Source organism: Camellia sinensis, chromosome 9 (genome assembly GCF_055761805.1).
Source record: "Camellia sinensis isolate YWXY chromosome 9, ASM5576180v1, whole genome shotgun sequence".
NCBI lineage: Eukaryota > Viridiplantae > Streptophyta > Magnoliopsida > Ericales > Theaceae > Camellia > Camellia sinensis.
The window spans coordinates 126,165,340-126,237,428 of NC_138969.1; the positions used below are offsets into that span (position 1 = coordinate 126,165,340).

Sequence of the window (72,089 nt, forward strand, 5' to 3'; positions counted from 1 at the left end):
AGAGAACAAGTCATTTTTCAAAGGGGTTCAAAAGGTTCAGGTGGAATTACTGGCCGACCATGTGATATTTGTGTCCTCCCAGGTGTGTACAACACAAATATGTGGTTTGGAGCTGAAGAAAGTGGCCTTAGGGTGGTCAACATTGGCTTTGAAGTGGGAAAAATGGGCGTCGGAGAGCGATGAAGGAATATAACTGGTTGCTGAAACAATTGCTGGCCTCCCACCCTTCTATGACCTTCCTGGTGATGAAACAGAGGTTCTTGCCAAAAATGAACGAAAACCAATGCAAAATGAAGGTTCGGGGGCCGAAACGCGTAGTCCGAGGCCCCGAAAACTACCGTTGGGCACCGGGAGTGGTGTTCGACCACGAAGTTGGTCTCTCGGGCCACAGTGTCCCTCAAAAGGGAGGAAATAAGGTGTGTGCCAAAAACCGGAGCAAACGGAGGTGGTTAAGCGGTCCCGAACCGAGGCACACGGCCGTCGGCTCCGAAAAAGACTGAAAATCGGGCTCCAAACGGGAAAAATGGCCTACGACCACGAAACGTAGCCTACGGCCACTAAGAGATGATCTACGAGACCTCTCCCTCCCTTCGGGAAGAGAAAACAGAGAAAACGGAGCCTGGTTCGCAAACTGAGGCAAAGCACAAAAGAGTCCGGAAGTCCGAAGGCAAGGCTCGCAGCCGGGACTCCGCAACCTCAGAACGAGCACAATATGCAACATCACCAAGCGCTCAATCGGTGACGTCTGAGTCTTAAGGTCGGTCAAAAATGGGGTGTCTACACATATGTATATGTATGTATACCTCTTCACTTGCTATTTAATATTATAATTAGTCATGAAGCTCGGAAAATAGACCGCACATTAATAAAAAGAACATATTATAATTGCGACAATGATTCATTATAATCATGATGATCGGCAGATTATAAATTAGAAATTCAGAACGATGTTTTATCATTTTCTTAGTTAATCTCTTTTGTTCCCACATACGGCACCAATTGTGGAGGCAGAAATTATCCCACATATATTAATCAAGAGATTAACAAAGAATTAAGCCACACCATTCCGAATCTGCAAAAAGAATAAACAGTTAGTGCCTTCCAACCAGCGGTTGTCGGCCGGAGGGCATTCCGACGATCAAGTTAGATAACATATATCTAAATCAAACTAAATACGTAAATAGAATAGTTTAGGCATACCTCCCCCTGGAGTTGAAGATTATATCCCTTTATATAGGCTAACTTGCCACTTATTTTGCCCAATGAGCTTAAGCCACCAATTTGGTCTAATGAAAATGAGCCACTTTTATGGTTCAAAATCCATTTGATGCATGTATGCCAAAGCAACTTGGCAAGTTGGCCACTGTATTGCAAGCTATTATTTTATTATCTTAATTCCATATCCATGTAGGCATTGGGTGAGCCCACATCATATGGGTTAGTTTTTATCCCTTAACACCCAATCTATTCAATCATTTGCACCAGCTGTTCGAACACCAACGCTGTCAATAACTTGTGTCTCGCCTTCTTATGTTGAAGTCTTGGATGTTTCTCCTACACATATGTCTAACACACAAATCCAATCAACTTCAACTCCAAGTGATGTAAATCCATTGCCTGTGCTCTCTAACTCTTTTGTGAATTTGGCTGATTCCCTTTCAACAAATGAATCCTCATTGGACAATGGCATGGCTCCAACAACTAACGGTGTCCTACCACCAACACATAATTCAACCTCAATGTCTTTTCATCCTATGCAAACCCAAACTCGTGCAAGACAACACGCGGGGCATGTTTAAACAGTTTTTCGACATAATCCTCGTGCATTAGTGGCTACCACACAATCCCTAGTAGGTTTAGATATTCAAGAACCTAATTCAGTTTGAAAGGCACTTCGTACTCCTCACTGGTATGCTACAATGCTTAAGGAATTGAATGCACTACAACACAACAATACTTAGGATCTAGTTCCTTGTCCACTTGGGGCTAATGTTGCAGGCACCAAATGGGTATTCAAGACTAAACTAAACTCTGATGGAACTATGGAGCATTTCAAGGCTCGATTAGTAGCAAAAGGATCTCACGAACGCCTGAAGTTGATTTTGATGAGACTTTCAGCCCTGTTCGTAAGCCTACAACTCTTTCTGATTGCTCTATCTATTATGATGTCATGGCCCATTCGCTAACTTGAAGTTAAAAATGCCTTTCTTCATGGGTATTTAAAAGAGACTGTCTACATGTTGCAACCTCCCAATTTCGTTGATCCACAACACCCAGATTATGTTTGTCACCTTAAATGGTCAATTTATGGCCTTAAACAAGCTCCTCAGTCCTAGTTTGATCGTTTTACACTCTATCTTTTGCAGATGGGTTTTCAATGCAGTTGGGCAGATTCTACTTTGTTCACTCTTCATTATCTACAAGGTCTTGTTATTATCCTACTCTACGTGGATGACATTGTCATTATAGCCACTCAAGAGCATCTTCTACAAGGTGTTGTTAATTGTTTAGCATGGAATTTGCAATCAAGGACATAGGGACTCTCCGTTATTTCCTCCGTATTAAAGTTAATTACTTTTTTGGTGAGATTTTCCTTTCTCAAGGAAAACATGCTCGTGATATTCTTCTTCTTGCCTCCATGTTAGATGCCTATTCAATTTCTACTCCACTTGATATTAAAGACAGTGCAACATCTTCAGATAATGAGTGATTCGATGCTACTGCATATTGACATATTTTAAGAGCTTTACAATATCTTATTATTACATGGTCTGACATAACTCATGATGCGAACTAAGTTTGTCAATTTATGCAAGTCCCTACAGTGGCTCATCTTTGTCAAGTAAAATGAATTTTGCGATACATTAAAGGGATGATCAACATTGGCCTCCGCTTTCTATTATCTAGCCCCATATCCTTAACTGCATTTTGTGATGCAATTTGGGTTCGCTGCCCTCTCACATCGTGAAGCACCACTGGTTTTTGCATTTTTCTAGGTGCCAATTGTATCTCCTAGGCCTCCAAGAAACAATCTACCATTGTTCGTTCTACTGCAGAGGCAAAATATCGTGCCATGGCTATTACTACAACTAAACTTGTATGGATCACTTATCTTCTATGTGACATTAGTGTTTCTCTCTCACATCCTCCTCAATTGTTTTGTGATAATCTGAGGGCTCTACAGATGTTGGTCAATTCAGTCTTCCATGCTTGAATAAAGCACATTGAATTGGATTACCATTTTGTTTAAGAAAAGGTCGCTATGGGTAATCTTATAACTTGGCTTGTTACTAGTTTGGACCAGGTTACTAATAACCTCACTAAGCCTCTGTTGCGCAAACCTTTTCATACTCTTCAATTCATGTTGGAAGTTCATGACATTCCCTTCTCTAGCTTGAGGGGGAGTGATAGTGATAAATATTTAGCTCAAAAAAATCAGCAGATCACTCAAGTCATTCAAGCCAATGATTCAGTCAAGGAAATTGAATGAATCATTCCACAATCGAATGAGGTTCTATTACAGATTTTTGGCCATAATAGTTGCGATCTTATTCTAATTTCCTTTACATAATTTCAACATGTACAGTTGTAATAATTCCCTTATTGATTGTAAATCATTGACTATATATATAAAATAAAGACTCACCAAAGAAGTGTGGTGAATTCTCTTTCAAAAATACTCTTTTCTATTGTTTTTTCAAACTGCATGGTGTTTTTAAGAGCAAAATAATACATTCAGTTATATCCCACGGGGAGTTACCCATCTAACTAGAAGATATACTCCTAATGAGTTATCTCATCTAACTAAAAATAACTAAGCCAAGTATATATTGTTGTCTCAAATATATAATATATATAGAGAGTGAGAGATTGATGTAGCATGAAACGTGAAATAGTAACAATTTTAAAATCTGTTGATTCAATAATGAATACCGGAAGCAAGACTCGTATTCGCAATGAATACAGAGAATAAAGGTTCAATAATGGTTGATTCTCATAAGAATACCCAAGGTTGGAGAATAATAATAGTATATTAATTCACAATTTCATTAATCATGAAAAGCAGTATTTTTCTAACACTTACAACCATTATTTATAATAAACCTAATTCTTGCACAACATTTAGCTAATAAAACCATAAATAAAATCAAAACTAAGATAGGAAAACCAAACAATCTCATAGCAAGAAACTAAATAATTCTAATATTATTCCATAGTACATTAGAATATTCTTTATCAAATATTAAATATTAAATAATATAATAAAAATATAGATATCTTAAAAATCTCTTCTATATCATTCGTAACTGTTTGATAAAAACTCGTCCTCGAGTTTCCGTTGGTTGAATTAATTTTGTATGCTTAAACTTGTTAGTATTAATCTTGTACTTCAAATTAACTTTCTCTAACATGAACTTCAAAAAAGAATTTTCAAAGATTAGAAAAACAATATCACCAACTTGGGTCCAAAACACATTTACCATTGACAACTTTGACGGAGAGCCAAATAAAATGTTAATAAGTCATTTGTTGAAAGAACCACTACGTCTGTGGCATTTGTTGAACAATATGAATTCAAACTCATGTGTACCCTTGATAGCAACAATGCCAATGAAATAGACTATTGTAGTATGACTGGTCATTGATGCAGTAAGGTAGTTAGGATATGTCCGCCAAATTTGAACTCCAAACAAATCTATCTCTTCAAATCTCGATTTAAAGCTTGACCCATCTTCTTCTTTCTTTATTTTTTCAACTGGTGCTTTATCGAAAATTAGCAATTTACTCCAATCTATAATTGGAATTGGAGTAATAGTAGACATGAATAGCCACTCAATTGTATCCTTTTATTGAGTGACTTGGTTCACGTTATCTTGATAATTCTTCGATGTCTAATCTCTCATCAGTCTTTCACCATGAAAACTTGGAAAGTTAGAATCATCATCTATTACCTCCTCTATAAGAACTACTCTAGCACCACAGTGAGTCCTAGACATAGCACAGGAACGATTATAAACTCTATTAGTAACTGATGTAGTGCAAAAAGTGAAATAGTAACAATCTTAAAATCTGTTGATTCAAGCATGAATACTGGAAACAAGATCATTCTTATATACTCGTTGATTCGCAATAAATACTGAGAATAAAGGCTCAATAATGATTGATTCTCAAAAGAATACCAAAGGTTGAAAAAAAAAAAAGTATATCAACTCGCAATTTTATTAATCATCAAAAACTGTTTTTCCCTAACAATTACAACAATTATTTATAAACCTAGTTTTTGCTTTTTTTATTTTTTTTTATCAACACAAGAACTTTATTGATGGGAGAAAACCTTACAAGAATGAAGAAAGACATCAATCAAGAGGGGGGGGGGAGGATGATGCAAAGCCATCATAGTGAAACCGCTCAATCCCAACTAGGTTTGCACAAAGCAGCCCACACAATCATATGACAGCACCAACCAAGAAACTATTGATGAGTTACCAACAGATACACAGATAACACACTAACAGATACAAATACAAACAGAGCTAGCAGCCCAGATACAGAGTCAGCAGAACTCATCTAGCTAAAGCAGATGTTACCCAATCAGCAAAACAGCAATACCAACAACTCCAAACTACCACCCCAAAAACACCGAAAACAACATCCACAGCAGACACCAGTTGATAACATATCATAACACAATAGAAAACAGACCAGATAACAGCAGACCAACCTCACCAAGTGGTGGCATACCAAGGTACCAAACCAACTAATATCCCTCTATTGCAGTCCTTAGTCTGGTCCAATCTGTTGATTAATCCAAGAACACATGAACCCCTTTACAGAAACTTCAAACAAACAGCCAACAAAACTATAAAAAAAAAAAAAAAAAGAACCAGAAAAAAAAAAAAAAAAGAACATAACCAAGGCATATAAGCTCTGTGGCACCCAGGGCATAGCAGCTTCAGTCTATCAGCAACTTACTAATAGCTTCTACATCTAGCAGCAACTCTGAAGCTACAACTGACAAGCAATGCACGTCAATTTTGTAGCAGCAACTAGATTGGTTCCCAGCTATACACAAAAGCATACCTGCTTTAGATTGTATACTATGTCATGAACTGAGTACTTCAACTCCTTCAAATTAGATTTTGCCCATAAGGCTGCTTTAACCTTCACCAACTCTGTAAAATCTGCAAAGTCTGGCTTTGCCTCATTAAACACACACTCATTCTTGAGTTTCCACACAAACCACAACATTGCTAAAGGAACTACCTTCCAAATTTTGTTCATCTGAACCTTATATCTTATATCTGACCACCACTGTAGGAATTCATCTATTGAACCAGGAATGACCCAAAACAAATTCCACCATTTCACAATATCAGACCAAACTCTCCATATCAAATGACAATAGAGTAACACATGATTCATGGTCTCCACTTCAAATTTGCAAAACACACACAGTGTACTAGCATTGGGGTTCAACACTCCTATCTTAAGCAACCAATCTGAGGATTTAATCCTACCTCTCCAAGCTAGCCAACTCAAAAATTGCACTTTGGGATGAGCAATAGTCCTCCAAATACTCCTTGTAATTGATTTTTCAGGTCCTTTAGATGATTCCATTTTTTGCCACACTGATGCCACAATAAAAGACCTTGAAGAGCATGCTAACCAAGAACAAGACTCTTCAACCTCTGCATTTAGAGTAGGTGCATTATACAACAAATCATTCAACTTGGACACCACCTCCTCTTCCCATGCTAAAAGGGGCCTTCTAAGAGCTAGCTTCCAATCCCGACCCTCTCCTTTCTTATGGAAAAAATACAGCAGTGAACAACCATTCTCAGTTGACAGTAAAAACAATCTGGGAAAGACTTCACTAAGGCTCTGATTATTAAACCATCTATCAACCCAAAACTGAATCCTTTTACCATTACCCACAACTATTTTAACATCGTTGAAATAGAGTTCACTCAAAGCAGGATTAGTAAATTTCATTGATAATACATCCTGCCATAGAATAGACATCACATCTGAATCCACTGGGAACGGACTCCATCTGCCACCAATCCCTCCATACTTGCTGCACAACACTTGTTTCCACGATGCATTCTCCTCTCTACCATACCTCCACCACCACTTTATTAATAAGAAATCATTTACCTTTCTCAAATTCTTAACCCCTAACTTTCTTTGAAGCTTACTCAAGCATGCCTCCTTCCAACTAACTAGATGTATTTTTCTCCTCAGTTCAGTTCCTCCCCAGAGAAAATTAGATTGAATTTTATCAATTGATCTTGCAATACCCACTAGCATTTTAAACAGAGATAAGAAATAAACCGGCAAACTTGACAATACTGACCTTATTAAGGGTAACCTTCCTGCAAAAGATAGGCACTTTCTCTTCCATAAAGCTAGCTTCTTCTTGAATTTATCCACCACTTGCTACCAGGTAGACTTTCGCCTAGGATTTTCTCCTAAAGGCAACCCCAGATACTTCATAGGCAGCTTCTGACTATGGCAATTGAGCCCTGCAGCAAATTCTTTCACCAAATCATCCTGAACACCTATCCCACACACCTGACTTTTGTGAAAATTAATTTTAAGTCCTGACATAACCTCAAAACATCTTAATATTCTCTTGATAGTAATTATTTCCACCCAATCTGCTTCACAAAATATGACGGTATCATCTGCAAATTGAAAGTGAGATAATTTTAGCTTATTTTGACCAATTAAAGCTCCTTTGATCAAGCCCACTGCTTTTGCTCTTTCCAACAATAAATTAGGGCCCTCTGCAACAACATCAAAAAGGAAAGGTGAAAGTGGATCACCTTACCTAAGTCCTTTCATTGGAGAAAATTCTGATGTGGGAGAACCATTCACTAGCACTGAGACTCTAGATGTAGAAATACAGGTCTTCATCAATTGCATCCATTTTTCTCCAAGACCAAAGTTGGTCATCATTGAACACAAGAACTCCCAGTTAACTGAATCATATGCCTTTTCAAAATCCAGCTTTAGAATGATACCTTGAGTCTTTGATCTTTTCCACCAATCCACCACTACATTGGCTATTAACACCCCATCCATGTTACATCTTCCACTTAAAAAGCCTGTTTGCACTTCACTAATAAACTTTGGAAGCACCTTTCTCAACCTTCATGATAAAACCTTGGCAACTATTTTCTACACAGAACTTACCAAACTAATAGGCCGATAATAACCCATACCCATGGGATTGTCTTTTTTGGGAATTAAAGTGACAAAAGAACTGTTCACTCATTGAGCCAACTTACCATTAGCATGGAATTCATTCATAAGTTGCACTAACTCCCCCTTCATTATATTCCAGCATTTCTAAATGCAAGATAAGTTAAAACCATCAGGCCCAGGAGCTTTATTACCATCACAATCATTGACTGCTTCCCAAATTTCCCCTTCTAAAAACTCTACCTCTAACAAACCAGATTCTTCAGGACTAATTGAGACAAAAAACACCTAACAATTTTGGCCTATTCCTCCAATTTTCAGAAAACAAGTGGCTAAAATATCTTACCACTGCTTGTTTAATTACATCAGGCTAATCATGTATAACACCATTCTCATTTATAGAATCCAGCAGATTCTTCCTCTACCTTCTACTAGCCATTAAATGGAAGAACCTTGTATTTTTATCCCGATTTTCTGCCCATGACAGTCTAGATTTTTGACGCCATAACCACTCCTTTCCACTCAACTCCCAGACTAACCTTCTAACCTCTACTTGTCTTGCAATCTCAATATCTTATAGATTCCTACCTTCAGCTTCTATTTCCCATTCATGGAGTTTACCCCCAGTTTTTTTCAATTGATCATCAATGTTTCCAAACACTTGACAATTCCACCTTTTGAGATGTACTCTAAGATTTCCCAACTTTTTCATTATCATGAAACTAGCCCAACCACTAATCTGATTATTTTCCCAAGATGACTTCATTTCAGATTTAAAATTAGGATGCAAACACCATGCATTTATGAATCTAAATGGCCTTGGGTCCCAGTTCCTCCCATCTTCCATAAGTAATATTGGGCAATGATCAGAAAGAGTCCTGGGTAGCCCCCACTGCTTAAATGAGAACTTCATTACAGCAAGTATATGTTCTGTCTAACATTGGAATGTTTACCAGCTCCAAATTATCAATTAAGTCATTGAAATCCTTCATTCCTCTATCCCTCTTCAGGCACTCTTTCCGTTCACTCATAAATCTAATTTCATTAAAATCGCCCCCTACACACCAAGGTTTTAAAAAATTGGATTTAAGCTTCACTAAAGACTCTCAAAGCTGTTTTCTTCTCAAAACATCATTTGGTACATAAATGCTCACAATAACACAATCAAAAAAGTGGGGTGAAGTACCTGCCAACAATACTGTAGCATTCCTTTGGAAGAAAGATTTCTGGATTCCATAAGCAAAGAATACCTCCGGTACCACCCTCTGCACCAACCTCCATGTAACCCATCTCCTCGCATGGCCATAGTGACTTAACAAAGTTTTCATCAACACTGCATCTCTTTGTTTCTTACAACAGTAGAGCATATATCTTTTTATCCCTAACCAGATTCTTTATTTTATGCCACTTTTCAGGCCTTCTGAGACCTCTAACGTTCCAAGATAATATCTTCATAAAGAAACTATTAATGAACACCAAACCACCTAGCAGCAACCAAATTGTCTTAGGAAGTAACACCTACACCTTCTATTCTTTCTAAGTCCTTCTCTTCTAGCTCAATTATTTTGCTTACCACCTCTTCCTTCTTGCATTCACAGTTCAGCCCCAAAATTTTCCCAAGTTGAATTGTAGCTTGTGCTTCATTCAACAACTTCCTCATATTCCTAGAATCTATACTCTGCGAAACTGATAATGAAATTGCAGCAGCAGCCGCTCGAAATGTAGCTCCATTTTGAAGACAATTGCTAAATAACCCACCCTTGTTCTTCAGATGCTTTCGGTTTATCTTTCCCCTTTTCTTCAATTCATCTCCTTTCCTCATACTTCGATTGATGACGTTTTCTCCATTCTTTCCATTTTTTGATGCATTACCCCTATTTTTCACTCCCTGTTGGGCCATCTAAACCTAGTTTTTTATAGCAAGAAACTAATAAAATAAGAAATAAAATCAAAACTAATAAAAGCTAAACAATCTCATGGAAAGAAACTAAATAATTCTAATATCATTCTATACTAAATTCGAATATTCTTAATCAAATATTAATGTAATAAAAATATAGATCCCTAAGAATCTCGTCTGCATCAGAGATGGGGGCAAAGGGTTGATGGATGGGAGGAAAGATGGTGTCCTAAGCTAGAGAAGCAGAGAGGGATAGGGTCAGGACTAGAGAAGAAAATGGATGAAAACAAGGGCTGGGATAAGCGAGGAGTCTTGGTAGGGGTCAAAAGAGGGAAGGGGTGCCATCGGGATTGGTGAGGGAAAATAGGTAACATTGTAATTCTATGGAGGAGAAGAGGTGGCATTAAGGATGAAAGATGTATGGATAGGAGGAGACAATGACTATATGAGGGAATGAGATAGCATCTGGTATAGGGGTTGAGGAGGGGAAGTGGTGGATAAAATAGGGCTTAGGAGAACAGAGAAAGTCAAAGGGGGATTAGAGATAAGGTAGGGATGGCGTCAAAGACCCTACTCTGTATAACATATAAAAGCCTGACCGCTCTTTCTTTTTATCTCTCTCGTTTAGTCGATGTCCTTAATTTGAAAAATGCGTCAATTTCATTGGTGAGTGTTAAAGAGGCATCAGTTTCATTTATGATCTAGAGTTTTAATTATTGTGAGTCATGATTTTGAGTTTAATGGTTGTAAATGACAAATGTGGGATGGAGTCTGCTTATGGTAGTTGTGGAGGAATGTTAGGTGGCATGAGGTGGTAAGTGATAGGTGATGGAGGTAAATGGTGGTGGTAGGTGGTTATTTGTTATAGAGGAGAGTGAAGGGAGCTTCTATTTGCACACACTCATTCCACTCTGTGCACACACTTAATGATAATTATTTTATTACAATTTTATTCCCAAGTGAAATTACTATTATGACATCACACACAATTCAAATAAGCACATTCGGAAATTGAATGTCGAAAAAATGAAAAAAAATTCGAAATTCTACTGTCGAAATAAATGATACTTTTGGAATTCTACTTCCGAACAAGTTGTTTATTTTTGGAATGCTACTTCCGAACAAATTATTTATTGAGAAAGATGTGCACAGAGTGTAATGGGTATGTGAAAATAAAAGCTCTCGAGAGTGAAGAAGGCAATGAAAGGGTAGAGGAGTGAAATGTCCATTTTGTCCTTATAAAATAATCACATGCTTCTATGTGAATAATTTTTTTTTGATCGGCAAAAACGAAAAACTTTATTGATGAAAACCAAACAAAGTAAGGAGGATACATCAATAAAGAGGAGCTTGGAGCTAAGTGAAGCTCCAACCTCCTAGTTGGTGAGAAACCAACAGAAAAAGTAAAAAACAACAGAACAAATCAAGCAAAACAGAACAAAAACTAGCAAATCAGTACAGTCCAAGGGAAAAACTCAGTAAATCAGCAGCAAAACCCCATTAACAGTATCCCAGTGGGAAGCTCTAACAGTGTGAGAGACTCCAATCCTCAAACCAACAGCATAACAAATCAACTACCAATGCATAGTACACCGACCCAAAATAACAGCCCACTGCTAGGCCTAGTAGCAGCACAGATACAGGAATCCTTCAATGTTTATATTGTGGCATACCCCATTTTGATAGATTCAAAACCACAACACTATGCAGCCCAACTGAATTCATAAACAATGCAACCATAGAGCTTCAACAACATCAACACAATGCAACCAACTTAACCCTTCAACAATGCAGAGATTCAGAACCACCCCTCTGCCTACCAACTTAACCCTTCAACAACATCAACACAATGCAGCACAACTGAAATCATAATAAACTAACTTAAACAAACTCCTCTGACAACCAAACAAAAACAGAATCAACCCACAGAGCTTCAGCAAGACACTAATTAACAACTGTAGCCTTCCAAGGCCAACCCAAAACAGATTCAGAGCAACAACACAATGTAGCCCAACTAAATTCATGACAAAACAACTAAAGCAACTTCTCAGCCTACCGCCTGAACCCATCCAATTCCAGGTCAAAACAGATTCAGATACATCAACACAATGCAACCCAGGGATCAGACATAGCAAACCACGACTCAGATACAGAACAGCAGAAGACAGCACAGACCAACTTATGCAGTTTATCTTTTCAGCAACAAAAAACAGAATCAAACCACAAAGCTTCAGCAAGACATCAATTAACTACACACAGAGACAGAGTTGATTCAGGTTATATATAACATTGTGCACCGAATAATTAAACCCCTTCAAAGATGAGGATAGCCACAAAGCTACTCTAGCCTTTATTAGATCTTCCAAAGCATTCCAATCTGGTTGTACCTTATTAAATAAACAATCATTTCTGCTTCTCCACATTGACCACATAACTGTTACCGGTAGTGTTTTCCAAACAGCTAGCATCTTCTTCTTCATTTTTATACCTGACCACGACAAAAGTAATCCCTCCACTGTTCCAGGACTAACCCATTTGTAATTCCACCAGTTCACTAAATTGTCCCACAATTTCCAGATGAAAGGGTAGTGAAAAAAACATGATTAACAGTCTCCAACTCAGATCTGTAGAACACACAGAGCACAGAGATACTTGGACTCAACACTCCAATTTGTTGCAAAAATTCAGAGCATTTAATCCTTCCTCTCTACGCTAACCAACTCAAGAATTGAACTTTGGGAGGGGCTAAATTGATGCCACAGTGACCTCTTCAGACGGATGAGCTAGCCAAGAGCAAGAATCTACCACCCCTTCTTGGAGCCTAGGCGCATTCCGCAGACGGTCATTAAGCTTTTGCACTTCTTCCTCTTTCCATTCTAGGAGGGGTCGTCTGAAGACCAGATTCCAATCTGAATCTGACACCCTTCTGTGAAAAAAATCTACCAACTTCCCATCTTTTTCAACTGATAATGTGAATAATCTGGGAAAAACACACTCAGATTTTGGTTGTGACACCACTTATCAGTCCAAAATTGCAGTCTTCTGCCATTTCCAATAACTAGCCTAAAATTTTGCAAGAAGAAATCACGCAAAGCAGTGTTAACTACAGCCACTGATATTATATCTTTCCACGTATGCGACAGCCACACTGAACTATTCAATAAGGGGCACCATCCGCCTCCTAGACCTCCATACTTACTACATATCACTTGTTTCCACAAAGATGCCTCCTCCTTACCATACCTCCACCACTATTTCACTAGTAGGCACTCATTAACCCGGCTTAGGTTTCGCACCCCTAACCCACCTTTAGTTTTACTTAGGCATATCTCCTTCCAGTTAATTAAGTGCACTTTCTTTCGGATTTCAATCCCTCCCCAAAGGAAGTTAGCTTGAATTTTGTGAAGTAATTTTGCAATACCCACTGGCAACTTGAAGATGGAGAGAAAATAAACTGGCAAGCTTGACAGAACGGACTTGATCAATGTTAATCTTCCAGCAAAAGAGAGATACCTTCTTTTCCACGAAGCTAGCTTACTCTTAAACTTGTCTAGCATAGGTTTCCAAGCAGCCTTTCTCCTTGGATTTGCTCCTAATGGTAACCCCAGATAACTCATTGGCAACTTTTGACTTAGGCAATTTAGTTTTTTTGCCAAGACCTGGACAACATCATCCTGCACACCTACCCCACACACCTTACTTTTGTGGAAATTTATTTTGAGTCCAGACATCAGCTCAAAGCACCTTAAGATTCTTTTTACGGCTACAACTTCCTCCCACTCCACTTCACAAAAAATAATGGTATCATCGACAAACTGCAAGTGTGTAATTTTCAACTCAGTTGGACCTACAGATACTCCTCTAATCAGGCCCACTTCCTTAGCTCTTTCCAAGAGAATGTTCAAACCTTCTGCTACAATATTAAAGACGAAAGGAGAAAGCGGATCACCTTGCCTAAGACCTTTCATGGGCGAGAACTCAGAAGTAGGTGAACCATTTACTAGCACTGAAATACGAGCTATGGATATGCAAGTCTTCATCCACCCCACCCATTTCTCTCCAAAACTAAAATTTTTCATCATCGAGTACAAGAACTCCCAATTTACGGAGTCATATGCCTTTTCAAAATCCAGCTTTAGGATTAGACCTTTCTTTTTTGACCTTTTCCACCAATCCACCACTTCATTGGCAATTAGAACCCCATCTATAATATGCCTTCCGCTCAAAAATGCAGTTTGAACTTCACTAATAATCTTAGGTAACACTTTCCTCAACCTTCTGGATAAGACTTTAGCTACAATTTCGTATGCGGAGCTAATCAAGCTGATTGGCCTATAGTCTCCCAACCCCACAGGGTTTTCCTTCTTAGGAATTAAGGTAATGAATGAACTATTTATTCCTTGAGCTAGCTTTCCATTAGAATGAAACTCATTCATCAATTGCACAAACTCTCCTTTCATGATGGCCCAGCATTTCTGAATACGTTTTAGATTAAAACCATCCGATCCCGGCGCTTTATTTTCGTCACAATTTTTAATTGTTTCCCAGATTTCTTCCTCCAAAAATTCTGCCTCGAACAACTCAGATGAGTCAACTGGACTGATTGAGTCAAAGAGGCCTGCTAAATTTGGTCTATACTTCCAATCTTCAGTGAAAAGGTGCTTGAAATGACTTGCCACTGCTTGTTTATTCATCCCAGGCTCATCCTGAATCACACCATTCACAGTAACTGAGTTTAACAAGTTTTTCCTCTGCCTTTTGGTTGCCATTAAATGGAAAAATCTAGTATTTTTGTCTCCATTTTTAGCCCAGACCCTTCTAAATTTTTGGAGCCACAACCATTCCTTCTTCTTACTCAGATCCCAAACTAATTTTCTTATTTCTACCCTTCTTTTGATCTCAGCATCCTGTAGATTCCTTCATTCAGCTATTAAATCCCACTCATGCAATTCCTCCTCTGCTTGTTTCAGCTTCTCATCAATGTCACCAAAGACTACACTGTTCCACCTCTTCAGATGGACTTTCAGGTTGCCCAATTTTTTCAAAAGTCTGAAGCTAGCTCAACCACTAACCTGGTATCCTTTCCAACAATTCTTTACTTCTCCTTTGAATTTGGGATGCAAACACCATGCATTAATAAATCGAAATGGTTTTGGTCCCCAATCCCTCTCATCCTCCATAAGGAGTACGGGACAGTGATCTGAGATACACCTAAGCAGTCCCCACTGTTTAAACTTGAACTCTTTCAGCCACCTCAGATTGATTAAAAATCTATCGATTCTACTCCATCTATTTCCATCCATCGCATTACACCAAGTGAACTACCTGCCTAACATTTGCATATCTACCAGCTCCAATTTTTCAATAAGTTCATTAAAATCCTTCATCCCTCTTTCCCTTCTAGAGCACCATTTTCTTTCGCTCATAAATCTGATTTCATTGAAGTCACCACCTATACACCAAGGGCTTGGGAAGGATGGATTCAGTGTTGCTAGGGACTCCCAAAGTTGCCTTCTTTTAAGCACATCATTGGGTGCATAAACATTAATAAGAGTGCAATTAAAAGTATGATGGACTATACCTGATAAAAGCATGTAATTCCTGGAGCTAGAGCACTCCTTAAGCTCAAAAATCTGTGGATTCCATAAGCATAGCAAGCCACCAGCACTTCCTTCTGCACCCACCTCCATGTACTCTAGCTCTTCCCACAACCATAAGGACTTTACAAAATTATCATCTACTGAGCTTCTCTTAGTCTCCTGTAGCAGAAGGACATCTACCTTCCTCTCCCAAACTAAACTCTTTATTTTTGTTCTCTTCTCGGGTCTTCTCAGACCCCTAATGTTCCATGATAATAAAATCATCAAAAATCTACACATCTCCTAAAATCACATGCCTTAAGTCCTGACCAGACTTACGGAATTACAGCTCCCCCTTGTACTCTCTCCATATCCTTCTCTTCGAGTTCAGTCAACTTGCCAATCACCTCATTCTCCTTACCTTCAAAGTCCAATCCCAGAATTTTCCCAACTTCCATGGTAGCTTGGGCTTCATTTAATAGCTTATTTCTCCTCCTGGTGTTGAGACTTTGCTCTACTGACATTGATATAGCAGCAGCTGCTGCTCTGAAGATAGCTCCTTTCTTGAAGCAGTTACCACTCATCACTCCTTTTTGTTTGATCTGTTTGTTGTGCGGTTTTGACCTATTTCGCCGATTACCACCATCCTTATAACATCTATTTACCACTGCTTGAGTGGGCTTTCCTTTCCTTGCTGGGTTGTCATTGACTGTTACTCTTAACTTAGCTTCTTGTTGAACAAGGGGCCTAAGTTGGGTTTGGGCTACACATGCACTTAAGTTTGAAGAATCAGTGATGGACCTATTCTCCTGAAGCCCATCCTGAAGCCCATCCAACACCACTTCTAAGTTTAGTTGAGGCCTTAAACTCTCTGGCCCACTTAGGCTTCTGATAAACCCAGGAGTACATACATGGTCTTCAACAATTGAATTTCATTTCTTGGGTTTGTCGTATTCACCAACCTGTCCTCCATACTATCTCCTTTGACTTTTTGATTTCCCATGTCATCCTCTGTTTCTTTTACGACTGATACAGATAGGCACCCATTACCTTCATCTTCTTCCCCTGCTTCGCAGTCCACCATATCCTGTTCGGCAATGGCTGTTTCATCTTTTCTGCTCAGCTCCTCCTTCCTTGTGTGTTCATCTTCATGTTCCTTCTTGTCTGGCTCACCATTTTTTGACAGTTGATCAACTTCATCTTGACCCATCAAACCAGCGACCTCATTTTCCATGCAGGAACTGTTGCAATAACACGACTTTCCTGCTGCTGGGATCTCTTCACACACTCTGACTAGGAACAGGCTTCCATTACATTCAACCTGGATCACCGTATTGATGAACTCCATTCTGGAAGTAATTACTCGTACCTTCCCCCACCGAAAAGAATTTGGAGTAGTAATATCATCATCAAATTGGACAACTTCACCCCACAGCTTGCCAATGTCTCGGAATGTATTAACACTCCACAAATTAAATGGGACACCCGCACATATGAGCCACACACACCTTTCCTGTTCAACATACTTGCCTCTTTCCCAATCTGTAATAGAATCACACCATTCTAGCATCCACTCTTCTAGCTTGGATCTGGCCTCCCTTTTGTGTTGCTGGGATTTAAAAGTTAGCACTGTTAACCTTCCTCTTCCTTCTCTGACTCTTACTTCCTCCATACCTCTTTTACTGACCTCCTTCTTAAACTCTTCGAAGGCAAGAAATGATTTCAAATTAAACTCTTCGAAGGCAAGAAATGATTTCAACTTTACAATTACACTGTCATAAAGCCACCCATTACCGGCTTCAAATGCCTTTACAACCAACTTCATCTTCTCATTACTGCCACCACTCTGGACTACTTCTGCAAAAGATCTTCGACCTATACCATCCATCCTTCTATGCCCGAAACTCCTCTGTGGACGTTGTATCATCGGATCATCTCCTCTGTTTATCATTGCATGCTGCTTAACCTCTCCTTTTTTGAACTTTGCTTTCTTTACTTTCAGGGCCTTATTATCGCACCATAATCCATCAGCCTTCAGCACCGTCATTTCAGCATCCACCTTGCAATCATACCGCACAAAACCAAACCTCGACCCCGTCGCTTTTCGTCTTTTGGACGAGATGAAGGCATCCTTAACTACACCAAACTTATTAAACAGAGTAAACAAACACTTTGGAGTCATTGAGTTTGGGATCTCATCCACAAAGATAGTAACCACGCCATAATCCACTGATCTACCGTTGTGATTTGCAACTCGTCTTCTTCTTAGCACCGGATTCCATCCTCCAACCTCCGTCCTCTCTCAACTTGCTTCTATGTGAATAATTGTTTTCAAATATCTAACAACTATTTTTGATTGGACAAAATTGATGTAAAATTTAAAATTTAGAGTACCACAAGGCACAAATATATGAGTCCGCATATACTGCATTTATTATTTATTAATGTGGATCTCACTAACTATGTCTTAATGGTAAGAAAATTCATTTATGTACAACATTACTCCACATAGATATATCAACTTTAATAATAGACACATGGTATGTCACGGTCGCCCCAAATTTTAAGAAATAAATTTGGAAGAAACTAAGTAATTTAGAAAACACATCCATTTAATACTTAAATCGTTTTCAAAACTACCTCACTTAACCAATTCTATAGTTTGGTTGAAGTGCCTCATAAAATGTGCCTAAAATTGGTTTTTATATTATTATTTTGTTAAACTAAAAAATGCGGTATATTTTCCTATATTAACATTATCTGTGACAAAATAAGATTTGCTTATTGGAAAACTTATTCAATTCTAATATTTTAAAGGAATTTGATTTGAGTCATAAAACAATGATATTCACTCATAAGCTTGAGTCAGGCTACGAATGCCACACATTCGAATAAAAATAAAGTGATATCGTCAACATGCAAAAGCTAAACAAAGTTAAGTAAGAAACTATAACCTTAATTACAATAAGTACATCCAAAAGAATAAACAAACGCAATATTAATTATCCTATAATCTAAACTAAAATGCTCAAAATATAAAGTAGTATGCTCGTCTGTACCTATAAGGTGAAAGGTGAGCAAACCACACACTAATCAATATATTTTTTTTTTTGATCGGCAAATGTTAGTTGTTAGATTAGATCTCCTCATTCTTGGCAAAGCACCTAAGTGCTTGCACACTCTTAATTCAACCCTCTAAGAGGAATTGAACTCATGACCTCATTGGGACTAAGCCCAAAGGAAGGCATAGTGGTCAACTAGGCTAGGCCTAGTTGGTTACACACTAACTAATCAATATAATATCAATTTGTTACTTTAAATAAGGTTCATGTGCGGTAATACATACAGTTATCTGGTGCAATCATAGGATTTAATTACTTTACTGGTTTTAAGATTCATTTCATTTAATTAACACACCGGTTAAGTCAAATTGCAAAAATAATAAAATTCAAGATCAATAATAACTGGTAATAGGGCGCTTAACCGATATCGCCGATACATATAATATCTATATCGAAAAAATATATATAGATGTCCTACTGTAAATAGCCTATTTTAACTAACCCTAAGACTTTGGGCACTTGAATGTTTCTCGATTATGAAATGGTATAATTACTTCATCTCTAGAGATATTTAAAGTTGTTATGAGCTGTTTTCAACCCCCCCTCCCCCCCCCCCCCCCCCTTCCCTTTTTTTTATGAGCAAAAGAACAAAAACTCTATTGATGAACCAAGCATACAAATCATATGAAAATAACTCAATAAAGAAGAGGATAATGCAAAGAGCATCAAAGTATAACTTGTCAATCCCAAATAGATTGGCACCAAAAAGCATATCCAATCATTTGCTAGCCAATCATCAAGAGTTGGCGAGAAACCAACCAAAAAATACAACCCCCCTTTGGATGAAATTTTTTTCTCTAAGGGTGTTACCAGACAGGAAGGGTGTTTCTAAGGACCGGATGTTGGCTTTTAGAAGACCATTGAGGGCTTGGGATGTGGCTAAGGTAGATAAGCTCAACACTTTGCTAAATACAGCTCTATTAGCAGTGTCAGGTCATGAAGACAGACTTAGCCAGTTGGCATCTCCTATAGGTGAGTTTAGTGTGGCTTCCATGTACAATAGGAATGAGGTTGGGCCAAATTCTGAAAATCCTATAGTTTGGAAAGTTTGGTCCAAGTTGCTAGATTGGTGGGAAATTCAATAGGTTGTTCCTGGGACAATTGAGGGGTTGTTTTACTGGCGGGATGGGTTTAAGTTCAGAAAGTTTGATTGATCGATTTGGAAATCTATCCCATTGGCACTAATGTGGTCCATTTGAAATGTGGAAATGAGTGTGTGTTTAATATGGATGAGCTCTGCAAGTTGATAAAGTCTAGGGTTGCAATATGGATTAAGTACCATTTCCCTGCTTGTGCTTGGTCAGTCCATGATTTGGTGTTCAATTTGCATCAGTTGCTCTGTTGCTCTACTTGATGGATGGCTACTGGTATGGTGTTTGGTTTATGGGCCTAGTCTTGGATTGATAGAGTTAATGATTGTGGGTGTTTTCTACTTGTTTATTGCTGCTGCTAGCTAGCTGTTGGGAGGTTTTGTTTTGTTATGAGTTGTTGTACCACCCCGTTTTATGCCAAAATTATCTTTTTGCATTTTACCCATAAACTCATTTTTCATCCGGAACCTAACTTTTTGCTCCCACTTAGGAGAAAGGTAGAGAGATGAAGGTCTGGTTGAATTTGAATTGATGAATATTTTCAAAACCATTGACCGATTTTACATTAAAAAGTTGATTGGGAGTCAATTGGACCTACTTAGGGAACAAGAAGGTCCAAAGGCACAAAATCCTGCACGTATACATGCATGGATGGCACTCACCCCAAGGTAGCATGTGTGTTGTGGTACGGCCGCACATGGCTTGTGCGCTCACACATCCCCTTGACACCTAGAGTTTGGTTTATTTTTCATGTTTTGTTTAGGTTATATAAACATCGTGTTTAGCTTAGATTATTTATGATATAGTAATGCGTTAAACTCGGTTTAAGCATTGTATAATATTCAGCATATGTATATGTTAATTGCTTTTTGTCCATGAAATCATGTTAGTGGCTTCAAACTGGGTTTAAGTTTACATCTTGTGTGTATAGTAGCATGATTATGTCATTGTACATTATTTAATTCATGTCTTGCATGGTCTGACGCTTTGTGGTGAAATCCGGGTAAGTCTCTCATTTTTCATAGCATGTTGCTTGTATTTTTGCATTGCTTTTAAATAATGCAAGTTTATGTGATTTTTGGTGATTCATTGGTTGTTTTGACTTTTTTTTTTTTTTTAATATTATGAATATTGCTCGATTTGGGTTGTGTTTATGACTACAAGTACTAAAAGCTGACTTTTTGATTAAAAATAATGATTTTATGATTTTTTTTGGCTATATTTATTTAATTCAAGTTGAGTGGTATTTATTTTATCAAATCGCCTAGTTGTTAGGTTAGTAAAGGAAAATGGTAATAATGAAGTTTGTGAAATAATTTAATCATGAATCTCACAAAATAAGCCAATCACTTGATTGGACAAGAGATGCTTCATCAGTTAATGACGTTCTACTTTTGTACCTAAGTTTCCGAGCCTAAATTGTTTGGTTATAATGATTGGTGCCTTTATTTAGTTTTAATTGTAAAGATTTCTTAATTTTCCATAAAAGTTAAGTGGCGACGTTATCAATGTGGAAAAGTGAGTTAGTACAAATAGTGTAAAAACGCGCCTTATACTTGAAAAAGTCACGACATCCACACTTACCATATCACACATCCATGTAACTCCAAAACATGTGATCATCTTCTCCACCATCAACAACAGAGACTACTACTCATCTCAATAATACATAATGTCTAAGGTAGGGATGCGTATCGACCTGTTGGCCTGGCCGACCTGACCTTATTTTTTTAGGGTTTAGGATTTTGTTTTAGCCCATAGAGCTAGGTTGAGTCAACATTTTCATCCCAATATATTAATGTGTCGGGCTTGAGATTTATATTTTCAACCTAACCCGGCCCGACCTGCTATTGTATTAATTAATTAATTATAATATAATATAACTAGTGTATGCCTGTGCCTGAAGGCACAATGCAATTAATAATGAGATTAAAATATAAATCAAAATAAAATTATTAAAACATAATGTTAAGATTTTCTTTGTTCGATCTTTATTTTCAATGGTGATGGATAGTTACAGAGCGGAGGTGGCGATGGGTCCCTTATTTCAAAACCCATTTCAAAAACTTTTTCAAAATCATAAAAAATCAACACTCATTTTCCATTAAGGAATTAAATCCATTTCATAAATCAAACTAAAAATAAAAATACATTTATAAAATCAAAACCCATTTTACGAAGATCAAATATTATTTTAGACCTAAAACTTTTTAAAAAATTAAATCCAAACCCATAAGCTACATTAAAAAAAATAAAAATAAAAACAAAAATTCTATATAAATAAAGAACAAACAGAACATAAAAAAAATAAAAACCCAAACACATCTTAAGGTTAGAAACATAGAACCCAAAAGTCTCTGATGCCACTCATTCTCTCTCACCAAAAACCATCATCATCATAAAAAAAAACCCCAAATACATTTGTCTCATCATCATCATTATCATCACCAAAAGCCTCTGATGCCTTATCTCTCCCTCTATGCTTGACCAACGGCATTTTCTTCACGCTCTTCTTCTCTATGGCCTACTACCTCTTCCACCGTTGGCGCGATAAGATCCAATCTGAAGTCGCCGCCATCGCTTCCTTCATCTAGCTCCTCAGCTTTTTCGGCATTAGTTTCGTCCAATCCTTCATCACTCGTGCTTCTCATGATGCCTAGGGCGTCACCGCCTCTTTCTTTGCACCTCATCTGCCTTCGCCGTTGTTGATTGCGCTATCCCCCCTCCTGTGCCAGAACTGATGGATTAACCGCTTGTGCTTTCGGACGAAGAAATCATCAAATCGGTGGTTTCTCCTCTCACTTGGATCAAACTGCAAATGTTGTAGAAGTGAAGTAACATTGAGAGAGAGAGAGAGATGTACCAGTGTTACAGTGGGAAGTAAGGCTGAGAGAGAGAGAGAGAGAGAGAGAGAGAGAGAGAGGGAGGGGATGGGTGCTTTAAAAGACAAAGAGAGGAGAGTTTATAGAGAGAGTTCGATGAGCGTGGGTTTATCCTCTGTAGAGCGTGGGCGAGTGTGGGTCTTTGGTGGGAAGTTGTGGTAAAGTGAGAGAGAAGGTTATCATTTCAGCCGTCCATCTAAATACAGAAATAAATCATGACCATTAAAATGTCCTAGTAGGACAATTGCCTCTAGGATAAATTCAAAAACCCGCTTTCAATATTATATAGATGCTGAAGATTCATATGAGATCTAAATTTACAAAGTCTATTAGGTATTCAATATATTTAAAAATAATAATTAATTGTTCAAATTCATTTAATTTGTGGACTAAAAAATTTATTAATATAATCTCCACTACACGATAAAATCTGGCTTCTAATTCTGGAATCGCAGACTTTTCCATATAATATGAATAAAAATAAATGAACAAAAAGAAACAAATAAAAAAAATAAACAAATAAAGAGAAAAATAAAAATAGGAGAAAATAAAAAAAAATAAAAAGAAAAGAGAGAGGAAGGTAGGATCATGGGATCATAGAAGGATGGGAGAGAAAAGGAAAAAGTAAAACAGGGAAGCGGGAAAATAAAAAATGTACATGTAGGATATTTTTTGAAAAATATATCCCAGTCGTTGTTTTATAATATGAATAGATCTGAGCCGTCCAAATGTCCTAGCAGGACAAATGTGTGTAACATAAATTCAAAGTCATCCTGCTTTATTATATATATATATATTAAAAAATATATTTTTTTGTTGATTTTATTGAAGTTCATATTTGTGGTGATATTTGATTGAATTTATTTTAAAAAAAAATCTTTCAATTTATACACAAAAAATCTTTCAATTTCTAATGATATCAATATATTTATTTAAGAAATATAATGTATAATTGAATTTAATTATGAAATGTTTTAAATTTTTTTAACTTATAACTCGATAGGTGAGTTCTAAGATTTATAATTATTTTTTAGATTAGACTTAAACAGATGTAGAGGTCTAATATTACGACTGAGTCGAACTTGAGCAGATAAAAATCTTTTATTGTATAATGCCGGCCTGACACGGCCTAACAAATTCCCACCCATAGTCTAAGGCCCCGTTTGTTTTGGGATAAGAGGGGGATTGGGATTAGGTTAACTGTGGATCCCACTTAATACCCTGTTTAACAGAGATGAGGGACAGATTGATAAGCCGAACGGCTTCATAGAGGCCTTGCAGAGGGGATTCACAGTCTGCCCCTGATGTTGGTATTCAAAGCTAGTCCGTTGGTATTACGGAGTGTGATTACTTCTTTACCCATGTTGCCCTAGCCCTAAGAGCATCTCCAACGGTGCATTTTTTTTTTCATCAAATCTGAGTAAAAAATGACCTATTTTACCAAATCTGATATCACTCACTCCAACAGTGAACTTTCATCAAATTTGCGCCGGGACAACCGGTTGGTCGACCGGCCGGTCGACCGGTTAGGCGAAATTTTTTATTTTTATTTTTTTTTGAACTTTTTGAACCTTTTAGTGGTCGACCGGCCAATCGACCGGTAAGGCAAAATAATTTTTTTTTTTTTTTACTGTTTGAACCTTTTCTTGGAACTGTTTGAACCTTTTGGTGGTTGACCGGTTGGTCTCCCCCAACGGTCACAAACAGTGTTTTGATGAAATCAGCATTCTGTCCTCAGTTTGATGAATTGTTTGGTGAAATCTCATTTTGATATCGATTTGGTGCAACCGTTGGAGCACCAAACAGTAACTTTTTCACCAAATTTTAAATTTGATGTCAACTTTGATGAACCGTTGGAGATGGTCTAACTCATCAAAGTAGCAGCAGCAAAAGGGAGAGGCAAGAGAAGCTCTTCTTCTTCTTCAGATTTCCAATCTCATACAGCAAGCTCTCTCCAAAAGCTCTTCTTCTTCTTCAGATTTTCAATCTTGTGTCATTTTGCAGGTGAGAAAAGCTAATTAATTTATTAATCTTGTTGGTGTTTAATTAATCTTCAGATTTTCTGTTCTCAGTTTAATTAATTAATCTTGTTGGTGTTTGGTGTTTCAATCTTGTTCTCAGTTTAATTAATTAATTAATTTATTTCTTTTATTTAGTTCGATTTAGTTCATCGTTGCTTGGATCTAAACTTGCATTCATCTGTGGCTTTTCTATGCTCTGTATAATAGATCTAAACTTGCATGCTTGGGTATATGTCAGATTGGGTTTTTCTTTTTCTTTTTGGTTTTTTTTTTTTAATCTGTGTCTTTCTTGGGATAATACCAGTATTGCTTTGATTATCAAGTTGTCTTTGATTCAAATTAGTTTAATTTCAGACTGTACAAGGACAAATTGGGTAGTGTTCTGATTATCAAGTTGTCTTTGATTCAAATTAGTGTAATTTCAAACTGTAATTTCAGACTGGAGTCACTGGAGAATGTTGATGTTTAGCTAGTTTGTGGGGATGATTTTCGTGTCTGTCGTTTTGTAGGCTAGGTGGTGCATCATTTGTTTGGGAATATTCTTTTTATGTGTAGATTTAGATAGCAAGGTCATTGGTCTTATGGTATGTGTTGCTTGAAGATAAATAACTTACTGTAATAAACACCTCTGGAGTTTGAAATTCAGCTGATTCGAAATTTCAGCGTAAGTTTTTGAGCTACTTTTTAAGTACTTGCATGTTTCTCTCAGATTTCTTTTTTGTTAATGCTGCTGTAGACGCGCCCGCGAAGGGGGACCTCGCTACTACAGTTCGGACTCTTGATTTGTGTCACGGTTCTTAATCTTGAACCAAAGAGTCCAAATCTGGCAAATTGTTTTGAGAAACAGATTTTTGAAAAAGTAGTGCCAAACATGGACTGCTTTGCCAGATACAGAGTCGCCACCTAAATATTTTTTAATGGGGGAATTTAGGAAACCCTGACTCGGTGCCGAAGGCCACATGTCCGTCATCACCGGAGTTGTCTCGGCTCGGGAGCTTGGGTACGATCGGGGAAGGTCAGCTATGAGCACCCCCTTTCGCCCGGTCCGAAGACCGACCTCTACTAACCGTGATATCCGTTTTTGAAAACTTTATGTGTTCTTATTCCGGTTATTAGCCTAGAATTACTATGTTATGCGCACAGCAAATAAGTATAGACCAAATCGCCTAAATTGGAACAAAACATTGCATGTTTGTTTTGAAAATGGTTTGCTACTCGCAAGTAGGCTAAAATGCAGGTTTTGCCACCCTCAAGTGGGCTTTTAGAAAAGATGGTTTTGCCACTATCTAGTGGGCTTAAAACTCACGGTTTTAATGCATTATTCCAATTTAGGTAATTCGACCTCCATCCACAGGCATTCAAGCAGTTATATCACATAAGCAGCTAGCCTCATGGTAATCATACTGTCATGGCAACACTCGCACGCATGCAAGGATGCTAAAGCATAAAAGCTCACCTAGTACTCCAAGCCAAAACAGAAACTAGTTAGTAATCATATGCATGATCCTAGTCCATGTCAAGTTGACTAATGCAACACATGCATGATGCAATTAGAGTAAGCTCGGCTAACCTAAATATGGCATGTGAAATGTAACCAATTGATTCACGTATTCAATTTTGGAATTTGAAATACGAATGCAGTTAGTATGATGTACCGAGCCCGGTGCATGCAGGACAAATGTATGAATGCACGCATGCATTGCATAAGGTATGCTAACTTTAAAATATGCCATAGTCTACCATCGTAAGCAGGTAAATAAAAGGGAAGAAAGAAGTGGGGATTGGAAGACATACACACACTCACCCACACTTATTACAGATTTGCCCTCGCTCGGAGGATACAAATAAATATTACAGTCCCAAATAATAAGCAAATAAAATTATTACAGAATTTCTAATTAATTAAAAGAAAGAATGCAAAAGAAAGAAAAGGGTGGCCGCAGCCTCTGCCTCAAGATGCGCGAATGATGCGTGCTCGAAAACCGGCTCGCCTGGAAAACCCGTACCATATCTCTGCCACCTCTGTTTACACTGCCCTGTCTCTCTGAAAATTGCCAAAGTTCTGGAACAGGTTCCTTACATGCTGCCGAGTACCACCGGCTGGGGGAAATTCCCACCGGCAGTGCAGAATTTCCATCGACAGTGTTTTGATTTACCGGCCATTCGAAGATTGCCGGCCGGCACTGAATTCTGCCGGTCGGCAGAAACTTCCTGCAGAAGACAGTTTTGACAGCAAACAGAGAACAGACAGTGCATGGCATGGGGTTTCAGGCATATGTGAGCATGATCATGCTTCCTATCATGCTTTGAACTCAAGGAAGCATGACCCTCGATCCTCGAGCCATCAATGGTGCATGACAGCCCAAGGGATCAAGTTTGCCACTTGATATAAATATGCATGCGACACACAAATGAGAGCCAAGGCCTTATCATGTCGAAGTCAAAGACCCCGGTGACCGAGAGTTAAGGCGTGTTTCATCACTTATAGTATGAACACCCCTTAACACTCACACTTGGTTTGACACCTCAAACCAAGTAATGCAATGCATGTTATGCAAACATGGCTCAAAATGCAACATGATAACAAGATACAAGGCATACCAAGTGTCATGCAATTAGTATGGCAAGCATGCAATGTTAAGCATGCAAGGTGCGAATGTGATGCAAACATGGACCAATTTGCCATAGAGTTAGCATGGAACAACACATTTAATGAACCAATCATGCAACGAACATGAAACAATCATGCAATGGTGGCTTAAAATGGTAAAGGGGTAGACCTTCACCCACCTCAAAACAGTGGCAAAAAGTGTCCAAAAGGTGGACCAATGCTCATGCCAACAAGCAAATCAAAGGTCCTAAGGTTAAGGCACAAAAAGGAGGTACTTTACTCCCACCAACATGACCACTCACGGCATGACTAAGACAAGTAAAGACAGAATTTTTTCATGCAAAATGGGACTCCAAACCCTCCTAATATGGCAGCTAAGGTGACTCCCATGAAATGCTTCCACCAAGACTCATGTCTAGGCATAAGAAAGCACACTCTCAAAGCATGAAAGAGGTCACACATGCACACATATAAACATGATTCATGGGCTGAAATAGGGTCCTAAATGATGCCAAATCATGAGGATGGTCCTAGTTATGCATGCTATAGGTCAATATGCTCAAAGCCTACAAGCCAAAATACAAAGAGATGACATCAAACCATGCAAGCATGACTACAACAAATGGCCAACAGACCTTAAACATAGTAAAATAATGCCAAAATCTTCATGGAACTAAGCCAACACATGCAAGGATTTAAGGCCCAAACACAAGATACAAATTCTAGGCCAAATGGAGGAATGTAAAGCAAGTATACTAAGCATGCAAAGGGCCATAGATCCGGCCAAAAATAGAGATCCCATATGACCTAAAAACACCTAAAAAGTTCTGAAATAAGGCAAAAATCAAGCAAGCATGCATGTTACCCTTTAAGCCAAAGTGCAAGGAAATAAGAAAATGAAGGGAGAGGGGTGTCTCTCCCCTATGCAAGACTTCAAACCACCTTCCTTACCACTGAAAATCAACTGGTTTTTAGTGGTGAAAAGACCAACACACTCAAGCAAACAAGGCCTCACAAGGGAAGCACAAAATGGGCCAAATAAAGCCTAATAAGGTGAGTTTGCACTCAAACCACAAAACAACCTTAATGAAAGTTCTAAAGCATGAAAATGTAAGCCTTTTTTATGTTATGCACAAAAGCTAAATCAGCAAGCAAGATAGGTAAAAAACTATTGCAAGTTTGGGGAATCTAAAGTATAGTGCTCACCCTTGAAGATCCTTTGAAGAACAAATGGTCCAGCCCTCTTCTTTTGATCAAAATCAGTCCAAAAACTCAAGAATCAACCCCCCAAGTCCCTCAATCTCGGAGCAAGGTGTAATGGTGTGTGTAATGGTGCAAAAGTAAGGTAAAATCACACTTTTAGGCCAAGAAACACACACAAAGAGAGGGAGAGAAGGAAATATAGAGATAGGTTGTATCTATAAGTGTAAGCTCTGGTTTTTGCCTCCAAAACTTCTAACCTAGATCAAAGAGGAGAGCCTTCCTCTTATAGAGGTCCCTCTTGCAAAGCTTACACAACAAGCTTGCTTAGAGGGACATCCCTCCATACACGTGTATGGAGGGAGGCAGAGTTGGTGCCAGCTATCACAGCTGGCACAAAATATCTCCATAAAGTGGATGAACAGTGGTCGGCTGCCCAAAAATGTCATTTTGACAAAATTTAGTGCCGACCGGCAACAAACAGTGCCGACCGGCAATAAAAAGTGCCGATGGCAGCAAAAACCAGCCGGTGGCCTCTAGCCACTGCCGGTGGTGTGTGGGGATGCCTTACAAGGCATTCCCTGCCCCTCCAAGGCAAAACACAAGTGTTTGGTGCAAAACCAGACACTAAACGGTCGAGTTCGGAGATCCTGAGGCAAGGCGCGTAGCCAAGACCTCCGAGAACTCCAAACGAACACAAACATGGATGATCACCGAGTGTTCAAACGGTGACGTCCAAGTCTTGAGGACGGTCAAAAATGGGGTGTCTACAGCTGCCTTTGGAATTAAAAAGTAGTTCCTTTTTTTTGTTTATTTTTTTTTTCAGGGTTACACATACATAAAATAAGATTGAAAATTTGGTTAGTTTCTTATTTTCCAAAACTATTAAAAAGAAATAGTAAATTGCCTTCAAAATTTTTTGAGTTTTATGAACAATTTTGTAAAAGCAAGGGCAAAGAGGGCCAAATTAGATGCACAGGTGAGAGAGTATGAGAGTTGTGTTTGTTTAGAAATGTCTTGATAAATATGACAGAAGGATCTGATATAAAACTCTCTTGCAAGAAAATTCCACTATCTCCATCAAGCTTATCGGACCATAACTATTGCTCTATGCCTATAAAGGTATGCAACCCAACCAAATCAATCCAAATTGGGCCAATCATGAAAAATAACCAAGTAAGGAAAATCAAATCACGTGAATAGCCTCAGGTAAATTCCATCTCGTCGTTACTTGGGCATTTTCCAGCACTTGTATACAAACTAACGAATTTTCTTTCCATAGGCATTTTACCTAAATGCCCCTATAGCTAATAATATAGAACAATACCCAAGTACAAATTTATCATTTTATCATTCAGAACTGAAATTTACCACTTTGCCCCTAATTGTGCAAATTACCATTTTATTCTTATTATTTTCAAGTTGATTTCCTAAGTGACAACGTCAACAAAATAGCCCATGTTAACCCCAAATGACGATTATGCTGCTAATGATTCTCCACTAATCAGGGATATAGGAGCTTGGACACTATGAGCTGGCTATGCGATTCACGCAGCAGCTTTTCAATTGCGTCACTCTACAAGTGTTTTGAGTCTTCCCTTGGACCAAAAGTGAAGCGGATAAATATTGTCCGGAGAAACGCAGCCCCTCTGAGAGTGAGATTTTTTGGGTAGTTGGCGTGGTGCGGCAAAATCAAATCTGGAAGGTAATACCATTCGCTGTTTTGTGGTCAATCTGGGGGTTGAGAAATCATTGTTTGTTCAATGAGGCGCAACCAAATTGGGAGGAACTCATTGAGCTAATCAAGTTTAGGGTGATATTATGGACAAAGTTGAAGTTAAGTTCTAGGATGGCATCAATGACTGATTTGCTTTCTATTCAGAATCAGATTTCAGGGTACCTATGAAGTTTGGGTTGTTTTCATTTATGGATCTGGGATAGCTGGCGGGTGATGCTGCTGATGCTGTCAAGTGCTGCTGTTGTTAATGCCTCTGGGATTGTGTTGTTGTTGCAGATTAGATTTGCATCAGGTGGGAGTTTGAGCAGACAAGGGAGTTTGAGCAGCCTCTTCGAGTTTGAGAACTGTTGGTGGTGCATTGCAGAGTGTGTGTTGGTTGATTGATTTTGCCTCTTCTGATTTAATTTGGCTTTGGTTGCACTGATGCAAAGGGTGGCTGCTGGATTTGCTCATGATTGGATGGTCTTATGTTCTTGGGTCTGAGTTGGTTTTGGTGCTTTGTTGTCTGTTTTGTTGTTGTTCGCTTTGGTGTTTGTTTTGTTCTGTTCTAGTTTGTTTTGTTTTCGGTTGGTTTCTTACCCCTTTTGGTGGTGTGTTAGTAAGTGATTAGGCGTGCATCTTAGTGTTAATGTAGTTGGGATCCTTTTATCCCGCTATGATACTTTTTGCACTTATTTTTTCTTTCTTTATTGATGTATTATCTTGTAATTAGATTTTCATCAATAAATATTTTTCTCTTTTGCTGATATATATATAAAAAATAAAAAATAAATATGCTGCTAATGAGTCCAAATTACCATTTTGCTCTCTATAGTCCAAAAGTCAATAATTAATTCAAAAAACTCATTTAATTAACATAAGACATGGAAATATTATTTAAAACATCAAATTAGTGAAACTAGCAACCAAATCAACTTGTAAGAGCATCTCCAACCATTTACCAATTTTTTCATCTAATTTGATTCTAAATTTTAGTAAATCTTGGTTTGATATGATCTCTTTTTTTTTTTTTTTTTTTTTTTTTTTTTTTTTTTTTCTATCTTCCATCAATTTTTTATCAAATCCTCCCCCCCCCCCCCCCAAAATTCTCCTCTTATCCCAATTTCCTTTTTCATCAAATTTGATGGAAAAAATTCATTTCCAATGTTTCATCTTTTTAAATTTTCGTCAAATTCAAAAAAATGAAGAATTTCATGAGTTCTCAATTTGATAAATATATAAAAAAAAACATATGTCCCCATTGATTTGATGAATGAAAGAACTTGGGATTATTTTTGAACATTTTTTCATTAAAAATATTGATGAAAGAAAAGGTGAAGGGTTGGATATACTCTAAAATACAACAAAAATAACAAATCAACTCTATATCAAAAGGCCATTTAAAAAAATAAAAAAATAAAGTGCTTAGGCAACTGTCTCAATGTACATGGGTTGGGCCGACCCTAGTCCTATGCTTCTAGTATTGACACATTGTCACAATTAAATATATTTATTTTTACATTTTTAAAAATGCTTTTAAAAATTATCGAACATTGAATGACAAAGTTGGTTTTTGAATTCAAATTATAGTGTCATAGCAGTATTAGAAGCGTGAGACAGAGAATTAAGATAGACTATCCAAACCCTGCAACTTGCTAAGGACCCGCATGCATGTGACATGCAGCATGTCTACCTTTTATGTGTGTAAACAAAGTAAAACATCAGAGCATACATTCAAGTGCAAAATAGTATTTGAATGCATTGTTGTAAGAAGAAGAAACTTGGCATGGTTTATTTGGGAATATTGATGTGAAAATTCTAAGGGTTTTTTTTTTTTTTGTGGCTAGTGTGAAAATTCTAAGTTGAAAGGAAGTTTTACCATTTCTTGGCGCATATTATCAAACTGCACAGGTTGAATTGCGGGGCAAATCTCCTTTGGCAGCAAGCTAACTAATTTTCTGCCTTGTGATATAAATCACAAGCGGTCATAGTTGGGCGCCACCTGCCAAAGGAGGAACTGCCCAGTAATACAACCATACATACACTTGGTATAGATTGCTCGCTTGGATGATGAATGAGCTCAAGGTTTGAATTAAATTTATACTGTAGCTGGAAAGAAAAGTCTAGTATTTTCCGTGGAAAACTGGATATTCTAAGCACAATCCATTGCTTTGTAACTAGTAAGAGAAATGCGGTCCTGTGATTATTATTTTCTTTTTGGTGCAATGAAATGGAAGTAAAAATTTGTTATAAAAAATATTTTGGGATCAATTCATACCGTTGCGAGGATAGTCAATAAAAAGTAGTTCAGAAAAGTTAAAAAAAAAAAAAACTTTTAGTGACAAAATTTTAAGAATTTCGCTAATAAATAGACTTTTAGGAACAAAATAATTCCGTCACAAAAAGAATTATTTTGACACAAAAAATTTGATCTCAAAAGGATAGTAATTCATCACTAAATATCTAATTTCATTGCTAAAAATACTCAAATAACAATTTTGGCAAAAAAAATATTTCGTCCCAAAACAGTGATTTTGTTCCTAAACTTTTGCCTCTCTAAAATTTTAATCTGTTGTAGTGATACTAACTGAAATGAAAAAAAAAAATGATATGTGAATATTACAAAAAAATAAAATAATAAAAAAGAAAAGGGAACCATTTGGAAGTAATATTTCCTTTAGAAATGCCATCCTTTGCAATATTTCCGTTAGAAATTAATTATATTGTGAGTTTAGATTCTCTCAAATTAGTTATTCCAAGTTGAGAGAGCTTTTGGATTTGGTGGGCTCATTTTGGGCCAATCTCAATGATTTGAGCTCTTCATTTTTAGTACTCATTGAGTAAACAAAAAATTATGATGATTAGATATTGGTGATTATGTGTTTGAATCACATTTGTATTACAAAAAAGAGTAGTATTACTGAAGAAAAACTTGAACCAATCTTATTTCATAAACTCTTTTCTCAATTCTACACATATTATTCTCTCCTCTATATATTCAAAGAAGAGGCTAACTAACTATTCTAACTAACTCTAACTATCTAACAAATTACTGATAACTATTTAACCATCTAACTAACTGAGGAGATATTCTCATGAGACAGCAGCACAAGAATGCCATAATGAGGCCTCAGCTTAGCTCCTTGAACTCTTTGATCTGTTGCAGATATATGAGGCGTATGAGGTTCAACTTGAACTTGAGCTAAAGTTACTGCTGCTGCTGCTGCTGCTGGAGCTTGAACTGGAACTGAGATGTCAACACTCCCCTTCAAGCGAAGGGAAAGGGAAACCTCCATAAGCTTGTCCTTAAGATAGGAAAATCAAGAGACAAACAAGGGTTTGGTGAATATATCAGCAAGCTGATCAATAGTAGGAACATAATGCAAAGCAAGTTGCTTGGCAAGAACCTGATCTTGCACAAAATGAAAGCCGACCTCAATGTGTTTGGATCTAGAACGAAAGACAGGTTATACACCAAAGCAATGGTAGAAACATTATCACACCAGAGCATTGGCACAACTGAAGAAACAATACAAAATTCATGAAGAAGCATGCCAAGCCGAGCAAGTTTTGTAGCAGTATAGGCCAAAGAGTTGTACTCAGCTTCAGTGGAGAACCGAGAGACTGTAGCCTGTTTCTTGGCAAACCAATAGATGAGATTAGACCCTAGAAACACACAATAACCAGAGGTAGACTTTCTATCAAGGACATCCCCAGCCCAGTTGGAGTTTCAATAAGTATGAAGGTCAAAAGAACTAGAAGTGTAGGTGAGACCATGATTAAGAGTACCCTTAACAAATCGAAGAACCTTTTTGCCTGCAGAGAAATGAGCATTAGTAGGTGCTTGCATATGTCGAGATAACTGATTGACGGTAAAGGACAAGTTAGGCCTGGTGATGGTCAAGTATTGCAAAGCTCCAACCACACTTCAATATAGAGTTGGATTGGCAAAGAGATTATCAGAAGTATAAGTCACAGCAAGCTTGACAGCAATGGGAGTGGAGCAATGTTTACAATCTAGCATCCCAGCTTTATGAAGAATGTCCTGAGCATATTTAGGTTGAGATAAAACATAGCCAGAGGCTAAGGGCTCAATAGATATACCCAGAAAATAAGATATCAAACCAAGTTCTTTCATGGAAAACACTTGGTGCATTTGAGTAACAATAGTCTGAATATGCTTAGTATCATTGCCAGTGATTAAGATGTCATCTACATATACTAGAAGAGCAGCAAAGGTAGATAATGTCTTTTGAATGAACAGAAAAGAATCACACTTGCTGTTGACGAACCCTTGAGAAATTAGAAAGGAGGAAAAGGTAGAGTACCAGGCTCTTGGAGCTTGCTTAAGTCCATACAAAGCCTTGCAAAGCTTGCAAACATAACTGGACTGAGAAGAGGTCTCAAACCCTTGAGGTTGAAACATATAGACTTCCTCTTCAAGCACACCATGAAGAAGGGCATTGGATATGTCTAACTGTTTGATAGGCCACATATGATATAAAGCAATGCATAAGAAAATACGAATAGTGGGAAGCTTGGCCACTAGGCTAAATGTTTCTTGGTAGTCAATGCCTTCTTGTTGAACATATCCCTTAGCAACCAACCTTGTCTTATGCCTAGCTATAGTGCCATCAAATTTCCTCTTGATTCTAAACACCCATTTACAGCCTATAACAGTTTTGCCAAGAGAAAAAGGAACAAGAGACCAAGTACGTTGTTCCTGAAGAGCCTAAAATTCTTCTAACATGGCTTGTTTCCATATGGAAATAAGAATAGCTTCTCTGTGAGAGAAAGGCTCAGTAATGGAATCAGAATTAGAAGCAGAATAGGTTTTGACAGAGGAAAGAGCAGCAGCTTTAGATTTGGTAACCATGATTGAAAGAAGAATGAGCAGAAGGACGAGAAATAGTAGGAGAAAGCAAAGGCAATTGAACAGAGAGAGATTGAATTGGAATAGAATGTTGAAGAAGAGGAGAAACCAGAGGCAAAAAGACTGACTCAGCTAGCAAAAAGATTGACTTAGCTGGAGAGAAAATAGCAGATGGTGAAAAAGAAAGATTGGCAGTTGAAGGAGAGGAAGAAGAAACTGGAGAAGACCAGAAAAAGGACTGAATCTGAGGTAAAGAATAAACAGATGGAAAAGAAGTAGAAGTAGGTGTGGACACAAAAAAAGGGAACCCACGTTCATTAAACACAACATGTCTTGATAAGTAAATTTTACTAGAAATTGGATGAAGGCATCTATAAACTTTAGCAAATAGATGATAGCCTAAAAACACACATTCAATAGATTTAGACTACAACTTAGTAGAGGTATAGAGTTTTAACCAAGGAAAACACTGACAACCAAAGGTTCTCAAAAATGAAAAATCTGGAAAATGATGAAACAAAACTTCAAAAGGAGTTTTGTGACCTAGCTTAGAAGAAGGCAATTTGCTAACCAGATAAGTAGCACAAGTAAGAGCATCAAACCAAAAAAGGAGAGGAACTGAAGAATGATGTAACAGGGCTATAGAAACTTTAGTGAGATGTCGATGTTTTCTCTCAGCCACACCATTTTGTGGTGGTGTATATGGGCAAGAATGTTGATGCACAATGCCCTGAGCTATGATAAAAGCCTTCATTTTATTATTACAGTATTTAGTGCCACCATCAATTCTAAGAATCTTAAGTCAAGTAGAGAATTGGTTTTCTACATAAGCTTCAAACTCAAGAAACTTATCATACACATCACTTTTATAAGCTAAAGGATATAGCCAGGTAAATTTGCTAAATTCATCCACAAAGAGAACATAATATTTCAAGCCAGAGGTAGAGTCAAATGGACCCCAAACATCACAATATATCAATGAAAGAGGTTTATTAACAGATGAATTAGACAAATGAAAAGGAAGTCGATGACTCTTAGAAACACAACAATCAATACAATCAAGTGAAGTGAGATACTTATTGGCAGTAAGCTACAATTGAGGAACAAGATGTTGAAATTTCAAACTACTAGGATGACCTAGTCTATTATGCCATACAATCCTAGAAGCAGGCAATGAATTAGTAACAAAAGAATCTAGTGTAGAAGTAGCAGTAGATGTGAGTGGTGCTATATTTTGAGCAGCAAAGGTAGTAGATGAAGATATGTGAGTGATTGATGGAAGAAAATGACATAATCCATTGAGATTACATCCTTGGTGAAGAATGTTCTTCGTAACTTTGTCTTGAATCACAAACTTGGCTTCGTCAAAACTAATGATACAATTATTATCCTGGGCCAACTTTTGAACAGAAACAAGATTAGAAGACATAGAATCAGTATGAAGGACATTATTAAGCTTGAAAGAATAATGAGGTGTAGGAAGGAGACCTTTACTAGTATTCTGAATTGGAATAGAATTTCCATCACCTACGGTAATGTGATCTGAACCTGGATAAGCCTGATAGCTACTGAGATGACTCAGATCATTGTTAATGTGGTCTATAGCTGCAAAGTCTAAGTACCAAGAACTAGACTGAAAATCTGTAGAAGCCTGAGACATATGTGAGGAAAAAGCACTAGAACCAAGTAAAGAAGAAGCAAGAAGAGCTCTAGGTTGCTGAGAAGAACAGAATTGGGAGGATGGAGAATGAGTAGAAGTATGTGAAGATAACTGAAATTGAGGATCCATGCGATGCCAACAATCTAGTGCAGAATTACTCAGTTCTCTACAAATTTTGACAACTTGGAGTAGAATAAACCTGATTGAAATTTCTTCCTCTGCCTCTATTGTTGTTGTAGTATCGGCCATTGCCTCTATATGATTTGGAAGTTCGACCTCCTCTGCTGTCTCTATAGGAAGATCTTCTTCTAGAATAAGTGGAAGTAGGTGCACGGGAAGCAAAATTAGCAAATCCTTTAACAGAAGAGAAAGCAACAGTTGGTTTTGCAACCTTCTTGTGCTTAGCTTCCAAATGGATTGCCTTAGAACACAGCAGAGATGATAGATCATCCATAGTTATAGTGCCAAATCGAGCACGAATTGCTGTGATGAAAGTATCATATTCAGACGGCAAGCCATTCAAGGTGATGAACACCAAATCTTCATCTTCAACAATTACTGAAGCAAGTGCTGACTGACTGACTAAGGCCTTGATCTTTGAGAGATACTCCTCCATCGTATCAAATTTCTTAGAAACAAGATTCAACTTGTTCTTCAATTAATGGATATAAGATTGAGAAAGAGATATAAATCTCTTGTGAAAAGAAGACCAGATCTCAGAGCAATGCTAGAACTGAAGAATAGTATAGTAGATTGGTGGTATAAGTGTCGCAGTGATATAGCTCAATAGATGAGCATCAATCATACGCCATTGAAGATGATCTGGATTAGGCACCTCTGTTCTTGTTGAATCTGTAATTGTGAAAGAAGGACATGGTGTTGAACCATCAACAAAATCAAAGAGATTAGTAGCTTTGAGAATATTGGACAATTGAGTCTTCCAGATGATAAAGTTGGATCCATCAAGCTTCACATTGAAAAATGATGAAAGATTGGAGATTAACAAAGTTAAATTCGCAGGAATTGAAGAAGACAAAACATATGAAGATAGAGAAGATGAAGTTGCCATGGCTCAGGAGCTCATGAGAGCATCAAGCTCTGATACCATGAAGAAAGACTTAAACCAATCTTATTTCATTAACTCTTTTCTCAATTCTACACATATTATTCTCTCCTCTATATATACAAAGCAGAGGCTAACTAACTATTCTAATTAACTCTAACTATCTAACAAACTACTGATAACTATCTAACCATCTAAACAACTGAGAAGATTTTCTCATGAGACAGCAGCACATGAATGCCATAATGAGGCCTTAGCTCAGCTCCTTAAACTCTTTGATCTGTTGCAGATATATGATGCATATGAGGTTGAACTGGAGCTTGAGTTAAAGCTGTTGTTGTTGGAGCTTGAACTAGAACTGAGATGTCAACAGTTACTTTAACCCAAAAGTTAGACCCACTTTTCAAAATAATGATGTGGTAATCTATTAGAACTAGGGATGTAATCGATTCGGTACGATTGGTATTTAGGTAAAAAAAATTCACTAAATCAATAATGTCGATTTTATTTTTTGAGCACCGATACAGATCGCTTCTCCCATCAAATCGCACCGAACGAAACCGATTAAAATGATTCAATTCGGGTCAATTTAATTATTTTAAGACCTTTTAAACTTGAGCCAGTTTTTAACATAGTCACTAATATATATAAAAAAAAACATTGAACACCACCTCAAACATGTCCAATCCATCCATTTAATAAATTCTTTTCAATTCTTAAATTAACAAAAATACAAATATAAAAAAAGTTTAAAAAATGCTAAGATTTAAAAAATAATGAGTTAGAATCAATATTCTGTATAATAAGAGCTTACAAACATAGGTTATAAAGATAACAATGTTAATTAATTAAGATTAATAATTTATTATACTTATTAATATCATTATATTATTAAATTTTATATATATATATATATATATTAAATACAATATATGTTGAAATGATTGGTTTCGGTTTAGCTTGGTGTATAAGGTGCTTGAACCGATACCAAACCGAAAATCAAAAAAAAAAAAAAATCAATTGAAAAACCGCACAGACCGATTCTTATTAAAAAAAACATATCAAATATAACCAATTTGGTCTGATTCAATCAGTTTGGTCAGTTTTTTCAATTTTTCTTACATTTCTAAGAATATCTCAAACAACTCTCTCCCTCATATATTTTCTAATTATTAACCAATCATCTACTTGACACCCGAGTCTAGAAAGTGGGTCTATGTATAGTTTTCTACGGAAAATGGATGACTACTGTAACTGTTGTCAATTTTTTTTAAATAAATATGAATGAAACATATAATTACTAATGTCTGAATATTTTAATTTTTTATATAAATATTTCAGTCAATTAGTCCTACAAGTTGAATACGAAAATCGACTAAAAAATAAATTTATAACGCATTCTCAAATCCAATCCCATACACTATATATTTGTGGTCCTTCTAGTGGCTCTAATATTTTGAGATGCTCACAAGTCCCAAACAACAATTTCAAGTCTACAGACAGGACACTTGAAAGGGAATCATCAATTATATTGTTGCCTGACTTCTGTTGGCCACATGCTCACCACTAGTCAAAATGAAAAAGAGAAGAACAAAAAAAAAAAGAAAAAAAGAAGCACATTTCAGAAGATCCAGTGGCATGTTCTGACTCTTCTCTTTAGCCATCTGTGGTCGACTTTCATCTTCAACTCTTCCCTCATGAGCTTTGATTTTTCATTCCCCTGTTTCCTTTCGATATCATGTGAAGATGATCGCTTCACTGGCTTTCATGGGAAAAAGAAGAAAACGAAAGGTAGAGTGAGAGAAAGTAACAGCTCATTGAGGAAGATCCCAGAGCATGTTCTCTCTTTTATCCTGTTTTATGATTCTTCATGCCCATATTAACCATGCATTTGCAACGCTAACATGGGATGTTATACAAGTGTATAATGCTTCTAGAAGTTGCCAAACACGTACAAGTATTACTATTGTCGGATAGACGTTGAGATTTGAAGACATTATAATATCAACTATCTGATCTGATGGCATGTTGAATTGTTAACCACCAATTCATTTGTATGCTCAATAAAAGCCGTCAGTTAGGAAAGGTGATATTGTCTGATACGTGTGAATTTCGAAGAGACATCAACTTGTGCACGAAATCATACCATAACTAGATGCAAAAATGTTGATTTTCATTCATGAAATGGTTGATAGAAGTCAATTACAGATTTTATTTGCCAGATCAATGAAGGGTAATTAAATCAGCAATAGTAGGTATCATGAAAAGTCTTTCATGAAAATGATCATGAAAGATTTGTGACTTTTGGATTACACTTAGAATAAAACACCATACACTAATCAAGGTAATCTAAAGATCATAAATCTTTCATGATCATTTTCATGAAAAAAATTTCATGATCCCTAACATTTCTCGTAATTAAATACCGTTTTCATTTGTGAATTCATGAAATGTATGAAAACAAAAGCAAGTTGATGTTTGGAGTGCCTCATTAGGATAGGGGGGACCATGACTGTAACAGTTGCTAACCGCCTTGCAACACCGAAGGCAAAGCATTAAAGGAATGATACCTAAGCATATATATGAATTCTTTTTCGTGGAATATCAATATAATGTGCGAATCACTCAGAATATAATGCAGTACTTGAAATTCAATTGAAAAAAAAAAAAAAAAATGCATGTTGAAATACAGTTCTTATGTGAATAAACAAATTACATATGCAGATTAAAACATATATACATGTGCGTACAAATGTATTTAGTAAATCTACAAATCACTAAGATTTTTGTTGAGATTTTCTGTCAATATGAAATAATATTTATTGATATTAAATTGTATTTTATCATAGGTAATTATTTGGTTGAAATAATGAATTTAGGTTTAGGTGAATTATTGGGTAAAGAGTAAATACAATTCTTGGAATCTGCCAGCAAGCATGCATGGCTGATATGGCTTTGTGAGTCTTGGAAGAACAAAGCTCATATTAGGATGTGTGTAGCTATTGGTTTGAGTCATGAAGTGGCAGATTTCATGGAGCAATGTGAAGGCACTGGACCATTATTATTATTATTATTATTATTATTATTTGGTACATCGGAAAACGAAACAAAAAAATAAACAAACTAAGGAAAGGAAAAACTAGGTGCCCCCATAATGCTGCTTGAGATAACACTAGCTGACCATATCCGCCACTAGTTGATCTCGGATTTCTTCCAAAGGATCATCCATAACAACCAACACCTCATTTTGATCATTTTTGCTAGTCCATAACAACCAACACCTCATTTTGATCATTTTTGCTAGTCCATCAGCACTCTTGTTGCCCTCCCTCATAACATGTTGAATCGTATAGCCACATCTTTGGATGAGGAACTTGGAATCCTCCACTAGACTTCTCAGAGGGTATGTGATCTCAATGTTCTCCTTTAACATATCAGTGGCATATTGGGAGTCCGTTTCAATGATAAGATCCTCGTAGCCTTTTTCGAAAGGTATCGTTATTGATAGCCCAGATTTCAACCTCAATGCTGGTACAATTTGTGAGCCAGTCGTAATACCAATGAAGCCATATGCCTTCTCATCATGGATTAGCCCCCGAATCCACCATTATCTGGATCTCCCTTTGAGTTTCCATCTGTATTCATCTTCAATTTACTTGGAGGAAGAAGAGACCAACTAATTAACACGTCAGCCAAGTTATTCACAATAGACATTTTGAAATGCTTCTTTAATATTAGTTGCATATTTATGGATAAGGTGGACACTTTGCTGCCAAGGCAATTCAACATTGTCAAATATCTTAAGGTTTTGATTTTTCCAAATCTGCCATAGTGAAGTAACAAAAAGAGTAGGTTCAATGGAAAGATAAGATTTAGATTTTAAAGTGGACTCCACCCAGATTTTAAAAGATAAGTTCCTGCAATTAAACAACCAAGTAGCAGAATTCAGACTAATCTAGATAGTTCTAGCTTTGGGACATTTTCTGAAGATATAACCTAAGTCTTCAACCTGATCACCACAACTATTACACACAGCAAAATCAATCAATCCTTTTGTACCTCTTAGGTTGTTGGTTAGCAACTTATGGTGCAATGCAAACCAAACAAAGCCTTTGAGTTTTGGGGGGATTTTCAGTTTCCATAACCAGAGCCAATTCCTAGAATCAACTACCTGATCAGTCACTAACTCACACGCTGAAGCAATAGTGAAAGCACCACTACTCGAGCCCTTCCATTGTGGCATATCTAGTAAATTACCAATCTAGGAACTTGAATCTTCAAAACAAGATCCCAAACTTCCCTACGCAACTTAACAGATATAACATCAACATTCTATCTACCCTCCTCATCCAAGAGAGTATCCACCGTCTTCGAGCTAATGAGGTGTGAGTTAGGGAATAAAGAGATCAAACTGCACTCCCCACACCACCAATCATACCAAATGGAGACATTGGAACCATTGCCAATGCACCATTTGCTACCCTTGACAATAATATCACGAGTTTTAAGAATACCCCTCGAGGTGAGAGCAGCCTTTCTCTTACTAGAATAGTTGAGAAGGGAATCCCCGTGAAGGTATTTTTCACTAAGAACTTTAGCCCACAAACATGACTTCCCATTGAGGAGTTTCCAACCCAGTTTAGAGAGTAAAGAAATGTTACTTTCCTTGGCTTTCCTAATGCCAAAACCACCCATTTTCTTACTATTGCACACCATGTCCCAATTCACCAAATGAATCTTTTTGGAGGTGCCCATATCACTCCATAAAAAATTCATGTTCAGTCTATCCAAGTCCTTACACACTTTCACAGGTAAGTCCATAGTTTGTATCATGTACGTAGAGAGGGCTGAAGTAATCGATTTAATAAGGGTAGCCATCCTTGCAGTAGATAACATGTTCGCCTTTCAACCGGTCAACCTGTTGTGGAGTTTCTCAAATATGGATGCAAAGTTTGGCTTGCTTACTTTGTTATGAAGCAGTGGGATACCAAGGTACTTTCCCAAGTCATGAGTGAGGGGTATACTATAGTTACTACTCAAGCTCCTTGCCTTGGAGATGGCACATTACGAGAAATGAACAACTTTGACTTAGCAAGGTTAATTTTCAAACCCCAAGCAGTTACTGAATTGATTTAAAACATCTATAATGGTATCACAATTCCTAGAATCATCATTGGCAAACAAGTGGAGATCATCTACAAAAAAACAGATGTGAAATAGCAGGGCCCCTTAGCAGAAGCCTTAATGCCCTTCCACTCCCCACTACTAACTTTCAAAGTGATCGAGTTCGACAACTGTAACAAGCCCGCGGGGGACCTCGCTACAGCTCGGACTCGACTTTTGTAGTCACGGTTCTAAGTCTGAACCAAAGAATCCAAATCCGGCAAATCGTTTTGAGAAACAGATTTTTGAAAAAAAAGTGCCAAACATGGACTGCTTTGCCAGATACAGAGTCGCCACCTAAATGTTTTTTTAATGGGAAATTTAGGAAACCCTGACTCGGTGCCAAAGGTCACGTGTCCGTCATCACCAAAGTTGCCTCGGCTCGGGAACTTGGGTACGATTGGGGAAGGTCACTTCGTGAGCACCCCCGCTCGCTCGATCAAAGATCGGCCTCTACTAACCGTGATATCTATTTTTGAAAACTTTGTGTATCCTTATTCCGGTTATTAGCCTAGGTTACTATGTGATGCACACAGCATATAAGTATAGACTGGGTCGCCCGAATTGAAACAAAACATTTCATGTTTATTTTTTTTGAAAGATGGTTTGCTACTCGCAAGTAGGCTTAAAATACAGATTTTGCCACCCTCGGGTGGGCTTAGAAAAGATGGTTTTGCCACTATCAAGTGGGCTTAAAACTCACAGTCAATGATTTGTTCCAATTTAAACAACCCAACCTTCACCCACAGGCATTCAGGCAGTTATATCATATAAGCATGTAGCCTCATGGTAAGCATGCTATTCATGGCAGTCACTCACACACATGCAAGGATGCTAAAGCATAAAACTTACCGAGTACTCCAAGCCAAAACAGAAACTTCATTAGAAATCATGCATGATCCTAATTATACAGAAATGCCTAATGCAACACATGCAAAATGCAACTATAGCAGGCTCGGCTATTCTAAACATGATGTATGGAATGCTACAACTAACATGTTTTCAATTTGGAATTGAAAGTACAATGCAGTTAGTATGATGCCCCGAGCCTGGTGCATGCAAAAACAGATGAATGATGCAAACATGCTATCATACTGTATGCTAATTGAAATATGCCCTAATCTAACCATCATAAGCGGATAAATAAAAGGGAGAAAGACGTGGGGTTGGAAGACATACAACACACACACGCACACTTATTACAGTTGTGCCCTCGCGCAGAGGGTCCAAATAAAATATATAGTCCCAAATGAAAGAATATTACAGTCTAAATATTACAGTCCGAAAAAATATACAAATTCCTACTTAATTAACAAATTAACTAAGAAAATAAATAAAACTGGCATGCAAGCCAGGGACTGCCTTGCTTCTGATGAATGATGCATGTCTAGGCTGCCTTGCGCGGAAATCCACTGGGATGCCCCAATTAGCCTCTGTTTACACCTGTTCTTAAAAAGCGTGCCAGACTCCGAAAAGTTGCTGATTCTTTATTTTGCTGCAACAGAGAGCAGGAAAGGGGCATAGCAATGTATTTTCACAGATATATGCATGCCTCAATCCTCGTGCCACCAATCACGCATATCGAGGCATGATGGCCGAGGAGTCGAAATGCACAATTCAATATAGGATGAATGCACATGAAAACACAACAAGAACCTAACTCCATCATGGGTAATCCGGAGTATCAGTGACAAGGGAATTGAGACACGTTCCATCACTCGGAGTACGGAACATACCTCGTTTCCCGTGCCCGGGCTAACTCGTATCCCGAACACGATGCAATATGCGTGATATGCATGAATGCAACTAAGATACAGCCTAGCATGCACAATACTATGAGAATGAGATGCCTCGAAATGCGTGCATACGGGCACGCAAACTGAGAAAATGCACAAATGCGATGCAAATGATATGAAATGCGATATGGACTTATACTAACATGAGTGAGCCTCAGCCACACTCACATGAGAGACCGGTAGATGAAAATGAAGTGCCTCGAAATGCGTGCACACGGGCATGCAAACCGAGACAATGGCATACGCAATGCAATAGCATGGAAAATGTAACATGGACTTATACTAACATGAGAGAGCCTCAGCCACACTCACATAGGATGCCGATGGATGAAAATGAAGTGCCTCGAAATGCGTGCACACGGGCACGCAAACCGAGGCAATGGCATATGCAATGCAATGACATGAAAACATGATATGGGCTTATACCAACATGAGTGAGCCTCAGCCACACTCACATAGGATGCCGATGGATGAAAATGAAGTGCCTCATAATGCGTGCACACGGGCACGCAAACCGAGACAATGGTAGAATGCGATGCAAATGACATGGAAATGACATATGGGATGCAATATGGACTTATACTAACATGAGTGAGCCTCAGCCACACTCACATAGGATGCCGATGGATGAAAATGAAGTGCCTCGAAATGCGTGCACACGGGCACGCAAACCGAGACAATGGTAGAATGCGATGCAAATGACATGAAAACATGATATGGGCTTATACCAACATGAGTGAGCCTCAGCCACACTCACATAGGATGCCGATGGATGAAAATGAAGTGCCTCGAAATGCGTGCACACGGGCATGCAAACCGAGACAATGGTAGAATGCGATGCAAATGACATGGAAATAACATATGGGATGCAATATGGACTTATACTAACATGAGTGAGTCTCAGCCACACTCACATAGGATGCCGATGGATGAAAATGAAGTGCCTCGAAATGCGTGCACACGGGCACGCAAACTGAGGCAATGACAGAATGCGATGCAATGACATAGAAATGGAAAGCAATCATTCTAATAGAATTTCAGCAATGAAATATGGGGTAAAACAGTCCCGAAATGAGGCGAAATAACACCAAATGCATGGAATAGTCCCGAAATGCGAATTTAGGCACCCGAAATGGCCTATAGCTATGTCAAACATGCACGATATGGACATGTGATGCAAAGACAGAAGCTAGGCACTCCCAGAAAAGGCACTTTCACAGTTATAAACATGGCCAAACAGCAAGCATAGGTAGGGCAAAAATGGCATGCAAGAATAGGGGCCAAGAGAGGGGTAATGAAGCAAGTGATATAAGCAAAATCCAAACTGAAAAATTTCCTTCTACAACATTGAAGAGGAACCAAAAATATGAATGTTTACATTATATGGAAAGCCTCAAATCAATATACAAACATGCTAAAAAAAACGGCACAAGATTGAGGCTCAAAAGGTGCTATAACATGAAGTATACAAAATAATCACCAAACAGGAAAAGACCCTTAATAAAACATGTTCAGGAGGTCAAAATAAAGCCACTTTTAGTTCGGACCAAGGTCCAAAAACAGCAACATCAGGGGCTGCCAAGGCACACAAAAATGGGACCAAAAAGAGGATATAAAGAGAAGTATAACATGGAAGTCTCAAACAGTGTTGATCCCTTCTTAAATGTTGAAGAGGGGCTCAAAATAAGCCTACTTACAGTTTATAACATTCTCCAAAATAAATCACACACAAGCTAAAAATATCATGCAAGAAAATGACCTTTTAGAGGGATAATGAAGCAAGTGCGAGATGGAGGGCTCAAACAGGGTTGAGCCCTTAATGAGACATGAAAATGAGCTCAAAAAAAGGGTACTTTCAGTTTTGGTCGGAGCTCAAATGTATAAGAAGGAGAGGCTAAGAAATATTGCAAAGAAAAGCTCAAAAAAGAGAAAATGGCTACTCACCCTCGGAGACAAGTCTTTTGTTGCTTCTTGGACCAATTTGCAGCTCCTTTAGCCTTTGAGAAGCCCTCCTTGTTGCTGGAAATGAAGTGGTGATGGTAGAGTTTGGTGGTGATGAAGAAAACAAGGTGTAGGACTTAAGGATTTTTAGGAAAATGAGAAGGATGGAGGGAGATATGGATCTTGAGGCTTGAAGACAATTTTTTCTAACCCCTAAATGTGATGCCACCAGCTGGTTATATGGACAAGAAGAGGGGAGAAAAGGAGGGGCAAAAGGTGGGGGAAAATAGGCAAGTTTTCCCCCACAAAATATCTCCCGGATTGGGATCTTTTCTGGGGGAAACAGCTGCACAGCTGTAAAGTACCAAGCATGAGGAGCATGGCCGGCCCCTTACTTTTGCTGCAGGTGGCCGGCCGGCCACCCCCCCTAGCCGGGCCAGCTAGGGGTCAAAAGGGTCAACTTGAAATAGTGGCCGGCCACCACATATTGGTGGCCTCCCAGGTCTCCTCTTCACAACCCTGTGGTTCGAATTTGGAAATTCTAAAATAGGAGAGAGAACAAGCCAATTTTAGGAGGGGTTCAAAAGGGTCAAAAGGAAATAGTGGCCGGCCATATGATATTAGGATCCTCCCATGTGTGTACAACACAAATATGTGGTTCAAAGTTCAAGAAAAATAGCCTAGGTTGTTCAACATTGGCCCGGAAGGAGGGGTTCAAAAGGGTCAAGTGGAATTAGTGGCCGGCCATGAACTTTTAGGATCCTCCCATGTGTGTACATCACAAATATGTGGTTTGGGGTTGAAGAAAGTGGCTCCAAGGTGTTCACCATTGGCTCAGAAGTGCGAAAAAACGGGTGTCGGAGGGTGAAAATAGAATATAACTGGTTGCCAAGATAATTGCTGGCCTCCCACCCTCCATTGACCTTCTCGGTGATGAAACAGAGCCACCTGCCAAAAACGAACGAAAACCAATGCAAAACGAACCCTCGGGGGCCAAAACACGCAGTTTGGGGTCCCGAAAATGAGCTGCTAAGCACCGAAAGTGGCGTTCGGCCACAAAGTGGGTTTCTCAGACCCCAATGTCCCTCAAAAGGGACAAAATAAGATGTATGCCAAAAATCAGAGCAAACGGAAATGGTTAAGCGGTCCCGAACCGAGGCACACGGCCAATAGTCCCGAAAAACCGGAAACCGGGCTCCGAAATGGGCAAAATGGCCTATGACCACAAAACATAGCCTACGGCCACTGAGAGATGGTCCACGGGACCTCTCCCTCCCCTCAGGAAAAGAAACAGAGAAAAACGAGTCTGGTTCGCAAACCGAGACAAGGCACAGGAGAGGGTTCGGAAGTCCGGAGGCAGGGCTCACGGCCGCGACTCTAAAACTTCTGAACGAGCACATTATGCAATATCACCAAGCGCTCAACTGGTGACGTCTAAGTCTTAAGGTCGGTCAAAAATGGGGTGTCTACAACAACCTTTCCATGCAAAGAACAAAAAGATAAGGGGATAAAGGATCTTATTGAAAAGTCCCTTCTTAAGATGAAACTCACGAACTTTTTCCCCGTTCCATGAGGAATTGACCTTAGTTACACAATTCATGATAAGCTCAATCCAATGATGATTAAGATTAAAGTCAACCAAGGTATCATGAAGAAAAGACCAAGAGACATTATCATATGCTTTTTCAAGATCAATTTTGAAAATCAGATCACACCTTGTTTGCCTTTTTTGAACCTAAGAGTATGGATGATCTCTTGGGCAATAATGATGTTGTCATTGGTAGTCCTACCCAGGATAAAGCTACTTTGGTTAGGGCTAATCACACTCTCAAGAAGGTGTTTAGTACTCACTATGGTTTTAGTAAGGGTTTTATAAAGGACATTGCACAAACTAATGGGCCTAAACTGTAACACCCCGATATTTTAACATATGTTATAATTACCAATCATTTATTAATCTCCAATTTCAAAGTATAAAGAGAGATTATAGAAAATTAATCAAAGTACAACCATTTCATAAGTGCGGTGTTTATCCTTCTCATAGATGATACATTTCACTTTACAACACTAGTGATCACAATAATAATACATTATAGTTCAAGAAATAAAAGAGATACAACAAAATGCCCAAAAATGGCTTACATCTTTCAAGACTAGGGCCTTAATTACATACATAAGTGGAATTTCTATCCCAAACACTTAAGTCTGATGGTTGTAATCACATAAAACATCCAAAATAAGTTTTTGTGCTCCATCAAGATCTCCACCAATTCCTACCTGAATAGAGGCATATCATCACAACTTGAAATGTTTGTTATGATAGGAATGAGCTAATGCCTAGTAGAGAATGCCTTTAACAAGGTATATAAACATTGATATAATCATGTGTAACCCAAAATCTGTTACTCTTAGAATTTTATTCAAAACAAATCCACATGAGTATATATATATATATATAAGAATATAAAACCTTTCCAAACAATCCCACATTTACTAACCAAATTCCACATTTTTTCGTCCTCACACGAATGGCCAGTAGGCACCTCAACTCTTCCACATTTGTGGTCCTCACACGACCGGGCACGTGGATACCTCAAAACATTCCCACATTTGTTGTCCTCACACAACCGAGCATGTGACGCCCTAAATTTTGGGAGCATCAAGGTAATATAATACGACAATACACCAGGGCTTGACTAGCAGATACACAACATTATACACGGAATTAAGTACAAAATATAAGTAATTACACTAAAAGGAAATATTAATTATAGTTATAGATAAAATTCTTCAATTAAAAACAGATCATTTCCTTGATACAAAACGATTAACCAAAATACAGTAAATACAAAATCTACTCTCTAAGATAGCCATGGTTCCTCAAAAGCTTTTAGAGATTCCGTTCTTGGTGTAAAACTCGCATCCACCTGGCATAAAACGCCATGAGCTTGGAATGCCCAGTAAACATACACACCCCAATCCTTTTCCCATTCCAAATACACAAGCAACATAATGGCACGATCATAACATACAGCGAAAGCAATAATTAAGCGGAGCTTATAATTAAATTTTGATTCTTAAGAATATCAGTCAATTAAGTTAGTTCTAGGCAACTCCCCGCGGGATGCCGTTTCTACCCAACCACTAACACTGGCCACGGTCAATTCTGAATATCAATGCGTCGCTTACCGCATAACCACCAGTGCGTTGCCTACCGCATAGTTACCAATGATACCCACACACCTAGGTTACATACTCAAGTGGTAACATCATGGTCTACCCCAAGGGAATGGGCTTTCGGGGATACTTTCCCTATGTGAGACCCTCACTACCACCCTTATGCCTCCCATTTCCGTTAAGCAGCTAGAATATCTTCTGTGCCATGACTTCACAAAAATGGAACACATTCCATTATATCATACTTTCGAATCTATCGTTTATTATCTCATAAAATTTACTACAATTATCGTAACTCATTACCATTCCATTTGATTTTCCCTTTATTAAGTGCATTATGTTCTCAATTATAGCAAAGTATGATCAATATAATTACAAATCCAAACTAAACAAGTAATTTATTCATGGTAAAACAAACTCACAATTTATCATAGATTACATGTCAAAACTAAAAACATTCAAGAAACATATAATATAAGAGTTGCAAACCAAATAAGAGTATATTAACACAAATTTCCAGATTTTCAAATTTGAACTAGTTTGAAGATAATTATGAAAAAAATACTTTTATTGGCCCTTAGTACCTGGCCTCATGTGAGTTTGTAGATAAATAAGTCTAGTTTTAAACTCAATTTACGAAAGTAGGATAGGTATTTTAGATTTTAAGTTAATTTAGAATTACCAAGATCTAGCCAAATTCATTGACCGTTCCGCAAATCGGTTTATCTCTCAAACCCCTCACTCTCGAGTTCAAACAAATTTTAGTTGAAATATAACACCAATATTTAGATTTTGACATAAAAGTGGACTCAAGATTATTTTTCTGGAATTTTCTAAAAATAGAGAAAATTTACTGCTTTTCTGGTTCTGTGAGTAACAAACTTAGAAAAATTGTTTAGGTTATAAAATAACATCCTTAGGTCCTACCAAAATTATCACATACTCTAGACATACCAAATATTACCCCATAAAAACAGATTTTGAGTTTATGGGGTTTTGATTGGAAAATAAATTTAAGAGAGGGAAAAGATTTGCTGCTAGAAATTCAAGAAACAAAGAGAAGCACACCATTTCTTGATTAATATACATTTATACAAGAGTGTAGGCCTAGAATACAACATATATATATATATATATATATACAAATAGCATGTATTAGGAGGGAAAAAACAAGTGGTAAAAGAACTTGAGAGAAGAGGTAATGTAGGTTTACCTTTGTTGTACAAGACTCAACACAAAACTTCTTTTTCTTCTTCTATTCTCTCTCTCTCTCTCTCTCTCTCTCTCCCCCAAGATCACTCATTCTCTCACTCCTCTAGTGCATGGCTGAAAATGTGCAAAATGAGGGGGAGAAGTGTGCGTATATATAGAGAAAGGATTGGGAGTTTTCTTAGGGACTAAGTTCCGTAAGTGTAATTTGTCCATCAAGACCCTTTCATCCATCACATGGACAACTACTTGGGCTCCAAGAAATATATATATATATATATATATATATAGGAGATATTTGTATTTATAAACATAAAATAATAGGCACAAGTACATTAATTAATAAAATATTACAATTAAGGTTTGGAATGAAATAAAATAGAAGTATATAGGGACCAAGTCTAAATTTATGAAACCTTGATATTTATAATTAATATCCTAACATTAGAAAATATTAAAATAATAAATTCGGGTCTGGTTAAATTAAAGCGCAAAGAAAGGTGAGAAACCGAGCGAAAACAGCGTTGTCGGGAATTAAGATTTTAAAATAATTAATCTATAATTATAGGCTCTAACAATTAATACCAGGGTTTTAAAGGTGATTGTTAATATACCAAGATCAATTAGGGTTTAGTGGAATTAATCTGCGATACTTCCGAATTCTAGGGTTTAAACGCAATTAAGTGAAAATTCAAAGACTTTATTGAAATAAGCTCAAGGTTAGGGATTTGATGGTAATTACAAAAATTAAGGTCTCTATAGAGCAAGTGGGCACTTCAATTTCCCCACGTGGGTACCAAACATATCACACAACATATCTATTCAACAAACCCCTAAAATTTACCTTATCACAAAATGTCCCAAAACATCCACACAACATCAATTTATTTCCAATTATCTCTTAAACACCAAAATCCATAGCTAGGATTTTGTAAAATTTATGATTTTTTCCCATATTCTCCATCAATCCAAGAATCATGGAATCAAGGGTGCTTTTATTCAAGAATATTCAAACGTTACAAAAATTATTGAGGCAAAACCTCTCTTTTTCATGAATACTCATTAAATCAAATCATCTATCTCATACCATACATATATTATGAAAAATACCACATAATGAAATCAAAATATAGATATACAAGATTAAAAGTATTCTAACCTCAAAGATAATGATGAAAAGATGAAAACATAACTTGACGCTTCAATAAATCACTAATCAATTGATAGAAATCTTCTTCAACTCTCTTGAAAGATCTAAGGTAGATTCTTGGTAGAAATGAGAGAAATCAAGTGTTTTGGGGGCTAGGGTTTTAGAAATGGGTGTTAGAGAGGAAGAGGAGATGAAAATGTGAGAGAGAAATGGGTATAAGTCGACTTTTAAATCTGCTGACCTGAATAGACCACTCGAGCGAACATTTAACTGCTTGAGCAGTGAACAAAATCACTCAGACGTTTTACAGGTGTACAATGAAGATACTAGAAGTCTTGCATCTCCGCTCGAGCGGTCACCCTAGACATGACTAGTCACACAACTCAGCTCCTAAGGCACTCCCAGCACATCAACCTTATTTTTATATGTAACCCTTTAAGTCAATACTTTCATTTAGCCTCTTACATTTATTATTAATTTAATTAAGTTTGCAATGTAAATAAGGAAATACCCCTCATTTGGATTCAAAGAAAAATACAAAAAAAAAAAAAAAATCAAAATCCAATTAAATCATAAAGTCATTCCCCTACTTTAAGTACAAAATAATTTTCTGACTGAAATTTCCAAGCTTGACGTTGAAGTAAAAGAGGTTAATACTTCGTAGAAAAATCTCATAAGTTCCATTTAGACTATTTAATATATAAGGAACAATTACCGTCAAAAATTATTTCCAAAATCATAAGTTTTGAAAAACCCAATTTTCACATTTAGAAAAATTTCAAGTCAAGTCAAATTTTCGATAGCAAACCTTTTTAATCCAAAATCTATTATATGAAAGGGAATAAGGGTCGGGTTTCAACCCAAGTCATTACATAAACTATTTAATGGATTCAGGATTGTCAATTTTTGGGATGAGAGTGATTAGAGTTTTGTTAATATCATGAGGGATATCTCTCAAGTTAAAACAAGATTTAACAAAATTGCAAACAGAAGGACCCACAATGTCCCAATAAGAATGATAGAAAAGAGATTGTATGCCATCACAACTGGGGCCTTTAAAGGCTTTAATAGACTGCATGGCTTTCTAGATGTCCATGTTGGTAACAAGTCTACCTAACTCAGCATTATCATCCATAGTGAATTTAGAGAGCATCTCATGCTCCCATCTAATCCCATTAACCTTGAGTGAGGCAGTGAACATAACCTCAAAATAATTTCCAACATGATTTTTCAAAGCAGTGGGCTCAGAAATCTAGTTGCCACTAAAGTCTTTCAAAGTGATAACTCCAGAATGCCTTCTCTTGGCCGAGGTAGAAATATGAAAAAATCTAGTATTTATTTCACCCATGGAAATCTAGTTAGACCAAGATTTTTGAAACCAAATTTTTTTCTCTTAGTACAAAATATTATTGTAATCTTTTATTAACTCTTTTTCTAAAACAAATAAATTTTGAGAAAATTTTGGAGATTAGGCCTTTTGGATGCCTTCAGTTCTACTCAAAAGCCAACGTTTGTAATGAAAAATATTTCCAAAAACATTTTTATTCCAGTGAGAAGCTTTAAAAGTAACCAAGGTGATGGCTTCTAGGATGGAGTTGTTGGCTTCATTCCAAGAATCTTTAACCACATTTTTAAAAACTAGGTTGCTTCTATCCTGAAGGGACACAAAATAGGGTTGGGGTGTTGCATACCTTCATAATCATAGGAGCATGGTCAGAATAAGCTGTCGGGAGATTTCTCACTACCCCTTCTTGAATTGCAATCTCCATTTCGTATTACAAACATCTCGATCAACTCTCTCAAGTGTATTTTCCATTCCTTGCCTCCCGTTGGACCATGTGAGCCAGGGTCTTGAGCACTCTAAGTCCATAAGATTACACTAATTCAACCTAGCTTGGAATTTGCGAGTTCAGGCCTCATCTTGATTGGAAAAGCTACGTTTTTCATTTTTCATTTTTCATTAAAGTCACCCGCCACAAGCTAGGGTTCAGTAGTGTTATCAGCCATGGACTCCAAATTATTCCATAAAGCATCTCTATTTCTTAGGTTAGGGCTAGCGTAAATTGCCAAAAGGATTTAATCCTGAAAATTATCCATTTGATCTTAGTATGAATCACCTGGGGGTTCGCATCTAAGGCCATAACGGTAGCTTTGAAGGGGTCCCAAAGCATCCAAATATCTCCACACTTACCCATCGGGTCAGCATGTGTAGAAACTGTGAACACCTTGTTCCCAGCACCTCTGCAATTCCATACAAGTATTTTCATGGATGACGAGTTTGGAAATTAGGTAGGGGGCAAAAATTAGGAGTCCCCAAAATCTTTCGTACCCGAATTCGGTCATTCACCATAGCCCTTGTTTAGCCGATCCGGAGGCCATGGGTTTTGGAATCGTAACTCTCTATGTTGAGTTCTATTATGACTCAGGCTTTCTCTATCCACCACTTTGTTGTGATTAGAAAAATAGCTTCTATGTTGGGATCTATTGTAATGTACATCTGGTTATAGGTTACAGGTGATCTTGGGGTGAAACACTCATTGGATCTCTATCTTCTAGAGTTTGAAAGGAGTAGGGAGGGGGTGTGAGTGCCTCCATGGATTTAGAGGGTGAGGGGGATGAAATGGTCATAGTATTTGATGTAAGAGGGGGCTTCTCCTTCTGTGTATCAACAAAACTTTCTTGAGATGGATATTCACATGCCTTGCTTGCTCACAGATTAGACTGGTTTATCTCCATCTCCAGGATTCCACTCTACTCTTCTTGAATAGGGGTAGAGGTAGCTCCCTTAGGTTTCCTGACAGAAGACTGTAAGCATTCAAAAGGTTTTGATATGGTTAGATGGCTTGGACAGTCAGTGGTTGAACCAATTACATCACGTGAGCTCCTGTCATTAAAGTTGGTTTTTTGACCACTAGTTTTGTAGGTAGTTTTATGGTTCTAGTTGTGATTAGTCTTTGAGGGTTAGGCTAAGGTTACAGGATTTCTCTAATGGTCTTTATGGAAATTTAGGCAGGTGGTTCTATTTGTCAATTTGGTAGCGGACTTAACAATGGGTCCATTCTTATGGCCTTAGTTAATATTTCCCTTCCCCTTCCGATCTACAAGCATCCACAGCCCATTATTATTGTTGCCAGCATCAATGGGCCCATTTGGTTCTAACTTAGTATGAGATGGGCCATTATGGCCTCCTGACTCAACTTCTACAGCCGAAATCAGACTTGCAGCGACTCTAGTAGAGACTGGATTTGGCACCGTTGCCGATTTCTTGCTACACCATTCCCTCTGATAACCTACCCTACCACAATTGATACAAAAAGTATGTAAATGTTCGTATTCAATTGAGTAGTTATACTTACTAATAGCAAAACACGATAGGAGAGGGCTCTTGAGGTCCATCTCTATACACACATGAGCGTATTTTCCACTAGTCGAAGTGGCTATGTTCAAATCGATTGGCAATGTGGAAAATCACTTTTTCATTGTAGTACTCTATAGGCAATTGGGGAAATCTGACCCATAGGGCTATTTTCACCTATCTGGTCACCACTGGTTTGAAGTCGTGTTGCTATTTACGAACTGTGAGGTAGTGGTCAAGAATAATCCAAGGCCCCCCTGTATAAACATACACACAATCCTCTTTCATTTGGAATTTTATGAGAAAGAAACCTGAGTTGAGGTCAATGGCTTCGAAATATCCTTGGAGGTCCCAGAATTTGTGAATCTTTAGCATTAGGAGTTTATGGCCCACCCTCTTCCCCAGCAGCATGATTATTAAACAGTCTTTCCATGGCCTTCTAATTTTAGCCAATAATTTCTTAGGTTGTGATATCTGGGGAATGCGCAGCACTTCAGCTGCCAGTGACTCCGTGTCTTCGATCTCTTCACCATCATCTTCGAACTTATCATCTGTGGAAAGATCATCCAGATTTTCTTCAAAAGGTCTCTCATTCGAACTTCTAGCAGTGAGAGCATCCTTGAAGGATTTGGGGATAGAGTTCTGTACTGATTGGTTGGCCTAGCGATCTCAACCAGAGACCCCACAAAAGGGGTATCTAGCATGGTGTCATCGTCATCGGCATTGGCTCCATTTATCTTCTTGGTGCTCCGGATTAGATGGTCTTTTTCCTCGAAGGATTTACCATTGGTCACATCTTGTTGGCTATACCTCCTTATTGGAGTATGAAACCCAATTGGTTTATTAAAATATTCAGTTTTGTTTGGTGTTGGTTATAATATATTTTTAGTATATTATACCTAACTTTTGGAGGCCCAATGGGTATTTAAAATTTGTTTGGTGGTAACTAGGGTTTTGATAGAAAACCTAAGAATCAATTATATTTTTTGGGAGATTGTTTTGGTTTTCCAAAATGGTGCAGTGGCTATGATAGAATAAGAGATCAATCAATTTGGTGTGCAACGCGGGGTGAAGGAAAAATTGGTGCGCTGCTTTTTTGAAGATTTGATTGTTCAAATATGTGAGGTGGTCTTGTCTATTTTTAGTGCATCTTCGGATGGTTTGGTGAAGCTAATTTGGACTATTATTTTGGGTCTTCAACAATTCTGTTTCGAAGACTTTTGTTCGTTTATTTGGTGAGGTCTTTCCTCTTAATTATTTGTGATTATTTGGAATTCACCTAAGGGTGATTTTGTGAGACGATTCGTGTCTCGTTTGTAATCATTTAGAAACTTTTTTGGTTGATAGTGGAATCGGATTTCGATCCCGTGAACGTACCTCACATTGAGCAAACCACGTAAAATTCTTGTGTTGCTATTGATTTAATTTTTCTGCATTAGTTTTTATTCCCATTGATTGGTTTACTTGTGGGAAATCATATATTTTCCCTAACAATTGGTATCAGAGCTTACGGTTTATTTGGATTTATTTATTTGAGTAAATCAATGGAGGGGAATGTGGGTCGTATGTCTAGCTTCAATGGAAGCAATTGGATAACTTGAAAAACTAAAATAGAGGACCTATTATTTTGTAAAGATCTGTATGGGCCTATTGAGGGTGATAGTAGCAAACCTAATGATATGAAAGATGAATGGAAGAGGCTTAAGCGAAAAGCCATTTGTGTTATCCATCAATGGATTGATGACAGTGTGTTTTATCATGTTGCTACTGAAACTTTGGCACATGATTTATGGAAAAAAGTAGAAGGTCTTTATGGCATAAAATCAGCCACAAATAAAATTTTTCTATTTCGGAAGTTGGTTAATTTAAAATATAACGATGACAGCTCCATTCTGGAACATTGGAATGAAATAAAGAGTATTGTTAACCAACTTGCTTCTATGAAAATTGTTTTTGATGATGAGTTATAAGCTTTAATGCTACTTTGTTCTTTGCCAGAAAGTTAGAAGACTTTGGTTGTGACGGTTAGTAATTCAGCACCAGATGGAGTTGTCACAATGAGCCAAGTGCCTAGTAGTTCGTTGAATGAAGAAACTAGAAGAAAATCAGCGGGTTCTTCTTATTCGGAGGCATTTATTGCGAGAGGCCGAAGCAAAACAAGGGGGAGGAGTAAGATTCCTCATGGTCATGATCAAAGCTGTGACAAATCAAGAAATGGTTCTTTTTCAAAGAAAGACATTGAGTGCTATTATTGCTATGAGAAAGGGCACATGAAGCAGGAATGCCAAACGCTCAAGAACAAGGAGAAAAGGCATGACGAAAGTGTGGATAAAAAGCAAGAAGACACAACGACGGTTACTACCGATGATCTCATGGTCGTTTATGAAAATGATTGTATCAATTTTGGTGGGCCAAGAGAGCAATTGGGTGATTGATTCCCATGCTTTTTTTCATGTGGCTTCTCGAGCTGATTTCTTCACTACCTACACCAAAGGAGATTATGGTTTTGTTTGAATGGGTAATGAAGGTTTGTCCAAGATTATTGGCATGGGTGATGTTTGCTTGGAAACAAATTTGGGTTGCAAGTTGTTGCTTAAAGATGTGAGGCATGTTCCTAACATTCGTCTCAATTTGATCTCTACTGGGAAGCTAGATGATGAAGGCTTTGGTGATGGAATATGGAAGCTCACAAAGGGTTCTTTGGTGGTGGCTAAGTGCAAGAAGACTCATACACGTTACTCGATGCAAGGAAAAATTTGTAAAGGTGTTGTCAATGCACTTGAAGATGATACTTCTACTGAATTGTGGAATAAGCGGCTTGGCCATATGAGTGAAAAAAGGGCCACAAGTTTTGTTCAAGAAAGAGTTTTTACCAGGTTTGAAAGGTACACATTTTAAAACTTGTGTTCATTGTTTGGCGGGTAAACAACATAGAGTTTCTTTTCATAAAAATATTATTTCTAGAAAAGAAATTTTTTTGGAGTTGATCCATTCAGATGTTTGTGGTCCTTTGAAAGTTAGAACACATAGTGGTGCACTTTATTTTGTTACTTTCATTGATGATTATTCAAGGAAAGTTTGGGCTTTTATACTAAAAACTGAGGATCAAGTTCTAGATATATTTAAGCATTTTCAGGCCATAGTTGAAAGAGAAACAAAACAGAAATTGAAGTGTATCCGAACAGACAATGGTGGTGAATACATTGGGCCATTTGATGAGTATTGTCGCAACCAAGGTATTCGGCACCAAAAGACAGTTAAAAAGACTCCTCAACAAAATGGCGTTGCCGAGAGGATTAACCGTACCATTGTGGAAATAACAAGGTGTTTGCTTTCACATGCTAAATTGCCAACATCCTTTTAGGGTGAGGCAATGATGATAGCGATTGACGTGATCAATTTTTCTCCTTCCTACCCTTTGAATGGTGATGTTCCTGAAAGAGTTTGGACTGGCAAAGATGTGTCTTATGAGCACTTGAGAGTGTTTGGTTGCCAAGCTTTTGTTCACATTCCAAAAGATGAGAGGTCCAAGCTTAATAGCAAGTCAAGACAAAGTATTTTTCTTGGCTATGGACGTGGTGAATTTGGTTATAGATTGTGGGGTCTAGTCGACAAGAAAATCATTCGAAGCCGTTATGTTGTGTTTCTTGAAGACCCAACAATTGAAGATTTTGGCAAAGGTGATCAACTGGAGCAAAAAATTAGTAATTTCATTGACATGGATCCATCTCCTTCATCTTCGGTGGATGATAAAAATGGGGGAGATGTGTAACCACCTATTGAAGATGTGGAGGATAACGCTAATCCTAATGAAGTTCAGCTCGAAATTGAGAAAGAACATCTAACTTAAGAACCGTCACCACTTCTTGAGCTAAGGAAATCTACAAGGGACCGACAACCTTCAAGAAAGTATCTTCCCAATGAATTTGTGTTGATTTCCAATCAAGGGGAGCCCGAGAGCTACCAAGAAGCAAATGAGCATGCAAAGAAAGATGATTAGAAAAAGGCCATGGAAGAGAAGATGAATTCCTTACTTGAAGAGGAGATGATTTAGTGAAGTTTCCTAAGGGGAGAAAAATTCTAAAAAATAAATGGGTTTTCAAATTGAAGAATAATGGAAAGAATCTGAGATACAAAGTACGTCTTGTTGTGAAAGGTTTTGGGCAAAAGAAATGTATTGACTTTGATGATATTTTCTCACCAATTGTGAAGATGTCTTCTATTAAGGTTGTACTTGGCATGGTCGCAAGTATGAACCTTGAAGGTTAGTAACTTGATGTGAAGACCACATTTCTTTATAGTGACCTCAAAGAAGAAATTTACATGGAGCAACCAGAAGGTTTTGTAGAGAAAGGGAAAGAGAAATTTGTTTACAAATTGAAGAAAAGTTTGTATGGCATCAAGCAAGCCCCGCGACAATGGTACAAAAAATTTGACTCTTTCATGATGAATAATGGTTTTTCTAAAACCACTTCAGACCATTGTGTGTTTGTGAAAAAAATTTCGGATGGCAAATTTATTATTCATTTGCTTTATGTTGATGACATGTTAATTGTGGGTCAAGATTCTACCATGATTAACAGGATCAAATTGGAGTTGAGCAAGTCTTTTGCTATGAAAGATTTGGGACCTGCAAAGCAAATACTTGGTACGAAAATTGTTTCTTGATCGCAAAGAGGGGCTGATTTGGTTGTCTCAAGAAAGCAAAATTGAGAAAGTTCTTGAGATGTTCAACATGGATAAAGCAAAACCGGTTAGTTGTCCACTTACAAGTCAGTTCAAGCTTAGTTTGAATCAATGTCCTACAAGTGAGAAAGACAAGGAAGAGATGCATAAAATTTCTTATGCTTAAGGGGTTGGTTCTTTGATATACGCCATGGTTTGTACAAGGTCGGATATTGGTCACGCCATCGGTGTGGTGAGTCGTTTTCTCTCAAATCCGGGTAAAGAACGTTGGGTAGTGGTAAAACGGATTGTAAGGTATCTTCAAGGGACTTTGAAGGTGTGTTTGTGTTTTGGGGATGGTAAGTTGATGCTTGATGGGTTCACAGATTTTGACATGGTCGATAATGCTGATTCTACGAAATCTACTTTGGGGTATTTGATGACATTTGCAGGGAGAGCTGTGGCATGACAATCTAAATTACAAAAATGTGTTGCTCTCCCAACTACCAAAACTGAATTTATTGCCATTACGGAAGCTTGCAAGGAAGAGTTATGGTTGAAGAAATTTTTGCAAGAGTTGGGTTTGAAGCAAGAAATGTATGTTTTTATTGAGATAGTCAAAGTGCTATTTATTTAAGTAAAAATTTCTACTTTTCATTCGAGATCAAAACACATTGATGTGAGATACCATTAGATTCGTGATGTGTTACATTCGAAATTATTGCAACTCGAAAAGGTTTAAAAGGATGATAATATTTCGGATATGTTGACTAAGATTTTGTCGAGGGACAAATATTTGAAGTATCGAACTTTGGCGGGTATGGTTGATGTCTCCACCTAAGTCAGTAGGGGAAGAATTGTTGGGTATGCCTCCTTATTGGAGTATGGGACCCAATTGGTTTATTAAAATATTCAGTTTTGTTTGGTATTGGTTATAATATATTTTTAGTATATTATACCTAATTTTTGGAAACCCAATGAGTATTTAAAATCTATTTGGTGGTAACTAGGGTTTTGATATAAAACCTAAGAATCAATTATATTTTTTGAGAGATTGTTTTGGTTTTCCCAAAAGGTGCAGCGGCTGTGATAGAATAAGAGATCAATCGATTCGCTGTGCAACACAGAGGGAAGGAAAAATTGGTGCTTTGCTTTTTTGAAGATTTGATTGTTCAAATCTGTGAGGTGATCTTGTCTGTTTTTAGTGCATCCTCGGATGGTTTGGTGAAGCTAATTTGGACTATTATTTTGGGTCTTCTACAATTCTGTTTCGAAGACTTTTGTTCATTTATTTGGTGAGATCTTTCCTCTCAATTATTTGTGATTATTTGAAATTCACCTAAGGGTGATTTTGTGAGACCATTCGTGTCTCGTTTGTAATCATTTGGAAACTTTTTGGTTGATAGTGGAATCGGATTTCGATCCCGTGGACATACCACGTAAAATTCTTGTGTTGCTACAATTTTTTTTGCATTAGTTTTTATTTTCATTGATTGATTTACTTGTAGAAAATCATATATTTTCCCTAACACATCTGAACTCAAAACGTTGGAGGACAGGGGGATCCTATAGAGAGAACCCATTTTCTCATTATTGTTATACACAACATCCACTTTTTGAAGATCAAAAGAGTGTATTTATTTTGTATATCTTTTTATTGTATTATGTATGTTGGTGATGTTATTTAAGTCCAAAAATTAGATATATTTTTAAATCCAATAATGATGCATTGCCTTAGAATATCTAAAGTAATTATCTCTCTCATATTTTCTCTAATTATCAATCAATTATCACACTTACATATCATTGGATTTAGGAAGTGAGCTTAGAAAATGAACTTGTAAATTATTTTCCTTTGTATAAATATGAGTTTTTTGGGTTGAGTTGAGATTGAGAGAAAGCGAGAGGAGTCTCTCCAATGGGTTAGAGAGAGAAATGAGAAAAATGTGTAATGGAAGTATATTGGTGAGAAAAAAAATACAATAACACCGCGATGAGAGCAGGGATCAATTACCTTGACAAGAGATTTGGCTAATAGTGTGGGTTTTGCATATTTTTTGTCATCTAACTTTTTTTTCTCGATTTAAACCCATATCACCAATCTAAGTCACCCAAGCTTGGTTAGAGAGAAGGAGAGTAGTCTCTCCAATGGGTTAGAGAGAGAAGTGAGAAAATTGTGTAATGCAAGTATATTGGTGAGAAGAAATGCAATAACACCGCGATGAGAGCAAGGATCAATTACCTTGACATGAGATTCGACTAATAGTGTGGATTTTGCGTATTTTTTGTCATCTAACCTTTTTTTTTCTCTATTTAAACCCATATCGCCAATCGAAGCCACTCAAGCTAGGTTAATATTAAGGATGTAAGAAAAATTGATAAAATCGAGCCGACTGATTGAAATCGACCGAAAATTTAGTTTTCAGTATGTTTTTCAAAACATACGATTTATTTCGATTTTGAAATTTTTTACATTGATGAAAGCCAAACCGACTGAATATTATATTTAAATATTTTTATATTATAATCTCTTGAACATTATATGAGAAGTAACTAATATAATACACTTTTGTGATAAAAATTAGGGAGAAAAACATTTATAGAGCAATTTTCATATATCTTCATTTATTTTCAATGTAAAATTCTATAATCTACTATAAAACTTTTTAAAATTTCATGTCAATTTTTCTTCTACATCAAAGCGACAAAACCGATAAAACCAAACCGTAACATACGGTCTGTATCGGTTTCTTAATCATAAAAATCGAAAGGATCGGTTCGGTGCTAAATATACCCTTAACAGTGACCAAACCGAACTGTTTACACCCCTGGTTAGTATAATGCAAGAGTCTCTTCACTCATTGCCAATTGATTTTGAGTTGGATGGTTTAACATAGTATCAGAGTTGAGTCTTGGGCAGCATCTTACATCATGCGGTTCGAACGGGTTCATCTCTCAATCGGAACACTCAATCATCTCCACGTGCTATCAGGAAGCACATAAGGGAGAGTCATAGACTTAAATCCATAATGCCAATTTAAGCCACTCAAGTTTGATTAATATAACGAAAGAGCCTCTACTCATTGTCAATTAGTTTTGAGTTCGATGTTTTAACATCGTCATATATTGCCAATTGATTTTGAATTTGATGTTTTTATGTGGTATCAGAACTTTAGAGGAAAATCCTTGCTCTCTTTTCTTGCTTCCAGCAGTCCATACTATACTATCCCAACGGCACCATCTCTTCACACAATAACACTGTCTTTGCATCTATCTATTTTCCAGAAAGACCAAAACCAAAAATCAACATCATATATTGCAAATTAATTTTAAGTTGAATGCTTTAACAAATATATAGTGGATTTATCTCTCCAATGGATGTAAATATTTAAGCCAAATAACGTTAAAATTGTGTAATTTTTTTGTGTATGCATATTATTTGTGGGTATACGTCGATTGCCACATAGGTACATATTTATCATGGGGTATCATAGTTTTTAGGTAGGGTTTATTCCTCAACAATTTTCAATGAATAGAGATTGCTTGACAGTTTTGTTTGACGATGGAGTTAATGGGAGGTGAGGTGAAGTATACTCTAGTTATTTGGTTGTCATCTTGTCAACTAGTATGTTGTTGATCAAAAAAAAAAAAAAACTAGTATGTTTTATTTTTATAAAATTATGTTTGGATCAGATTTGGATAGGGATAATCCAAGCACAGCCTAAAGTACCGTTGGTAGCTGAGCTAGAACCGGAAATTATATTCGACAGGGGCATTCAAAACTAACATTGGATAAAAGCCAGTGATGATCTTCCTCAACACAAGCCAAAGAAAAAGAAATTTAAAAATGGTAAAGATAAAAGACAACATGCTCTGGGATCTTCCTCCCTCAATGACATGTTACTCTCTAACCTTTTGTTTTCTTCTTCTTTTACCCGTGAAAGCCAGTGATCTTCACATGATAACGAAAGGAAACAGGGAATGAAAAGGGAAAGCTCATGAGAGAAGAAGAGTTTGATGGCCAAAGAGAAGTGAGAGAACATGCCATTGGATCTTCCAAAATGTGCTCCTTTTTGTGTGTGTGTGTATGTGTATTTCTTGTATCTTCTTTCTCCTTTCAAATATGTGTTAGTAGACATGAAATTTCTGCTTGGACTTATTGGCATCTTAAGATATTCGAGCAACTGGAACAAGGACCACAAATAGTGTAATTAATTTCTAACCGAAATATCGCAAAAAATTGTAATTTGGCGAAATTGTAAAATTCACTTTACCCTATGTTACACCTTGGAGTACCTTACCTTTTATAGTTCAAATATTGGTAAAGAATTCCCTTATAATTTTAAACTAAAGTGTTACGGACAATTTTTGTGTTCAAGGTGAGCCTGCACACTCCTAAGTTGAGAGTGGAAAATACAAAAATCTCAAGTCAAACTTAAAATTTGGATCAAATGTCAAAACTACCTTTATCTACATATTCTTCTACAAATGAAATTCTAACCCCAATCAAACTCTAACCCTAACTATCATCTTGCATCATCAATTTAATTTAAATTAAAATGCTATTAATTGAAAATGTTGGTTAAAAATTAAAAATTAGATTAAGATAATTCTATGACAATAAATTAGGGTCTCGACAAAAAAATTCTTTTAACGGAGAAATTTTAGTTCTTCAAAGAGAAATTTCACACCGAAATTTTAACTCTTTATAGAGAAATTTTTTTATGACGAGTTGAAATTTTTCTAATAATATTATTGAGAGATCTTAACTAATAAAAAAAAATATGTTGGACCTCTTCTACTATTCAAAGTTGGATAAGGATGTTTCATTAACTTTTCCTAATTTTATGGTAATAAATTAAGGTGTATACGTTAATTTATGGTTTAATTTGTTACACACACAAATATATATATATATATATATATATGTATATATATATTTAATTTAAAATGTTATTAAATAAAAAAATGGCATTGCTATTCTAACCCAAAAGTTGGATCCACTTTTCAAACCCAATGATATAACAATTAATTAAAATATCTAAGACAAGTTTCTCTCTCATATATTCTCTAATTATTAGTCAATCAACTCTTTTACACATCACCAGATCTAAAACATGGGCATGTTTATCATTTTTCAATACAATTGGATTAAAATTTAAAAATTATACTAAGGTATTTGTAGTTTAATTTTATAGTAATACATTAAATTCCTTGGATTATTTTTTGAATTACAAAGTTAGATTTGTATTTCAGTCCAAAACTATAAGCGAGTTTCCTACTTACATTTAAACCGTAAGAAGGTAAAATATTCTGAAACAAAACTACATGAGATAAAGTGAATTTTGGGTGCCTCTATTTGCATCTCAAAAAAATTGGTAAATTTATTCTATTACTATTTTAGACACCCCAAATAATCCTCATATTTTGTCCTCAAAAATTCTAGAGAGATACTTAACACACCACACAAGCCAAATCGGTCCAAATTCTCTCAAACTCAACTTCTCACGCAGAGCAACACCACAAATCAAACCTCAATCAGAGCCCACCTTTCGGAGCCTACCCCCGTCGTCACCGTCGTCACCTACAAACAATGTCAAACACTACTGTAAAATATAGTAGAAGTCAGAAATTTTAGAGGTATGAAAATATAGAGTCGGATATTTTTATTTTTTTTCAGATACTCAATATTGAATAAAATTGAATTTATATAGAAACAAGTTTTCAAATATATGCAATTTGTTTGGAGATATGATACTGAATAGTTCTTTTTGTTCATAATTGAAATATGAAAAGGTTAAAAAATTAAATGTTCGGAAACCTAGATTCCAACATATAGACAATTTGTTAGGATATTAAAATACTGAACAATGTCAATTTATTTGGAAAAAAGGTGTCAAATATATGAAATCTTTTAGAAACAAGTTTCCGAATAAATGTAATTTAGTCGGTACTAAATTTCTAAACAAATTTTGAAATTCCACTGACCAAAAATAATGAAGATGAACAGAAAACATATATTTTCTATTAAAAAAAATAGTTTGAAAACATCTTCTTCATTATCCATTGTGTTAGGTTTTCTTGGCAATCCCGGTTGACAAAACCCTTTCAGTTGTATTTGTTTTCACACTTTTATTTCAGTGAGGCTATGAGTTTATTAGATGCGAATCCAACCCGAATTGTGCCTTACAGAGAAGTTTGTGATGTTAATACTTTCAAGATTGCCACTTCGCTGATTATAACGAGGGTCAAGCTGCCCAGTCAGCTCGCGGCCAAAGCAAAATGCAAAAATGCATTCAAAGTTACCTCCCCGCTCGAGCGTCCGTTTCCCAGCTCGAGCGGAGAATGCTGAGTTCCAGAAGTTTGGTGAGCCTGCAAAAATAATGTGATTCGTGTTTTCACGCTCGAGCGTCGAAATCCCTGCTCGAGTATACATCCTGGTTTGGAACACGTCATATAGTGTCCCCGCTCGAGCGTCCATTTCCTCGCTCGAGCGTACACCCTAGAGCGGAACATTTCATATAGTGTCCCCGCTCGAGCGTCAATTCCCACGCTCGAGCGGACCTCGCGATTTCAAATTCTATAAATTCGCAAGTTATTCCAAATCTAGGATTACTCCTCCAGATCTTCTTTTTGGGTTCTAAGGTTTATATCTGGGAATATTTTGCTAATTTTCTTTGATGTTTTCATTGAGTATTCAACTCATGGTTTAAGAAGCACACATCAATGGTTTGTTTGTTTATTCTACACAAAAGAGAGAGTTGTTCTTCGGTGGATTCTGAAGAATTCGAGCCTGAAGCTTTGGTGGATTCCGGAGTGGCTCATCGTCAAGACAATTCCGAGGTGAAGACGGGGTTGGAAGAGACATATAGAGGTTGGTTCAATTCGGGCGTGAATTCGCTAGGTAATTGAGAGTATACCTGTGTAATTCCTTTATATCTTCTTAGTGGATTGTTTTGTGGCTGTTGCCCATGATTTTTTTTATCACAATTAGAGGTGTCCAATTGTGGTTTTTCCACGTAAAATCGTTGTGCCGATTTGTCTTGATTTTTTGATTGAGATTGTTGTTTACTGCGTAAAATTGATACATAATCACAAATCAACATCTAGGGGATTTCTAGATTTTTCATTTGGTATCAGAGCGGGTTGCTCGTTTGTTTTTTAAAACTTTTGAGCGAGATCTTGTTTGATTTGTGATAATGGATTCAATTCGTGAGGGAAATTCTATGGTTCGACCACCCTTACTTGACGGATTCAATTATTCTTTTTGGAAAGCTCGGATGAGATCGTTTTTGAAATCTATAGATGAAGAAGTTTGGCAATCTGTCATGAATGGGTGGACCGAACCAACAATTACCGTTGATGGAGTAACTTTCTCTAAACCAATTGAAAAGTGGGACACGATTGATTACCAAAATAGTAGCTGGAATAGTAAAGCTATCAATTCTCTCTTTTGCGCTGTCACACCTGAAGAGTTTAGTCATATTTGCAATTGTGAAGTCGCAAAAGAGGCTTGGGATATCTTACAAACTATTCATGAGGGCACTCCTTCTGTTAAACGCTCAAAACTTCAAAGGCTCACGTCTAGTTTCGAAAACCTTTCAATGAAAGATAGTGAGACCTTTGATGAATTTTATGCGAAGTTGAGTGACATTGTAAATTCCAGCTTCAATTTAGGTGAAAAAAATACCAGAATTCAAAGTTGTGGGAAAAATTTTGAGATCCTTGCCCGATCGGTTCCAACCAAAAGTTACGGCTATTGAGGAGGCTCAAGATGTTGACAACCTCAAGCTGGATCACTTGGTTGGAAATCTCCAAACTTATGAGGTACATAGGAATTTCAAAAAGAAACAAAAAGATATTGCTTCTAGTAGTGCTCATAGAGTTGGAGAGGATTCTGATGAGGATTGTGAGATAGATTCCAAGATTACGGCTTCTTTTGTTAAACAATTTAAAAAATCTTTTTTGAAAAAGAATCCTAATGTTTTGGAATCTACTCATACTCATAAATCTAAAGGCAAAGATAAACTCAAAATTAATTCTATAACCAAGAAGGAGAAAGGAAAGATACAAGGGAACTCTGAAAGAGTCCAATGCTATGAATGCCAAGGATTTGGCCACTTTGCTTTAGAATGCCCCACTCGTTTGAAGAAGAAGAAAGCCCTCGCTATCACTTGGGATGATGAATCAAAATCTGATGAAGATGAAAGTGACAACGAAGATCAAGGCGAAGAGGGACATAAACAATTCCTTGCCTTCACGGCAGCTTCTGAAACTGATGGACCAATAGAGTATTCGAAGACCTCGATTGAGAATGCCACTGATGATGAATCCTCGGGGAGTGAAGATAAAGAACTTCAGCAAGCATATCAAAAGTTGTATAAGGAATCTTTTAACTTATCCAAATTGAATGACAAACTCACTATGAAACTCAAAGCATGTGAAACTGAGAATGTCAAATTAAAGAAAGAGATTTCCGAGGCTAGGAATGATGCCCTTAAGATTTCTAATGATCGACAAGCTCTTTGTGCAAAACTCTTGACTTGTGAGACAGAGAGGAATGAGCTACAGCAAATCTATGCAACATATGAAGAAAAGATTGAAACTCTCAATATGTCTCAAGTTGCTTTGGAAGAACTAATGATCAAGAAAGAGGAAGAACTCAATTGTGTTGTGGCTACCATTGGTCTTTGGAACAGAGGATCAAAGACTTTGGACAATATCATTGGGTCTCAACAAATTTGTTCTGACAAGAGTGGCATTAGCTTTGGTGGTATGAAAGAGCAAAAACAGAGTGCTTCCACATCTCATGATACAAGAACTCAAGGAAAGGGAGAACAAAAAAATTCAACATAAAGATAGACTTCTCAAACTTCTTAGAGTTGGTAAGGCCAAAGAAAAGAAGGTACACTCTGTTTTTATTTGTCATCATTGTGGTATGCATGGTCATATTCGCCCTTATTGTTATAAGTTGTATGGGATTGTATGGGAGAGTGTCTCATAGAGATGGAAGAAATTCTAACATCTCATGGGGTGGACGACACTTCATTGGTTGTAAGGAGGTTAAGGGTCATAATAAACCTTGCTATTTTGATATGCTTGAGACCAAACATGGAGCGAGTTTGCACTTGCCTAGACCTAGAAGTAGGAAGTTGGAAACCACGTCGAGACGGGTTCCCATTGAAAGGGAAGGGAATTACAATGTCAAGACACCACCCAAGAACTGCAATGCTCAACTCTTTGTTTATACTAAAGCGGTTTGGATGAGAAAACTTGACTTGTGTTGATTTGTTTATTTGTTTTAGCTTTAGGGTTTCTGTGTGTTGTTTTTTATGAAAAAAAAAAAAGTGTGCTTGTTTGTTTTTCGTCTTGCTTTGGTTAAGAAAAAAATAAAAAATAAAAAAATCCCAAAAAGATTTTCTTAGTATGGTTTTGCAAGCTTAAAATTTTTGAGTGATCCTTGGTACATATTGGAATTGATAAGAATATCCATTACCTGTTAATATGTGTGTGCTTTCTATGGTCATTACTTATTTTGGAGTGTGTGTTTTTGGATTAGTATGTCTCATTCTGTACACACTATTGGATTAGCAAATATCGGAGTCTTCCACCTTAGTGATTATTTTTTTCTATGGACTTCTGGTATTGTATCTTTTGCCTTTCTAGAGGAATTGACCTATACTAGCATATCATGGGTGATGTTGAGTCTCTTAACCATCTTCCATCTTTTTGCATCTCCACGGCTTTCCTCTCTGTTCTTTGGACCTTAGCCATAAGGAAAAGGCTACCTTAGAGTCACCAACCAGGCCATCCTTATTTTATCCATACTTCTCTGGTTCGGTTTCCATACTCTTGAGCGTGTCAGCCACCAATGAGTGTGCAAAAGAAAGAAAAGAAAAAAAATGTGCACAAGAAAGAAAAGTAAACATGCAGAAGAAAAAAAAAAGGGATTCGTTGATTGAGAGGGAGCCTCCGCTTTTACTCACCAAATACCCCTTGATTCCTAGTGGTTTGACTTTCCTTTGTTGTGTTTAGATTCTCTTGTCGGAGGTCCAACTTTCAGATCACTACTAGGATTGAATCTAGTCTTTGTCGAACTCCAAGAGTCACACACACACTCTTATCATGGGATTTATGCTTTTCTCATAATGCATCACTTTCTTTCATGAGGACTCTTCTATAGACTGTGCACATTGTGTTTTTAAGTAATTGTGTTTCTTAGATAATCTTGTGTGTTCTAAGGTACAAATCTGAGATTTCTTGCTTGCTCCACCATATTATTTTTTGTCTTTTTCTTTTTGTTCACTGTTTTCAGTGTTTGTGGTTGATTTTAGTGAGTGGGAGTTTGGTTCGTCTTGATTTGGGTTGGTAAGGGAGTTGGGTTTTTCATTGCAAGAGTTGTTTAGCATGAACACTTTGATATGTTTGGTAAGGGAGATTGGCTATATGTTTTGCATGTTGCTTTGCACTGTTTGCTTATTATCTCCTTGTTGCATACTCCTGATATTTACATCGTCATATCATTGCTTGTGTGGTTTATGATCTTGCTTTTGTTGTTTGAGCTTCCTTTGTCAATTCGTGGCAAAAAGGGGGATAAAGTTGTTTTTGTTTTTCATGTGTCTTAGGATTTTATTTGTTAGGATTTAATATTCTCTTTTGGGACTAATAGTTGTTTTGGAGATTGTGGCACTAATAGCTGTTTTGCAGATTATGACCTCGAGAAAGAAGTTTTCTTTTTCTGGCTGTAATGGGTTGGGGTGATTAGGATTTTATTTGTTGGGTGTGTTTTGTCACGGCATTGCCAAAGGGGGAGATTGTTAGGTTTTTATTCTTGGCAATCCCGGTTGACAAAACTCCTTTCAGTTGTATTTGTTTTCGCACTTTTATTTCAGTGAGGTTATGAGTTTATTAGATGCGAATCCAACCCGAATTGTGCCTTGCAGAGAAGTTTGTGATGTTAATGCTTTCAAGATTGCCACTTCGCTGATTATGACGGGGGTCGAGCTGCCCGGTCAGCTCGCGGCCGAAGCAAAATGAAAAAATGCATTCAAAGTTGCCTCCCCGCTTGAGTGTCCGTTTTCCTGCTCGAGCGGAGAATGCTGAGTTCCAGAAGTTTGGTGAGCCTGCAAAAATACTGTGATCCGTGTTTTCATGCTCGAGCATCGAAATCCCTGCTCGAGCATACACCCTAGTGCGGAACATTTCATATAGTGTCCCCGCTCGAGCGTCAATTCCCACGCTCGAGCGAACCTTGCGATTTCAGATTCTATAAATTCGCAAGTTGCTCCAAATCTAGGATTACTCCTCCAGATTTTCTTTTTGGGTTCTAAGGTTTATATCTGGGGATATTTTGCTAGTTTTCTTTGATGTTTTCATTAAGTATTCACCTCATGGTTTAAGAAGCATACATCAAAGGTTTGTTTGTTTATTCTACATAAAAGAGAGAGTTGTTCTTCGGTGGATTCTGAAGAATTCGAGCCTGTAGCTTTGGTGGATTCCGGAGTGGCTCATCGTCAAGACAATTCCGAGGTGAGACAGGGTTGGAAGAGACACATAGAGGTTGGTTCAATTCGGGCGTGGATTCGCTAGGTAATTGAGAGTATACCTGTATAATTCCTTTATATCTTCTTAGTGGATTGTTTTGTGGCTGTTGCTCGTGGTTTTTTTATCACAATTGGAGGTGTCCAATTGTGATTTTTTCACGTA

General features: G+C 37.2%; 1 long non-coding RNA gene across 1 annotated transcript; it reads left to right on the forward strand.

Annotated features, from left to right (window-relative positions):
- The first annotated feature begins 24,646 nt into the window (after positions 1-24,646).
- On the forward strand, positions 24,647-31,124 carry LOC114283823 (uncharacterized). The gene is made up of 2 exons (XR_003636696.2): positions 24,647-24,786; positions 30,123-31,124. It is a non-coding gene; the product is annotated as an uncharacterized LOC114283823 (long non-coding RNA).
- The last annotated feature ends 40,965 nt before the right edge of the window (positions 31,125-72,089 follow it).